At 41.0% G+C, this 60602-nt stretch overlaps 4 protein-coding genes across 5 annotated transcripts; 3 read left to right on the plus strand and 1 right to left on the minus strand.

Annotated features, from left to right (window-relative positions):
* The first annotated feature begins 1026 nt into the window (after positions 1-1026).
* Positions 1027-14037, plus strand: tat (tyrosine aminotransferase). The gene is made up of 12 exons (XM_071490084.1): positions 1027-1184; positions 2480-2784; positions 3193-3297; positions 3649-3716; positions 4107-4265; positions 7631-7769; positions 7852-7904; positions 11373-11525; positions 11615-11743; positions 12235-12318; positions 12578-12676; positions 12815-14037. Exons 1-12 carry the CDS (start codon positions 1180-1182, stop codon positions 12953-12955), a joined length of 1440 nt encoding a protein of 479 aa, XP_071346185.1. The 5' UTR covers positions 1027-1179; the 3' UTR covers positions 12956-14037.
* A 1500-nt stretch (positions 14038-15537) lies between these two features.
* LOC139628455 (aldose reductase-related protein 2) lies at positions 15538-27000 on the plus strand. The gene is made up of 10 exons (XM_071490132.1): positions 15538-15858; positions 17808-17984; positions 18171-18287; positions 19956-20033; positions 21265-21381; positions 23339-23451; positions 24449-24536; positions 24609-24692; positions 26559-26641; positions 26725-27000. Exons 1-10 carry the CDS (start codon positions 15769-15771, stop codon positions 26756-26758), a joined length of 981 nt encoding a protein of 326 aa, XP_071346233.1. The 5' UTR covers positions 15538-15768; the 3' UTR covers positions 26759-27000.
* Positions 27001-28280: 1280 nt separating this feature from the next.
* klhl36 (kelch-like family member 36) lies at positions 28281-35716 on the minus strand. 2 transcript variants are annotated; one of them, XM_071490061.1, is made up of 9 exons: positions 35468-35716; positions 34976-35059; positions 33229-33423; positions 32877-32999; positions 31477-31698; positions 30991-31296; positions 30005-30232; positions 29701-29858; positions 28281-29406 (listed from the first exon to the last, which is right to left on the minus strand). In XM_071490061.1, exons 2-9 carry the CDS (start codon positions 35036-35038, stop codon positions 28830-28832), a joined length of 1872 nt encoding a protein of 623 aa, XP_071346162.1. In that variant the 5' UTR covers positions 35039-35059; positions 35468-35716; the 3' UTR covers positions 28281-28829. The 2 variants fall into 2 exon arrangements, with proteins under 2 accessions (XP_071346162.1, XP_071346171.1); XM_071490070.1 differs by lacking the exon at positions 35468-35716 and adding an exon at positions 35210-35399.
* A 2663-nt stretch (positions 35717-38379) lies between these two features.
* Positions 38380-51290, plus strand: cotl1 (coactosin-like F-actin binding protein 1). Its single transcript, XM_071490144.1, has 4 exons — positions 38380-38795; positions 39696-39778; positions 46054-46211; positions 48374-51290. The coding sequence occupies exons 1-4, from the start codon at positions 38719-38721 to the stop codon at positions 48482-48484; spliced, it is 429 nt and encodes a 142-aa protein (XP_071346245.1). The 5' UTR covers positions 38380-38718; the 3' UTR covers positions 48485-51290.
* The last annotated feature ends 9312 nt before the right edge of the window (positions 51291-60602 follow it).

A 60602-nucleotide genomic window follows, 5' to 3' on the forward strand; every position in this document is an offset into this window, starting at 1 on the left:
TACATCATGTCGCCAAGCTCCCCAGCCAGGAGATGGAAACACAAAGGACTCACAAGAGGCTACTGCTGTAACCCATAGCCTAATGTGATGACATTTGGTAAAATCAAAAGATGTAAGGGTAAGACTGTGTGGTGTCCTGGAAATGTACTGAGTTGCGGACGAGCCCCAGAGTCCAGAGGTTCTGCAATATTCAGTCATGCTGTGGATTTGACAGGTGATTATGTTTGTTCTGTCTGAAACATTAGCAGACTGTAGTGTGTGTGTGCAGACCATATTCTAGAAAGCCCCTGTAGTCTGCTTTTCAGCAGTGGATGAATGAGGCCAGAAGGGTTGTTACATAACATTGTCATACAGACTGCAATGGAGGAAGAATACTTTCCTTTAGTTAGGTGTCATTTTTATGCTGGACACTTGTAATGGAGTATTTTTACATTGTGGTGTAGCCTATATAAATGCGATTAGTATTAAATATACTTAAAATAGACTAATAATAAAAATGTATTTTGCTGAAAGTTTCACCTGGGTGTTACTATTATATATTCTGTCATTATATTATTGTTATTGATGCATTTGTCTGTAAGCGGCATTTCTACTGATTTACTGTTTTACTGTCACCAGTTTTAACATTAGCCCTTGTGTATATCTTAATCTACGAAGTTGCATCATATCTTCTTCATATTATATATTCTGTATGTAAAATCTGAATTTGGTAATTATAGTTTTCAAATTGAGTACACACTGAAAGTTCAACATACTGGAATGTAGTGAAGTATAAAGTAGTGTGAAATAAAATAATGAATTTCTTTTGAAGACAGACCCTCAGCTGGGGAAGGGGTAGTTGTTGGTTCCCTCTATAATTAATGTATATCATCCCTGTGACGGACTCTCTGTTTTGGCGCCAGTGCGCATGACGCACTGAGGCGCCCGGTCCTTTGCACGCAGCCCGCGCCCCTCCGGCCGCTAAATGATGCAGCTGAGGGTCTGAGGTGGTATGGTTCTGGTTAGTGATGTAAGAGGGGTGTAATGGCACAACCCTCAGCCTCCACCAATGAAAATATGGGCAGGGTTCAACACCCATTTTCGAGGATCTTGCTATAAAACCTGCTTTAATAATCCCGCACAGTTCATTTTATGTAATTAACCTGCGCTGCTGCTTTTTTGGAGAGAGCTGAATATTCAATGAGGTAAGTAAATAATTTCAATTCATTTGTGGTCTGACATGAAAACATGATTTGAATTATTTATACTGGGAAAGTTGAGGTATTGCTTTTTCAGAGTTGCATGTTTATAAAACTTAGACACGGATTTATTGAGGATACACAGAAATATGTATCAGGCCTGTATGAAATTTACGGCAGCTGTGTCATATACTTAAATACATTTTGAGCTCCTGTGTTTCATGTATTATGTCCATATTTGGAGGAAAAATCTTTGTCTCTTAATTTCCAAAGTTAATTTGTTTTGCACCATTATTTATTACCCATTGATGCATGTAATCAGCTAATGATGCATGTACTTGACTTGAACACCGGTGATATGAATTGATATGAATATGATAGGGATTAACTGATTAGTGCATGGTGTTTGCGTCAGCAGTCACGCAGTTTCGGAACCATAAACTCAATTTGTATGAAAAAAAAAATCTGTGATTTGTAAAAATATGCAAAATGTGCATTAGTAATATTATTCAAGTTTAAGAATCCTGCAGAATAAAGCGAGAAGAGTTTGCTCTGCATAATCATCTGTGAATAATCTCTCCATGCAGTATGATGATCAACAGCATTAATGACTGAACAGGTTTTTTTTTTAAATTAGGCTATTAATAGGAATATTTTAATTCATCTTGACTATTTTCATTAATTTTGATTGATGAATAAAACAACAAAGCAGTTTTTTTTTGTTTGTTTGTTTTTTTTTGCGGTTGTGCATCCGCATTAACAAAGAGACATTTTCAGATCCTAAAAAAAAACCAAAAACAACTCAGTGCACGGCCCGCATTAAAAATCTTAGTTAAGTAAGTAAGAGTGCAGAATTATGAACAACAAAATGTACCTAAAGTAACAAAAGTAAAAGTATTCTACTGATTCTGCAGCGGGGCACTTTCAGAGAGTGTTACATCATTATATATTTTATAGCCTGTTATTGAATTGTTTTTTATTATTGATACATTAGTATGTAAGGAACATGTTAAAGGTGTAGCTGGTTGAGGGGGAGCTAATTTTGAGTATTTTATGTAGTGCTGGTTACTTTCATCTATAACGATTCATCATTATTTACATTTATATTGCAAGTCAAGTCTTAATTTGTAAAGTAACTATGTCTGTCAAAGTAATATGGTGTAGTAAAAGTATAAAAGGACATAACATGGAAGACTTGAGTAAAGTACAAGTACTTTAAGATTAAGTGCAGTGCTACTTCAGTAAATTCTGAGGATCTTCGAATTTCTGTTCAAACACTCATTGTCAATCGTCCTTATCAGTTCCAGGATGGATAACAAGTCTTACTTAGTTCAGATGAATGGGAATGGAGTCCACAGCAAAACCACACTCAGTGCCAAAACCCTGAGTGGCACAGGAGTCAACGGGAAGAGTGTACACGGGAACGGCATCCACCATGTAAGTGTGAATGGAAGTTTGTATCCAGCCAAAACCAAGAGCCGCAGGCAGAGGTGGGAAGTGAAGCCTTCAGAGATGGCCAACAACACACTCAATCCCATCAGGGCCATCGTGGACGGCATGAAGATCACCCCTAATCCAGATAAACCCATGATCGCACTTTCCATTGGTAAGAAGGTTTGTGCAAAACATCTGGAGATCCCACTTTGTTACATGCAATGCACATGTTCAGAAGACACTCAGCAGTAAGACCGTCTTCAGATCAGACTATAATCAATAAAGAAGAACTACACCCTCAGATTTCCAATCAGTATCTTAGCTTGGAAATGAAATAAACCAATAAATTGCCTATATGATATAATGGTACTTAATACAAGAACTTGACTTACTGTAAATGCATGTTCTACTAGCTTTTATCATATAGAGACATACAAATCTGTACATCTCTATGAAATAAAAAGCAATAAAAAGTAAATTATGCAATTTTCTATAATTTTTTTTTCATGTCCAGAGGGATGTTGACTTATTGCTTTTTGACACAGTTGACTGTTTTCTTACCATCATACCTGTTCCACAGGGGACCCCACTGTGTTTGGAAACCTGCCTACAGATGATGCAGTGCTTCGTGCCATGAAAGACGCTATAGACTCACAAAAGTACAACGGCTACGCTCCTTCTGTTGGTGAGTCACATTAACTAAGTCTAATGCAATGCACCAAGGATACAAGTGTTATTTCATGTTAACCCTGAATGCTGAAGTATAGATGCTTAAAGGTGAAATATGAGATGCAGTAGTTTTACAGCTATATTTGTGACTTGCCACTTTCAGCTAATATTGAAAAAAATTAGTGCCCAGGAATTTTCTGATGTCCGTTAATCGCACAGGCTACTGCTCGCTGATTGATGCTCAGTGATGCTCTGCTCCCAAGGGAAGGAATGTAGAGGAAATTAAACAATTAGATTTTTCATTCTCTGTGGGTGTAATCTGTCTCTATGTGCATATGCTGTAAATTTTCCCTGTGTTCACTGGCAGGTTATCTGAAGAGCCGACAGGCAGTGGCCAACTTTTACAGCTGCCCTGAGGCTCCACTAGAGGCAGAGGTACACACTCTTCAATCACCTCATACCTATGCTGACACACTTTTTCATTCATGTTCTCTGATCCTCACTGCTCTGCAGTGCTACCTCTAAATATGAACCACAGTATAGGACAACTTAAATGCATTGTAACCACATTGTCAATGAATGAAATTGACTTTCAGCACCATGATCCAATAAACACAATACTTTTATTATGCTTCCAACAAACAGGCCTTTCATCAGATAAATCCAGTAAAACATCAGAGTGCATGTCTTCAAAGTTCCTCTAATTGTTATGACTTGTAGTGTTTCAAGTCAAACACTTGAAACTGTATGATGTTATCATTAGTATGGATGGAGATATGTTTGATTTTGGTGTCTGTGCTCTGAAAAGTAAATGTCCTCCTCCAGGATGTGATTTTGACCAGTGGCTGCAGTCAGGCCATTGACCTGGCTATCAGTGTCCTGTGTAACCCAGGGGACAACATCCTGGTCCCATGCCCAGGCTTCTCCCTATATAAGACTCTGGCTGTCTCCATGGGTATCAAGGTCAAACTCTACAACCTGCTGGTAAGTAAGAGGGTACCATCCCTACTCCCACTGTGCTTATGATTCTCACTTGGTGAAAAGAGCTACAGACATGTTACCACATGTTGGCAGAATGGCTGCAAATGCACAAGATGAATTCATGTGTTAACACTCCCACATGCTGACATTGCCTGCATGCAGCAGAATCATAAAATACAACCAGTCCTCCAACCTGAACAACCACACAGGTTGTTCCTCCCACTGATATGACCCATAGCAGCGTCTCCTGAAATAGTGCTCTGAAAAGCGGCAGGTGTATCAGACCTTGGTTGCCAGGGTTACAATAACACACATGTGGACTGTACCAAGAGTGGTGTATCTACCTTCATCGCCATGGTAATTATAATAACCATCATGGCTTGGTTAGGTTTAGGTTTGGGTTTAAATAAGTACTCCCTCAACAATAGACGAGTTTGTTGTCATGGTAACAATAATAACAACGAATGGTCATAGATAATAGAAACATCATGAACTGCTACTTTCACATGGGAATCGAACACCGCTCTCCTGTGTCACATTCATCCATCCACCCCAACCTCCTCCTGACGTGGACTTTGTTGCTCTATAAACTACGTCACCGCACTTTTCCCTTTGCTCCTGTCATCATTACTACAACCATTAGATGTCGCCTAGCAACAAAACCTAACTATGGGTCATGATAACCTGCTGCACAGGCGACCTGTGACCTCGTTTGTTACAGAACAACAACAACAACTCTTGTCTTTGAAACCATGTTAGACTTGTGGCTTTTGTCGGAATTGCAGGTCATTAACACGTTACAGAAGAAATGGCTGTAAAACAATTGTTTACTTTTTATTCTGAGCATCACAAACACTTTGACATGACCATTTTCACTATTTGAGCTGTTAGGTCCAATAAAAATTTAAGGAGTCATGAGGAGCTGAATCAGTAGATTTGTGCCATTTAATGAAGCAGAGAGGAATTCTGGTGTGCGTACTTTATGAGTCCCATAAAGCAGCAGCCTCAGGACGCCTGAAGAACTTTTTCACCATATGTGAGAATCTTTCAGTGGAATAAAGGAGACACCAACTTGGAGCACAGTATCCAGTTCCCTTCATACTGTCTTGTGTGCTGTGTGGCCCTTGGCCATAGACTTTATACAGAGATACTGTTACACACATAATTACAACAGCTTTTCTTGGCTTGAGGAAGATTTTGCAAATGTAACAATTCCATGGTCTTAAAATTCATGATAATAATCATAATCATTTGGATTTTGTGCAGTTTGAGAGGTTTGACAGATGTGAACTTTATAGTGGCAGTCCACAAAAATGCATGGACTTGGGCCGCAGGGGATTTATTTATTCACTGTTGTGAACACTGAGGTCAGACACTGAGAAAAATTGCACATTGTCAAAGCCATATAAAGTATATTATTGAAGAGCTCTTTTATGGTGAACAGAAGAGGTCATAGTTTAGCCACTCACTTCTTATATTAATGAATCACTGGCATCACATTAGATTTGACATTTTCTCTCAGTCATTTTTTTCCCCTTCATGTTTCTCATTTGTTGAAAATGTTCTGAACTCTGCAGGGACAAAGCTATGAATAGTTAGTGGTTGAGGATGAGCTTTGCAACTCTGCAGAGTGGAAGCAGATCTCAAGCTGTTCATCAATACATCAGTCATGCATTAATCATTTTCATTCAAGGGAGAGGATCTCTCTCCCAAACCAAACAAATTTCACATCTGAAGTGACTGCAGACCAATGGAATAACACAGCAGTGTAGACAGACATCACAGGAGGAGATGTGCGAATCAGACACTGATGGGAGGAGGATGTGAGCCTCCTGTTATGTTATTGGTGCATGGCAGAAAGGAAACAAGATACTTGGAGACATGGAAAGAAACGGTTGTTAAATCAGTGTAAAGAATGTAGGACATTGCAGACACAACCTGCAAAATGGCAGTGGTTACGTTTTCTGTCAGTGGACATAAGCTGATGTGAATAATTTTGCTGAGGTGTTACTGTGATAGAGCCAGGGGTTCAAGTCCTTGGTCAGTGGCAATTGTGCTGCATTGTTTTCACTGGCTGTTGAGGACGTGGTACTGTACCTTTAACCTTCACTCTTCAACACTGTGTCAGGTTGCTGTCCTATGTTGGCAACAGTAGCTTATCTGAACATTACACTGGGGAACAATTTGAAAAAAATGTTCTGTTGAGTTAGATTTTTATGCTGATTAAAGCTAAAATTGGCATGCTGATTCCAAAACTGCAGTCAGTTTTTTTCTAGCACGTCAAGTTTTTCTCCACAGCTTACCCTCCAGATAAGCAAAGTTCCACTGATCAGCTGGAGTAAGACTTGCCAGCTGATTACGATTGGACTCATCAACAGCTACGTGGCAACTTGTTTGTGCAGTCACAATTGAGACAGTGCGGTGAGAGGAGTGTGCAGCTCCCAATAGGTCAGTACCAATGTTCCCTCTAATGTTTCATGTGTCTGGGCACACACAAGCTCCCTGAGCACACTGAGGACCATGGTGAGCAACACCAGATGTGCCCGCTGTGGCCACACACCAGTGTCACACCTGATCAACACCTGGGATCATAGCAAGTTACATGGCTTATTAAAAGAATCAAATTACAGCAGCAATTTCCATTCGTTTACTTTTAATATAAGTGATTTGGCCCACTGAAAATGAAATGCACTGTTGTTAGCTAGCTAACTTGCACGGCCCCGCGGCGCGTATGGGAAGGGCACCTACGCAAGCAATGTCAATGCTGTGATTGGCTGCGTAGCGTAAGTGAACCGTACCATATCATTGGCTGGACATCTGTCACTCACTGTGTTACACTGCAAAAAGTTACAGAAAAAAATGTTATTGCTCTAATTAATTTACAGTTTATGTTGAATTTTATTTTATGCGCTGTATAGATTTTCTTGAATGTGTGAGCAGTGTGCGACTGCGCAAGCGCGCAGCTTAGAGGGAACATTGGTCAGTACTATCAATATCTGCAAACAGAAAGCTGGCATAGTAGGAATTAAGAGGATTTGTGCTGGCTTTTCTCTTAACCTTGTAACCATGGGCATACCGTTGTAAATTCTATTTCGTTTTATGCTGTTTTTTTAGTTTTCAAAGCTTGTAACTAGTTCATCTTAGTACAGTAATTTTCATATGTTTTAAGAAAACGGGGATCCTATAGTTCAAAAACTTGATGTGATAGAGAAAAACTGAGATCAGTTTTGGATTCCGCACCCAAAAATTAGTTAAAACAGCTGTCAGACCTAACTCAACAAAAATTGTGTTCCCCAGTGTTATCAGGGTTTATTATCATGCACAATAAAGTGTCTGCGCTCATCCTGACAGACATCTCTGATTTGCAGCCAGAGAAGTCATGGGAGATTGACCTGCAGCAAATGGAGAGCCTGATTGATGAGAGGACATCCTGTCTGATTATCACCAATCCATCCAACCCGTGTGGCTCTGTCTTCAGCAAAGAGCACCTACAGAAGATCCTCAAAGGTTAGCTGCAGCTCTAAAAAAAATATTAGAGCTAGAATTCCTCAAAAAAAACACTGAAATAAGTGGATTCTTGTTTTCTCAGTGGCCTCCAGACATTGTGTTCCCATTCTGGCTGATGAAATCTACAGCGATATGGTGAGTACAACCACACACCAACAGCCACATTTTAGTACAGGTTGCCAGGTGTGCTTGGCCCTCTGTAACACCAGCGAGGCACATTCTTCAACACAGTGCCAGCAGAGGTTGTGTTTTATTTGGTGGTATTTGCCCTGGCTCTGGATGGCGAGGGCACAACCCCACATCAGCACAGGGGGATTAGGGGCTATGTGCTGTGAATGAAGCCTGGCCACAGTGCAACTTTGTCTTCATTCTCGATAGTGTGGGTTTTATTTGGCCAGATTTTGAGATATCTGCCTCAGATGTTTCTGGCAGGGATGCACCAAACTGATAAGCACTGATACCAAACACAGTGTGACAGATCTGAAATAAAGTCTCTTTGTCAATATTCAATGCAGTAAGAATCACATATTTTGTATTTGGAGAAAAAGGGAGAATTGTTATGGGATTAGTCCTCAGTATCTGCAGGTATTCTGATCGCTGTCAGTGCATCTCTCCCTTCTGCTTGATCCCCAACACAGGGGCAACACCTCTTTCTCAGAAATTGAGCAACAAGTACACAACAGGTGTGTGGCTAGGTGACAGCTTAATCTGCATGAACTCTGTCATTTTACTCCAGACTGATCAAATGGAGTCATACAGAAATGAGATGAGGTCAATTTTCATCCTCAAGTTGATGAACATGCCTTTACCCCAAGTAACACAAATTATCACGAGTCTGTGTTCACTCTCATCCTTCTATTGACTATTTGTGCAATTGCACCACATCTGTAATTCACTTTTCCTGCAAAAACCAAAGAGACAGATATTGGTTGAACCCGACCTTTAAGCCTGAAAATTATCAAATTGAAGATCAGAAACATTTTCAGCACATTCTGTCCAAATCTGTGGCATCAGTGTTTCAGCCTTGGAAATTTGTACTAGTTGAACTTTAGATGAAGGTCATGCAAACATGCACACAGATATACAGACACACAGAGGCTCCTGTACACACACACACACACACACACACACACACACACACACACACACACACACGCAGAGGGATGGGGATGAATGTTTACCAGCTCGTTAAAAATGAGGAGATATGGTAAGAGTTGACCTGTCTTGTCCAGTAGTTTTCCACTTGCACTCTCATACGATGCATCATAGAGCTACATGTAGCATTAATTGTGCTACCGCTGAATAAATGATTTGATTAACTGTACAGTAAAACACCAGAAATGAACTTTCCCTCACATGAACAACACGAGTAAATCACTACAGTCTGACCCAGTTCTGTCCACAAACCTGATAGTGACCATGTACCTAAGGACAAGGTCAGGAGGTCGAACTGTAGGTTCACACAAAGCCAGACATCCCTCTGGGTAAGAGACCTCATGTGACTTACAACACTAACTAATCAGTACAGATATAGACAAAAAAACCTGTGTCTACATTTCAGTCTCCTTATCAATTTAGTACCTCTCTGCTGTAAAACGTTCCACAGTCTGCATCATCAGCATTGAGCACTGAGACAGACAGAGACAGACTGAGATAGACTGAGACAAACTGAGATGGACTGAGACAAACTGAGACAAACTGAGACAGATTGAGACAAATTGACACGGACTGAGACAGACGACCACCCAGTCTAACCTCATCACAGCTCAACAGTAGTTTTTAGATTATGACATGATAAACGATATAAACACTGTTTCTTGCTCCAGAGAATCAGACCTTGAAGCTGATGCTGATGATTTCTCCTAACTGGCCCATATAGTGACGAGATGTGTGATTATTGTAACACTGAAAACAATGGAGGTGGTGGCAGCAACCTCTCACTGTCTGAAAGCACCTTTAGAAGGTTTATTGTGAACAGTTGTGTTGCATGGTTCCCAAAAGCTAACGAGAAACTTCTTAGACACCAATTGATTGATCTCAAATCAGGACTTGTTGTTGTTTCATTTCAAGAGTCTGTGGAGGCAGAGTTGAGATGTTGTTAGCGACATGACATCCTCTTCCTCTCACTGGGTGAGGTGTGTGTGGTGTTGGGGTGCTGTGCCCTGCTGTAATCATGAAACCCCCTCCAATGGACTGAGAGGTTCCTGAATTGTAAAGGAAGATGCAGTTATACTTGATATGGATGAAGATAACAGAACGTTCATAGAAGAAGCAGAAGTGAGTCCAGTCGCGAACTAACAGAGAAACTTTTTCTCTGATGCAAAGATGCAGCTTTCCATCAGCTGCACAAAGACAAATGAATTTTAAATGCCTACATCTGCGCTTTTGAATTTTGTTGTAGTGGCTTTTGTGAGTGGAAAAATTTGGGGGTTGGTGGGGTTATTGGGTGCATCCAGAACCCCCCCCCCCCGCCGCCGCCACTATCTGACCACTTCACATTGAACACAAACAGACCAGAATGACTTTGCACTTTTTGGGCAGCATGTGTTTGCAATTAAATAAGACGTCAGGTTTTTGGAGTAGCGGGAAATGGGGAGGGATAGGGGGTGTGTGGTGGGTGGGGAGCTGGGGTGGGGGTGTGTTGGTGAGGCCTTTCCTTTATGACTCGAGCATTTGGAGGGGCCAGGATGTCCGTGAACTACACCAGCTAATCAAGGCCGAGTCAGTGGGGCATCTGCCCATGTCCCTCTCCTTCATAGATGTGTGTATATGAGCTGTAACGCCAATAATTATTATATCAAACTCACAGAATCAGGTGTTTTGTTTTTCCACACTTTTAATTCACACATTTGTAACTAGTGGCTAGTGCTAAAATAGTTGGTCCATGTTTGCCCCGTTTTTATTTGCATTCAATTTTTTCACACCCTTTCTGTGCTGATCGTGATGTTTTAATGTAATCTTCGGCTTAGTTAACTGATATTTGATTTCAGAGGGGGGGGGGGGGGGGGGGGGGGGGGGGGGGGGGTGAGGGACCGTCAGGCAGCCACCAGCCCAAAAATTGCTTTAAATTAGAGACTTATTTCAAATGTACTGTTATGTCATTCACAGCAGTCTGACCAATAGGACGTGGGGCGGCTCTCTGCTCAATGTCAAAGATATTGTATGTCTTTAATGAGAACCAGCTTTCTGTGGGTGGAGTGTAAATCACTCTCTCTCTTTCTCTGTACTCTTACTGTCTCTCGTCTTACTCGGTTTCTCCCTCACCTTCAAATCCAGACTGATATAATTTTATAATCTCTTTTTTAATTATTGTACTTTTAACAAGTGTTTATGGGGTTTTATGTGAAGAGATACAGCTGACTCGCATACTGTGCTTGTTTTTTGATTATTTGTTGTCTTTTCACAGCTTAAACCTCTTCAATACATATAGTGTAGTTGACTGTCTGTGTTGAAAATATGGCCCCATGTAAATATGAGTTTCATTTGACCTCAATAAATTTGCTTTACCATCAGCCCACTATCACTGAACACAGTGGTGACCCATGCCCATTAATGATTTTGCCATCTGAATGTATTTCTCTTTGTTCCTGCTCCTGTCTTTAGGTTTTCCCAGGTTGCAGTAGTCCTTCCATGGCTTCGCTCAGCAGCGATGTTCCCATCCTTTCCTGCGGAGGCTTGGCTAAACGCTGGCTGGTCCCTGGTTGGAGGATGGGATGGATCCTTATCCATGACAGGAATGATATTTTTGGATCCGAGGTACAATCTTTTTGTGTATTCTTTTCATAAAACACACACAAACACTCTATCTGTAACTCATTGACACGTGTTGTATGTCTCGTCTGCAGATTCGACAGGGGCTGGTGAAACTGAGCCAGCGCATTCTGGGAGCGTGCACCATTGTCCAGGGAGCACTGGAGGGCATCCTCAATACCACACGTCAAAGCTTCTACAACAAAACCATCAGCTTCCTAAAGGTAAACTTGAGGATAATTAATTTGACTGATCTATATACAGTGTGTCTTCTTACCACCTCTATATTTTACTGGGATTTACACTTTGATAAAAAATACAAAAGCTAACCTGGACACATTAGTCAGTCAGCTGACCCTCACCTGTGTCATGTTATTTGTGTTTAGAAGCAAATCCTACATTCTGCTATGTATATATGTATATATGTATGTATATATATTCAAATATCCTGGTTAACATATGCAAATGTGCTTATTCTGTAGCATATAAAATTAGATCCTCAGTGTACTGTAGCTATAAAAACCAATGTATTAATGTAAAACTATTGACAGATTTAAAGCTTCAAATCCTGACCTCTGCCTGAGCAATCATTCATTTTCATCATTTCTGAGACAAATATTACTGTCTCAGTATTGTTTAGGCCCTGCTCTGGAACTTTTTCTTTTTTATTCTGACTCACAGTAACGTATAATATGTTTCTTTTTATCCTCCTCAGTCCAACTCAGAGATTTGTTTCAACGAGCTGTCCACTGTCCCTGGCCTGAACCCCGTCATGCCCTCAGGAGCCATGTACCTCATGGTCAGTACCAGAAGTGACACACATGCATAAATATATATATATATATATATATATATTTTATGTTTTCATGTCTACTTTTCCTGTAGCAAAGAGTATGATGTGTAATGTGGCTCTGAAGTTGGTTTAGACTATAAATTCCTCCAGACTATTGTTTGTTTAGTGTCATTGTGATTATACAGTATCTTGTTATATCAGCTAAATATAAGAGGAAATGTGTGTGTGTGTGTGTGTGTGTGTGTGTGTGTGTACGTTTGTCCAGGTGGGGATTGACATGGATCACTTTCCAGATTTTAAGAATGACGTGGACTTTACTGAGCGGCTGGTCACTGAGCAGTCCGTCTTCTGTCTGCCTGCATCGGTGAGACACCATCCATTTTTCTGTCACTGTGCATCATTCATCCATTTGTCCCCTACACCACCTCAGGTTGGAATAAAACTGAAAAATGTCAGTCATCACTTTAATGCCTAAAAGTATCCATGTTCTGCCCTCTCGCAGGCCTTTGAGTATCCAAACTTCTTCCGCATTGTGGTGACAGTGCCGGAGGAGATGATGGTGGAGGCTTGTGTCCGGATCAGGGAGTTTTGCCAGTTCCACTATCGGCCCCGCAGCCGCGACAGCAATGATCTGGACCAGTGATGAAGCAGAGTTGGATCAGTCTTCCAGTGTGGACCTTGTGGAGACCAAAGGCTAAAGGCTGGATGAACTGTCCTCTGGTCACATACACTGATAAGCCAAAACATTATGACCACCCCTGTCTAAAACACTATTGGTCCCTCATGTTCCACCAAAACAGCTCTGACCTGCTAAAGCATGGACTCTATAAGATCTCTCATGGTGTCATGTGGTCCAGATGTTAGCAGCAGATCCTTTAAGTCCTGTACTTTATGAGTGAGAGCTGCTGCGGATCAGACTTAATTCAGAAAACATTAAACAATGCAAAGGGCTGCTTTGGTGGGGGTGTGTCTGTGAAATACGATGTGGGAAGTCCACTAAGTTGAAGTTTTTCACTGCACAACGTTGTTTTTGATGAACCCCCCCTGCACTTACTGTCTAATGTATCCCAGACCCTGACACGCACCATTGTTACGAGATAAGCGCCTCCTGCGTGTGTGGTCATAATGTTTTGCCTCATTAGTATAAACTCAGCTGCAAACAGCTTTCAAATCTTATTCCACCATGTTATAGATACACAAATCTGATGTCATCGTATTAATATTGTCATCTCTGTGGCAACAAAAAGCTTGTAAGCAGTATATCTGATGGTCCATCCGTGGTGTAATTTTTGATGTAAACCATATGAAACAAGCAGACCCAATATTTATATTTTATACAGGCAACTTATATTAACCTCTACTTGTTTACGTGTATTTATATAATTTGTGTAAGGCTTTATATGCATATGTAATGTAGCCTCTTTGATATCTACTGTAGGATCCTATTAGACCGTACATACTGTACACAGCTATACACAATATTGTGTTCAATATCGATTTTTATACAAACATTATGTATTGATCATCTTCTATATACTTTGCTTGTGATAGAAACTGATTCTCAGTGCAAAGTGTTAGACTGCATGAGCATGCTCTTTATCAGATCCTCCTCTGTATATTTGTGTTAATTGTGTCATATTGAACAGGCATATATTTTTACAGACACAAAATTTTATTTTGTAGTTTTGTTGATAGTTACCTAATAAAAAATATATGTTGACATAACTGGTGTTGATTGATATATAAAAAAATAATTGTATTAATAGATGCACGTTTTGTTTCACAAGAGCAATTGTAAATATTGATAATGTGTATACTTAAAGCATTTTGCACACAACGGCTGTACTGTGTACAACAGTAAGGGAACCCCCCTCCCCCAACACAAAATAAGACATTTACAAGAAAATGTAGAAGGAATGTTAATTTAACTTAGAAATGCTCATAAATTTGCTTCAGGACTTTACAATCTGTGAAACACAGGGACTGTCTGTAGTTTCCCTTCTCCAGCTTTCTACAGGTTGTTTGGTTCTTATGTAACTGCATACGTGACTGTAATTGCACTGTACACATATGGATCATTGGCTGCAGCCTGTTGATTGTGACTCCTCTGATCTAGAGCTCCTCCTTAAACATGGAGGATAAAATTTCTTTCCATCTGGCAGCATTTCTCTAGGAACACTTCAGATAGTTGCATTTTGCACAAACCTTTAATAATGTGAGTCTGACAGCCAGTCAGTGCTGGACAATGGTAAAATGGTAAATAGACTGCACTTATATGTGGCTTTTCTGGTCTTGTCGATCACTCAAAGCCACATTAACTCATTCACACAGCTCTTTTTCTATACATTCAGCACTTTTCTATCACACACACTCATACACTGATAATACCCTAGGGACAATATGGAATTCAGTACCTTACCATTTTGTCACAACACCCCTCTACAAGACAGATAGTCAGGACAGGTAATAATGCAGGAGCTGCCTCGAGGCGCTTATCATTTCAGTTCACACTAGTCCATATTCAGTAATATTACCACAAACCAAATGACACACAATCCCTGCAAGGCAGTGTCCTGCTTCCAGAAGGAATATTCAGTCAAATCTTGAATATCCCCATGGGAAATTATGGAAAGCAAATTTCTTCAAAATAAAAGCATCATGTAATTTCAATTTATACTTGTGCTGGTCTGTAAAATGAATATGAAAATATTTTCAGCACTCAAGGCTTTGATTAACAAAAAAAATGACAAAATAACAAATGTCTGGAAAAATAACATCAACTGATGAATACCTATCCAAATAATGAAATTCAGTTTGCAGTGAAATATAAAATGTTTTTTGACATGAAGATTTATCAGTACTTATGATGTGTTACCATAGATTTAATCTTTTTCCTACAAATCTACGTCATTTGTCCCGTAACTGCAAAGTAATTGATCTAACATCACCATCTAATGTTCAGCCGGAATATTACACCATAGCAGCATTTCTCTCACAATGTGACCCTGAATGTGTGTGTTTCTGTGTGTGTGTGTGTGTGTGTGTGTGTGTGTGTGTGTGTGTGTGTGTGTGTGTGTGTATGTGTGTGTGTTAATGTTTCTGGTGCTACACTGTTACTCTATGCTATGAGAAAAGTGACCTTTGCTACATGCTCCTCCTCACTTACTGAGTATACACATAAATACTTCATGGTGGTGAAGTACTTTGTATGTTGTCCAATAATTAACTACAGGACTGATAAGGCAGGAGAGAGAGAAAGACATAGTGAGAGGGGAAGAAAAAGGAGAGAGAGAAGGAAAGAAACAAGAGATAGAGAAGCAAAATCAGCAAAGAAAAAGGAAGGACGTTGACTCAGCAGTTGCAGTTTGAGAGGAACACGAGAGAAGAGGAAGCTCTGACAGTGTTTGAGTTTGTGCTGAGGTTCTCGTTTTGTTGTTTTTCTCTGAACGTGCTTAAATGTACTCCATGGAAGACACACAGGTGGCCAGGACCATAGAGCTGAATGACAGCAGACAAATGCCAGTTCTGGGTCTGGGGACATGGAAGGTAGCCTCAACACTTTTTCCTGTAACTGTACAGAATCCATTCAGTTGTCATTGATTTGTTTTCTTGCATATGTTTGTAATGATGCTTTGCACAGATGTGCGTTTTAGTCCACAGAGTATTTATTGAGTGAAATCTACCTGAAGAGGCAATTTAAAATACTAGAGTCTGATTGGCAAATTATTTGTCTTTATAATTTTTTGTATCCTCCTCCAGGTCAAAGGGCAAGTGACTGCCATATCCCACCTTCTTTATTAACGGAATAGTACAACATTTTGGGAATGGCGTCAATTAGCCTAATGGCCAGATGCTCGGGGCAGCACAGAGCTTGGCTCTGCCTAATGTTAAATAAACTTTTAAAACTCACTAAATAACATGTTTTATCTGGTTTGTTTAATTCCTACAAAAACTATGGAGGACTTCCTGGAGTCCTCCATAGTTGCCTGGCAACTCCAGTCCTAGCCCATAACTTCTTTCCACACCTTTATTTAAAAATTTCTATTTTCGTTCAGATTAAACAAAGCCTGGATACAGCCAGGCTAGCTGCCTCTAGTCTTTCAACAGAGCTAAGGTAATTGACTTGCAGCTCTAGCTTCAATGATAATGCATAAACATGAAAGTGCTATTGATCTTCCTATCTAACTTTAGACAAGAATGCAAACAAGTGTACTTCCTGAAATATAGACCATTTCCTTCAAGACTGACCCTAACACAAATCCCTGACCTAATCCTCTAACCTTCACCATTTTGAACTCATAAAATGAGGAAAGACTTGTTCAAAAATATAGTTCTATAATGGATTACACTCAGGTTTTTATAAACTTTGCCACAGGTCTTACTGCAGCAGAGGAAGTGTTCACGTTACACCTGTTCTGAAGTGCCTGCACTGGCTTCCAGTATCAGGACAGATTTTACAGCCCTGTTACTTGTCTATAAATCTATAAATAGACTTTCTGACATGTTGTATTTGTATAATAAAGACCATACCCACACCCAAAGACTTCCTATTGCTTACTAAACCAATAACTGTGGGACATACTGTGTGAATGATGTTACTTTACAGTTTGTAAGAGTCTGTGGGTTCATATCTGTTCCTGTGCTACTATTATTATTATTATTATTATTATAATGCTATTTATCACATATTTTTAATGTTGTGTTTGATTGCTCATGTGCTGTTGCAGCATTTTCACCAGGGGTGTAGTAAAGCTTGAACTTGGTAAAGACATTTATTTATTTTCTTGCCAGGAGTTGAATGAGAAAATCAATACCACTCTCATATCAGTCTGTTAAATATGAAACTACAGTCAGCAGCCAGTTAGCTTAGCTTAGCTTAGCAGTGATGGGGAAACAATGGCTTTGTGCAAAGGTAATAATATCTGCTGACCAGCACCTTTAAAGTTTAGTAATTAGGTTAAATTTTATTTGCTTGATCTGTACAAAAACAAATATACAATGTATGGTTTTAAGGTCGGTTATGTACCAATCAAGTGGACCAAGAGGGGTGATGTCCTGGCAACCTTTCTTTAGGACACAGCCAGGCGACCTGTTGTCTGTCTCGTCTTTATGTTTAAACCATGCTTAACAGCTGCAGGCCCCATACCTGCAAACAGATATGAGAGTGGTATTGACTGTTCAAAGGAGAATAATGAACTATTTTATTAACCACACAACAGGAGGTTTGAGACATTAGTATGGGTATTGTATATATTACAGGAACTAAAGTAGAGTAATACCTCTTTCTGGGAGTAGAAACATATCATTTCTGAGAGGATTGGCAGCCTCTACTAAACTCCAGGCATTTTATATTGTGCAGTATATGTAGATTCGTTTGGAGAGATATTCCCTGGGTGAGCGTTATGTAACAGCACAAAGAGAAATGAAGCCGTTCATGGTTTTTATCAGAGCCCTAGAGTGAAGAGCCCATTTCTAAAGTGTTTTACTTGTTGCAGGCTTCCTCTCTGCCCCGCACCACAATCCAGGGCGCAGTAGAGGCTGCCATTGCTGCTGGCTACCGCCACATAGACACTGCCTTCAGCTACAACAATGAAGTGGATATTGGTAAGGCTCTGCGCTCCAAGATGCAACAGGGCATCATCAGGCGTGAGGACATGTTCATTGTTAGTAAGGTGGGTGCTGGAGAGAACAGGTGCAGGATCAGGGTGCAACATGATGGGGTGGGGGGGTTACATCATTACACATTTTGTCCTTTTTGAACTGCAAAGAAAGTCCTCTCATGCATATTATGCTGCCTTATATACTGTACATGATTTCATCTGCTATTTAGCCTCCTGTTCTGTACATTTTCTTTACAGCTGTGGTGCACCCATCATGCCTCAGAGGACATCCCTGTATGCCTGAACAAGTCCCTGAGCGATCTCCAGTTGGACTACCTGGATCTTTACCTTGTGCATTTCCCTGTTGGCCTGAAGGTTGAGCATAACATCCTAAACAGTATGACAGAATTAAAATTTTACTACTCCTTATCCTGCCCTGTCTGAGAGGTTCTTGGCCCAGGTTAGGAAAAACATCTTTGACCAGGGCTGGTAGAATGTTTTTTTAAATAACTGTGTTAAAGCTGTGTTAGGTGATTTTTGACCATAAGGGGCAGAAACCAAACCAAACTCATAGGATGGCTCTGAGACACAATGGCTTATCACACTGTTATGGCTAATACTGTATCTTGGCCAATAATTGCTGACAAAGAGCATAACAGTCATCCCATTGGAGTTGTGTTTCTAACCAGCTAGCAGATGTACAGTAACATTAATATTAACTGTGTTTCAGTCTTGTCTCATTGAATAAAGTTTGCAAATATATAGAAAAATACCTGTGTCTTAAGCTGCTAGTTGCCAGCTTTGTCTGCTGTTTGGTCCTGTGCAGATGGTATTCAGTTGGTTATTGGAGCTCATCAGAGTTTCCTGAAAACATTGTACGTGACATGTTAGTGAGAGTCAATCATCAAATCAATACAGGTTTGTTTCTATGAGCAACCTGGTCAGTGGTGTAGTGTAGGGTATACACAGACATATGGTGCATATCCACTAATTTGTCAGTGATCATTGTGTATAACCCCCTCTGATGGGCATCATTCAATTGTGTGTGAACCAGTTTTTTTTGTTCCTGCCAAACTCTCCCTCTGACTAGCCAGTGCTCATTGCATTTGTCACTCCGGTTGCTTCAGTTTAATGAAGAGGAGTGATGATTGGTTAAGGTAAGCCAATCAGAGGTGGAGTAGGGCGGGTCATACCTCTGCTTCGCCACCCTGGGAAAAACTGTTGGTCACTTAAACATACATGCCCTGTTAGTTTATCCTAAGGAGTTGATTGGATCTTGACTGATAATACTTAATAGTTTAACAGCTTATAACTGAGTTTTTATTTTTGGGAGAACCATTATTTGAAATGCTCTGGGCTTAAATGTAGGTTACACTCATCATAATCTTTCACCAGCACCAGGGCAGTTTGGGAACATGTATTGAGAATTGTCAAATTTAGTTCTGAAATATTTTATTTTGAAATTCAGCTGTGTCATGTTTGTTAAAAATGAACTAACCTCGGACTGAAACGCCATGTTTGACTAGTCTTGAACATATGTTACATTCATTCATACACAAAGTGTGTGTAGGACCAGTAATATTTGCAAACTGCCCCTTAACAAATAATGTTCATTTTAGAGTGCTGTCACACTCACACTCTGGCTACACTGTGTGTCGCTAATCAGCTGATCCAAGGGACAGTTAACATAAGAAACTACTGGAAGAGTTTGTCCAATTTCCATGTGTGGTTGGACTCTGGAATACGAAATATAGGAGATTTATCCTTTGCTGGGCTGCTTAGGAAAAATGGAGGCATAAATTAAGAGTATACCGACATCTTCAGGCACCACTACACCACCAAACCTGTTCTTATTACATGTCATTCTATTCATTCAATACCAAAAATATAATTTATTGCCGGTTAAGGGTAATTTCTGACTCTATATGTTTTATAATTTGTTACATTTCTTTGAAACAGATATTTACAATATCTAAACTGTGAGAAGGATACATGTTGTATCTTTGCCTACAAGCATCTATTCACCTTTAAATTTCTCCATAGAAAATGGGGGATGAGCTGTTCCCGAAAAAGGACGGAAAGATGCTGACCACTGACATAGACTATGTGGATGTATGGAGGGTAAGAACACATTTACTCTCTCTATTTGCTTGTGTGTGAAATGCGTCTACCTGCTTTTTGATCTAGATAGTTCTTTGCCTGTAGCCCACACTAGTTTAAAATGTTAAAAATATACAAAAAAATGAAGACAACTAAGAATATATACTAAAATAGTAATAACAATGGCAAAGCAAATGGAAAATAAAGCTGTAAGTGGCGATTCCAGGTTCAAGCATCTCAATCAACCAAGATTAAAACCACAAGTAGAAATGAGCAGGTTTCTGGTGTCACAAAGCCGAGCAAAGTCACAGCCACTGCAGCTACTTTAATTTAAGGAGTGAGACTGATCACACACTTTCATCATCACAAATTTCCAACATTTGAATGAAGCTCATTGTGTATGTTCAGGAGACAGCGCAGGATGTCTCCAGTGAGTTAAATCAGGATCGCAAATAGATAGATAGAAAGATAGATAGAGCTTGTACCAATAGATATGGCACTTCAGATTTTGGTTAATACTTGCCCCCAGTGGATGTATACATAAACTGGTGGAACTCAGTCCACCAGGTTTTGCCCACCCGTATGGGCTGAGTGAATCCATGTGCTGTACACAGCTCTGTGCAGGGAAGTAAAAGCACAAACCACAATGTTAGACATCTTGTTACATAATGAGAAGTGTGAATAAATCTTCGGTTCATTATGAAACTGTGGACAAATTTAGTGTGGGTGATGAATGGGAGACACTGTGGAGGATTTACCAGGTAATAAGAAAGAATGCTTCCCTGCAAAGCCTCATGTATGTGCAAGAAACTAGGCAACGTTGTGCAACATGCAACATGTCATAAAGAAAGCTCCGACCTTCTGATGTCCCACCTGACTTATATACATAATAATATACATATATATATACACATCATATTCTCAGCAGACTCGACAATGTGGACGCTGGATGGGATAATGACAACTGTGTCGGTCTGAAACTAGCAAAGACACTTGCATGTAAGATAGGGCCTTGAGAGTTGATGCTGCCTATTTCTGTCTGTATTTCCTTGTTATTTCTCATTTTCTGTCTTCCATCATCTAGGCCTACCTCTTATTTTCAGTACGCCCTTGTTTTACCTCTCTGTCCTTCTCCTCGCTCCATATCCAATGAGGAATTCATACATTCCTCACCCACCGTGCATAAGCCTTAGAGTGACTGGCAGACTGGCAGAGGTGTGTTTGACGTCACTGTCGGTTGTTGTGTTTGAAGGGGATGGAAGCCCTGCAAGCTTCAGGAAAGGTGAAGAGCATTGGAGTGTCCAACTTCAGCATCCTGCAGCTGGAGAGACTTCTTGCTCTGTGCAGGGTGCCCCCTGCTGTCAACCAGGTACTCCATCTTTAGCTCCTTCAATGAAAATTGAAAACATTCTTATTTCCCTCTGTGAATGTATGAACCCATTTCGTTTACTGTGCCAGTAAAGAGTTAGTGGTCTAATCCCAGGTGGGTTAACTGATGGCCTCCCTCATACTTCCACCAAGCACTTCATTAGAGACATCTGTACAACTTAATCATGTAATTATCCAATCAGTGCAATGTATAAAATCCTGCAGATACAGGTCAGAAGCTTCAGTTCATGTTCACATCAAACATCACAATGAGGAAAAAATGTGATCTGTGACATGACTGTTGGTGTCTGTTTGAATGTTTCTGAACCAGCATCTCCTGGATTTTCAAAACCATCTCCAGAGTTTTGACTCAGAATGGAGCCAGAAACAAAATCAGCAAGCAGCTCTGTGGAGGACACACTTTGTTGTTGTGGTCAGAGGAGAATGGACAGACAGGTTGGAGCTGACAGAAAGGCTATGGTCACTCAGATAACCACTCGTTATGACTACGGTCGGCAGAAAAGCATCAGAATGAACAACATGTCCATGTTGAGGCAGATGAGCTACAACATCAGGGACCACGTCAGGTTCCTCAAAGAACACAAACCTGAGGCTGCAGAGGACACAGACTCACCAACACTGGACAGATGAAGACTGGAAAAACGTAGCCTGGTCTGATGAATGTGGATTTCTGCTGAGGCAGCAGATGGTCGGGTCAGAGTCTGACAGCAGCATGAATCCATGGACCCAACCTGCCTCATGTCAACAGTGCAGGCTGGTGGTGTACTGGTGTGAGGAATATTATCTTCACACTTTGGCCCCTTAATACCAGTCACTCATGGTCTGGATGCCACAGTGTATCTGAGTATTGTTGCTGACCATGTGCTTCCCTGTATGGCCACAGTTCACCATCTTCTAATGGCTCCTTCCTGCAGGATAATGCTCCATGTCACAAAACAAAAACATGACAGTGAGTTCAGTGACCTTCAGTGACCTCCTCAGTCTCCAGTAAACTCCTCTGGGATGTGGTAGAACAGGAGATCGGCAGCTTGAATCTGCAGGAACAATGTGTAGCTGTCATGTCAACATGGAGCAGAGTCTCAGAGGAAAGTTTCCAACATCTTGTGGAATCAATGACATGAAGAACTGAGGCTGTTTTGACAGGAACTACCCAGTTAGTGTGGTGTGTGCAGAACGTATACTAACAAGGCACTCTGTTGCCTTTGTTAGACAACAGAGTGAACAAAGGGGAACAAATAGAAGTTGAATTTAGAATCTAATCCTGTACAAGAATAAAAGCAGAATCTGTGACAACAGCTTTGTGTTGACGGGCAATATTCCCACACAGTATCTGACAATGACACATGTGATGACAAAATATGGAATTGTATGGTGTCATACAATAAACAACATAGAAGCGAAGACACCAGCAGGTGTCATTTAATGTCATTCTATTACATTATATGATAAATACTGTCATGACATCGTGTGGCATCATTTGACAAATCATCATTACACAGTCCGATCAAACATCATCATATGTCATGTAATTATTATTTGCATAAAGTATATACGTGATATGTCATGTGATGTTATACATGATGTCATGTATAATTGCCTCAAAAGATACCTTTAGGTTACCATGGCATCATATCCTGCCATAACATCATCCACTGCCATGCAGAACATTGTGTTCTCATGTGGCATCACATGCATCACATGATGCTGTTGAATTACGTGTTAATGTAATGTAATTATGGGATGCAATTGCATTACCCAAAAGTGTCCAAAAGAGCCCAAACTCCACCCATTACAAATAGCATATCACCTCTCTTCCACAACAGAAACTACATGTGATGTAATGTGTAACAGGTTTTGCTCCATTTGCTGTCCATCGTTCTTTAGGGAGAACTTCCTGGCCTTCAGCAGTAGATGCTCACCTTCTATATCATCCACAGGTGGAGCTACATCCATACCTGGTGCAGACAGAGATGATAGAGTACTGCAAGTCCAAGAACATCGCCCTGACTGCCTACAGCCCCTTTGGCTCACCTGAACGGCCCCCACATCTGTAAGATGCGCAGCATCACTCACACACTCTGCTGACTCAGACTGATGGTTAAAAATGAATCAAGCACCTGGATACCTGTCATCCTCTAACCAACCCCTTGTCACCACCAGAGAGTGGTTGTTGAATGTAAGGATCACTACAGATGGCAGGTTCCTACTTAATCAATTTATAATGGAATAGGATAAATATTGATCATGCAGTATGGAAAATGCTTAAATAAAAACAAATCAAACAAATAAGTAAAGTGAAATACAAAACACAGCATTTCCCTCTCAAGTATGCACTTACTGACAATTACGGCTTTTTTTTTTAATAACCGTGAGTGCACCATTGATTGTTTATCATTTTGGTTGGTTGGTTTGACAGTTCTTTATATGCAGCATTGGCTGGACAACACTGAAATGCAATACACCTCTTCAGATAGTTTTCAATGTCGTAATATGTTTTTAATATGGCATAAAGAATTCATGTCATAACTGCAGCCTACAGGAAGTTTGGTGTAAATGTCAGTAAATGGACCAATGCACAGAACTCTGTGACCACTTGCCTCTATTTTAACCCTTTATTGTCCTTTTAAAATATGTTTTTCATTTAATTCTACACAAGTAGTACACACATAAAAAAGAAATTAACTATTTGTCTTTATTTTGGGTATTTTGAATAAACCAGAATGCAGCAGTGTGCTTGTCACAAATATATAAAAGTAACACTGCCTATATATTATTCTTGAAAAAACTCTACTCTCCTAGTTCCTCTACTCTGTGCACCTCAGATCAGGACACCCAAACAAAACTTCCGTCACTGTGCAGAAAAACTGCTTTGACCTCCACGCTGACTTAGTGTGTGCACTCAGGCAGTTTAAATTCCTCCTTGTAAACTCCTCATACGTACCAAAGAGAACTTTAGGAGTTGAGGATCTATCTTATCTTCTACTGATGTGGTCTAGCTTTGCAATGTGAGGGGCGCTGACTTTTTTTTTCTATCTTGCCTGTCTTAGGATCAGAGGAGACACTGATCCACAGAAGCTCCTGCAGGACCCAGTCGTTGCAGATATAGCCAAAAAGCACAGACGCAGCTCTGCACAGGTGAGTTTACGTGTCTGTACTGTATATATGAACGAGTGCACTCCATTGTCAGTAACAGTGGTACTCTCCTAGGTATTGCTGAGGTACCATGTGCAGCAGGGTATTGCAGTCATCCCTAAAAGTGACAAGCCTCACCACATCCTTGAAAACACAAAGGTAAAAATGTTCCTTCCCTCTCTGCTCTCTCTGTCAGTTCCTGTCCCAGCCCTGTTTATTTTGCCCCTGTCTCCTGCCACTCTCCATCCACCCACCAGATGTCTTCATACTCCTGCCTGTCCCAATAACCTGACCTTCCATTCACACGCCTGTTCCTAGTTTCTCAGTTATCAAGCCAGTATTTAGACCTGCCTGTTCCACCTGCTTGCTGCCAGATCATTCCAATGTTTTGTCCTTTGAGCTACTCATGCTGTGAACTCCCGTTCTTTAATACTACACTTGAATTTGCACTCATTGAAAATTTGAAAATTGGGGCATCGACTTCAACTGAAGGAAAATAGACAAATCAAATCAATCAGTCTTAAAATAATAAGAAGTAAACTCTCGATACAGGGACCTCTATCTCTGCTTATACACAAGTGGATTCCCTTATTCCTTATTCCCTTTAAAAACCAGACTCTTGCACCTTGGCAGATTGCTATTATAATTGTGCAGTGTTTCCCACAGAATTAGATTCTATTTGTGGTGAGTTGATTACATACTGTGACTGACCAGTGAGCCCCGTCCCAGCACACACATGCAGATGGACAGGTTTCTTTTTTTTAGCACAGTGATACTTTTTAGTGTTTACTGGGACAACAGAAATGGATTGGAAGCTCATACCACTACTATAGAGAGAATACACACAGAGTTTAGGTGCCAACGGCAAAAAGGACAGTTTGCCTTATAGGTTGCCCTGTTCTGTGGCCTCACTGGGCCTTATTGGAGTAGGTCTTCACACGAGGACTGATGCTTACAGCGACAGTTTCTGTTGATATAGCATGACTTTAATTGAATGCAGCTGTTCATGCTTCAGGATTGATTGCATTGAGTGCACCCTCTGCATCAGCAACACATGAAGGTTTGTGAACTCATTCATGCACCCGTGGTGAACTTGTAGCAACTGGGCAAAACTCACAGAAATAATATACAATTAATGTGCTTGAAGCTCTAGGTATAGGAATATTTGTAAATGAAATTAAGAAGCAAGTGCTGTTTAACAACTGCAGTCTCTGTGGGTGCCCTGCTTATTCTTGCTGCCATCACTACTGTCTCAGCGCTCTGCTGTTAAAGGTCCCATATTTTAACTTCTCCAGTGTTTTATTTGAAGTGTTGATCTCAATCAGAAGAATATTTGTGGTTTTAAGAACCAAAAACCATCTCAGTGTAGTTTTACATGTGTGCGGGGCTTGGCTTAGAGCAGTGACTGCTTTGTTGTGACATCACAAAGTTCCAGAAGTCCTGGCGGCTGGTTTTAAGGCTCAGTTTCTGAATACAGACTGTGTGCATTTCTCTGTGGACTGAGGCTTTGATACTTTCACAGTATTAATATAGAACCTAGACCTGCTTTATAATCACAAACACATGGACATCTCTCCTCTACAATATGCAACCTGTAATTGCTTCTTGTGGTGCCACCACTGCTGTTGTTCATATAGCATTTTAAAGCCTCACCACCTAGGGTGGATGTTTTCCCTCCCAATTCCCTGCTGTGCTGAGCTTGGTGTTCCCTGGCAGGGTGTGACGACAAGATCAGAGCCTAGACACCAAATATCAGTGCTGTACATATTCTACAGCCACATGATTATCTATCCATATGATTATTATGTTAAGTGTTAGCATGAAGCACCAACGATAGACTGGATGATTTGGGGCGTCTGATTTCACCTCTTCTGGTAAGTTAAACAGAATGGCCAATCAGCCCAAACATAGATGGGCTGCTGTCTTAGTTGTACTATAGGGATAATAAAACACTACTGTCTACAACTTAAATGCCTGTAAAACACTCGTCAAAATCTGTTTCAATGCTGCTGGGTTATTGTGCAGATCTTTGACTTCAGTCTGCCTGAAGAGGACATGAGAGCACTAAGAGGTCTGGACCGAGGATGGAAGGCCTGCATGCTTGATGAGTGAGTAAAACACACGACCAGTGCAGCAACAGTCTTCAGTAAGGTGCAACCATATTCACAGTGCCTGTTGCTTTGTTTCTCAGAGTCAAGTCTCATCCATACTACCCCTTCGTATGAGGTTGTCAGGAGAGTGGAGGGAGCAGACAACAAACTGGATCTGCTAAGAACATAAACAGCAACAAGACTCAGACCAGCGGACATGCAGTCTGCCTACAGTACCACACTGCAATTAATCAGTGACTTGTTTACCCAGTGATGAAATGTGACAGTGAGGACAAATCAGCTCTTGTCTATTCCTATGAAAACAGATGCTTTTTATGTCTTCTTGTTAAGAATAAAGTGATGAATGTCTCTGTTTACACAATCTCTACTTTTATTTAAAGACCATTTTATTACAGTATACAATACTGAGCATATTATAAGTTCATTACATACACTGTAATTAGTTATTCAGCACATTCAGAAAGTATTCAGACCCCTTCACTTCTGTCATGTTGGAGCTTTATGCTAAAATCATTGAAGTTCATTTTTTTCCCCTCATCAATCTACTCTCAACATCCCATAATGACAAAGTGAAAATAGAATTTTAGAAATTTTTACAAGTTTATTAAAAAAAAGACAAACTGGAATATCACATTGACATAAGTATTCAGACACTTTGCTATGACTCTTGAAATTTAGCTCAGATTCCTCCATTTCTCTCGATCATCTGTGAGATGTTTCTGCACCTTGACTGGACTCCACCTGTGGTAAATTCAGCTGAGTGGACATGATGTGCAAAGGCACACACCTGTCTGTTTAAGGTCTCACAGCTGAAGATGTAGATCAGAGAAGAAACCATGAGGAGGAAGGAGCTGCCTGCAGAGCTCAGATCTGGGGAAGACTACAGAGAGTTTGGAGTATTTGTAACATTTCATTTGATTTGTGTGTTGATTTGTTTTTGGCAGTGTGACCCAGCATGGTGGTCTGACCCAAAACAAAAGACGAAGGCCAACAAGCTTGCCTGTCTGTACAGCGCTATTGCTCAGGCATACAGGGCAGTAATCAGGTGTAGTTGTTGTGGGAGATGCTCCCCATTAAAGCAGAGCAAAATTCTTTTTTCTTTCCCATTCCCTGAATTAAGGGAAGGTGAACTTAGCTTCACAACCCCACCTTAGAAATGCCTCCTGTCAGATTTTATCATTTCATGTAGCAAGTGAGTTAATTAAGCTCCATAAGTTGTTTGGCTTTTTACTGCTCCTAGATGATTTGTCTTAGAAGAAGCAGCCTGAAGTTTTAAATCTGTTCTTGATGGTTACATGAATGATATCTTTCTAAAAGACTAAGGCTCGAGCTGCAAGAAGTCAGAATCCTCACCAATGAGCCAGGAGACAAGGATGTAAAGCTTGTTCTTGTATTGCAGTGGGAGCGAGTTAGCGCCTCATGATCTGGGGCATGTTTCACCAAATCCGAAACATCACAGTCATTTCGTCATTTGAACAAAAAACAAGCTAAAAATTTAAGGGTAAACTATTGGAAATACACTTCACTCAAATACCACAATGTCTGCTGGTTAACATCTGCAGAGTTTTTGTATCATGCCATGATCTAATTTTATGTGTAGTGTAAATTTCAAAATAGAGACAATAGAGAAGTCAACTCAGGTTTTTCTTTTCTTATTTTTAACAGCTTCAAACAATCAGCATTATACCGTACAAAGGAATTCGGCAGTTTTAAGTCAACCTTCCCAGTGGCCTTCAGGTATACATGATGCAGATTTGTCCACAGTGCAGACTTGAGTGTTCGAGTACAAATACATCCCCCATCCTTAAACACATCTTGCAGGCTTATGCTGAATATTAACCCAACATCCAGTCTTGTGAGTTTCTACAAGCTCCGATGTCCTGACTTTAAAAAGAGAGACAGGTTCCTGAAGGCTAAAGCAGAGACACAGAAATGACTGCTCTCTTCAGAGAACTGTAACACACAGTCTGTCCAACATGTGATGTGGTTTTTGTGAGCACACATATCGGGTGTCAGTGATTATCATTACTGCTCCTCTTCTCCGTTATTGTGATGCTGCAAGAAATTGATTCTGACACATTCTGTGTAACAAAATATTTACGTCCTGTTAGAAGAGTCTGAGGCTCTCGTTCAGCCAAAAGTCCGGCCTCGTGTCCTGGACAGAGGGAGTCCTTCATCACTGTTGCTATGTGGGGTGTGATCTTCCTTTCTTTCTTTGTCCTATCTTCTTCTTCTTCTCTGGAGAGGGTGATGACGATGAGGGCTTCACAGTGCACACACACGCTGAGGCCCCTGCGATGCGTTTTGGCAAGTCAGACCCTCTAGACCAAGAACGTTTGTCGGGGTCGTAGACCTGAGTGGCTCTGGAGAAAGCCATGTTCTCCCAGCTGTAGCCCCCAAGCACGTAGATCTTCCCTGCCCAGACCGCAAGCCCCGCCTCGCTGTTGGGCAGCAGCAGCGCTGTCACCTGCGTCCACTGGCCGCTGCGCGGGTCGTAGGACTCGACCTGCAAGATGTCGAAGCGCTCGGTGGTGTCCTCGTGGTCGTCGCTGCCCCCAATGGCATAGATGAGGTGGTTGAGGGAGGCCATGCAGTGCCAACCTCGGGCCAGAGACATGGCCTGGCGTTCCACCCACACGTCACCGTCCCGTGATGGATCATAGCTCAGGACGTCTCGGCGGTATGGGCCGATCTGATAGTCATGGCCGCCTGAGATGTAGACCGCACCATGGTGGACTGTCCCTGCATGGCCGTAAGTAAACCTGGAAAAGACACAAGTCAAAGAGACAAATGTAGGATTATTAACCAAAAAACTAGCTGAGAGAATATTTTAAACAAGTGTTGACACAAACTTGACCTGGATGGGTGTGTTGTTTGTGCAGGACTCCTCTGATCAGCTCATTATCAAACTTAGCCCAACTTTTTCTATAAGCTGTACTTTCTCAGGCTCAGGTCAACTTAGTCATTTTTGCAAATGTCAAAAACAAAAACTAAAATCTCTCATTTACAAATGTGTTCATACCCTGAATTCACCCAGTGGAAACTTGTGTTCCTACCTGGGGAGTCCTGCCACATAGGACCAGCAGTCCTCAGCGGGGCAATAAACCTCCACAGAGGACAAAGCTCCAGTGTCGTTCCTCCCGCCCACAGCGATCAGACACTCGCCCACTGCCCCCAGGTAAAAATCCACTCGCCGCTGGTTCATTGGAGCACCCTGGAAAATGTTACTGTGTTAGATGTTACTGTGTGTGGGCTTTTTAGCTACCTTTTAGCTGCCTGTTCTGTGTGTGCTATATACACCTCGTCTGTAAAATAAAAATATGTGATAAGGAGAATGGAACTGGCTGTTTGGTTCAGTACCCTGGTCCACTGGTTGTGGCGGGGGTCGTATCTGTACAGCAGGTTACAGGCAGCGTCTCCGCCGTTGTCCCTGGACGAGCTGCCACCTGCAGCGAAGATGAAGCCCCCCAGTACTGCCAGGCAGTGGTGGCTCCGCTGGGCTGGTAGCTCCGTCTCCACCTCCCAGCTTCCTGTTTCACCATCCAGCCGACAAACGTTGGCGCTCAGCTCCTCTCCAAACTCTGACACCTCGAGAGGTAAAGACAGGAAGGCACAGGAATCTAATAAGTTTCTGTTCCAGCCGATACGAAAGAGTTCACTGTATCTCAGGGTAATGTTGTACTTTTTGCTGTTTATGATAACTAAATAAATAAATAAATAAAAACAACCCCCATTTACACTTCTCAAAATACAATTACAAACTACTTTACAATAAAATGCAGGCTCTGAGCCTCTCTTCTGATTGGCTGACTGTTTTCTGAGTGATTAAATACAAATAATGCAGATTTCAGGTAAACACTCAGAGAAACCAAATCCTGCAAGGTTGGATGGTGGGTCCAGATGGGCGGGGCTTGTGGCGTGGTTGAGCACAGTGACTGCTTTGTTGTGACATCACAAAGTTCCAGAAGTCCTGACGGCTGGTTTTAAGGCTCAGTTTCTGAATACAGGCTCTGTGCATTTCTCTGTGGACTGAGGCTTTGATACTTTCACAGTATTGATATAGAACCTAGACCTGCTTTATAATCAAAACAGACATGGAAATCTACATTTATACTATATGGGACCTTTAAGACTACAGGTCAACCAAGAGTCACTTCCAAGCTGCTGCTCTGCTGCTGTTAAAATCCGTGCCTATCAGACCACTTTTCCATTCACTTGAATGGTCTGAGACTCAGCAGCTCGAACTTAAACTAAAAAATGCTCTTAAAAGAAATTACTTTTTTTTCCACAGATTCATGAGTTCAAATCTTCATGATTAGATCAGAGTGATCCATAGATCCACTTACCTCTCCTCCAATCAGCAGCAGCTGCTCTACTCCACCCCTCAGCATTGTGCGGCCTGTTTGCAGGAGCGGCTGTGCGCTGCCACTGGCGTGGTACTCAAGAGCTTCCTGCACCAGGGCCTCACAGCCGGCCTCCTCTGGCAGCAGGGCCCGCACTGCAGGCAGCACCTGGCTCATTAGGTCCACCACTGGCATCAGAGGGAAGCGAATGTGGGAGAGGAGCTGTCTGGCATGGGCCGTCCTCTCAGGAGTCTGGCTGAGCCACTGCACGGTGGCCTGGAAGAGCGCCTGCTCGCTGCCGTGCTGAACCTGATGATGAAGGGAGGAGCTCTGAGGCTTCTTCTGACCTTACCACATTTCAAATCTCTTGTCGACAAACATAATGTGGACTTCTTGTTGTGTCATGGTCAGATTGTTTTGTCAACAAGTATTTCTAAACCCAAGAATATTCCTTTAGTCTCAGCACAATAAAATACCTGGAGCATTTACCTGGCCACTGGAGAGGTAGGAGGAGAGCTTGTGTAAAGGCATGTTGCGAAGAAAATCCGGGGTGAACGAGAGCGTGGCGAAGTGTGTGAGAATGAAGCGGTCGATGAAGGCGTCCAGTCGCTCGAGGCTGTAGAGCAGAGCCAGCTCCTGCAGGTACAGGTAGTTGTCCTCACTCACCTCCCGCTCCAGGTACTGGCAGCAGAAATCCACCGCTTGCCAAACCTACACGACAGCAGATTACTACATTTAACATTTGACATTTCTTGTGCTATTACTTATTTAATAATTGAAGTTTTGCTTCCATTAGAATGAATCATATTGTTATTTTTTTATTTATTATTTTTTTAACAATTTAAAAGGTAACACTTTATTTTAACCTCCCATATTTGGTATTGAATGGTTTTTAACACACTGTAACAGTTGTGAACTAACTGTTGTGAACAGTTGTAGAAACATTTTTAAAGTGTTTATTATTAATAATGTCTTTGTTAACCACTATAACTCAGTCCATAAAGCATTCACAAGTGGTGTATAGACAGGTAATGAATGTTTGCTATAACATGCACAGTATAACATGCAGTAGCTGTAAACTATGGGGCTCCATTTGTGCCAAAAACATGTCCACATGCACACTGTCTACGTCAGCTGAACACACTCCCTGTCGTCTGACTGCTGTTCAGTCTGTACAGTCTGATCGCTTTCTTGAGACCTGGTTTCGAGAGATAATAGAAACCCATTTAGACTTTTTGGGGGGAGGGGTAAATGAAGATCTCGTTTACTCATCTTTATTGTTACCATTACGGTATTTATTTATTTTCTACTATTTGCCTGTTATTCTGACTGCTCTCATTAGGTTGCCCCGGGCAGCCTCCCCAGGGAAGCTGGAAGAAGTTGATGCAGGGAAGGGGACACCCAGTGAGGACAACACATCTGGTCGACTCAGTCAAAGACAGGGAGTGCAACAGGTACAGTTAATGCTGAATAGACACAGAGCCTACAGTAAACAGATATAATTATATGCTTCAGTAGTTTTACATACATGTATAAACAACTGTATCTAACAATTCTTATTCATTACAAGCAATTTTACACATCAACCCTAACCAACAAAAGACCTACGTACCCGTGCGCAGCTATAAATACTAAATAATACAGTTGAATGAATAAGAATAAAATGAACCAGCTGTGCCTTTTCTTGGATGAAACTTTCAGTGTATTTATTGTGAATAACAAACACTTTCTCACATTTTTCTTGTCAGTCTTGCCTCAGTTTTTGTTACTGTTGAGCTGATTGTGCATATGTCTGCACCTTTAACCCACAGGTATCTGGAACAAACCTGGTTCAAAGCTTGTTGTCTACATTTAACATCACGTGTAGAACAAAGTACCCATTTTCGTACCTGTAGAAGGTGGGCGGCCTCCAGTACATAGTCAATGTTTCCTCCATCCAGTGGCAGCTCTCCACTGTACAAGAAGTCCACTACAGCCTTGAGACCAATGTAGGACATCCCAACCAGCTCCACCTGTAGACAGACGGAGGAAGGTGCAGGCTCATCAGAGTTCGAGTCAGATTAATATTCACTATTGATAATCTACATGTAAACTGAGACAGAGAGAGCAAGAGGACTGCAATTACACAAAAATAATGAGGTGACACTGAATGAGGACAAAGAACTCCAACTGAGCAAATTATCTACAAATGAACTGAAGTGTTTCCTGTGCAGAAAATGTTCTTTGCAGCTTCCTGTGTACCTCCTGCTGGCGCTCCTCCCTCATGCCCAAGGTGAACATAGCGTGAAAGTACGGGCTGGAGATGGCGAGCAGGGCCCGGTGAGCGGGGACCCGCTGGTCGTCGGCCACCAGCACCACATCGCAGAACTGGCTGTGCTGCCGCTGCTCATTGAGGCCCTGCAACACCTCTGCAGCTTGGCCCACCCATCGGAACACCTGCCGACATGAGAACACAGCACACTGATGACAGGCTTGCTGAAGGTCTTGGGAGACTTATTTTTACTCTCTCCCACGGCCGTTATTTCTGCTGGGGATGGGGCTAAATGTGCCTCACACTTATCATAATCCTATTTTTGCCCCCTATACTTTTACAGTTTCAGTTTGACTCATTGACTAAAGCACCTCTAAACTGTGTCCAACCGCAAAACATGATCAGAGTTCATCAAAAGTTATGACTGTGAAAGCACAACATCTAAAGGTCCCATATTTTACTCTTCTTGAGTGTTTTATCTGAAGTGTTGATCTCCATCAGAAGATATATTTGTGGTTTTAAGAACCAAAAACCATCTCAGTGTAGTTTTACATCTCTTCTCTCAGGCTTCTCTCTGGAGCTCTAATAACAACAGGTCAGTCAGCCAATCAGAAGAGAGGCTCTGATCCTATTTTCTGATAGGCTGAATGTTTTCAGAGTGATTGAATAAAAATATAGCACTCAGAGAAACCAAATCCTGCACGGTTGGATGGTGGGTCCAGGTGGGTGGGGCTTGGGGTGTGGCTGAGGGCAGTGACTGCTTTGTTGTGACATCACAAAGTTCCAGAAGTCCTGACGGCTGGTTTTAAGGCTCAGTTTCTGAATACAGGCTGTGTGCATTTCTCTGTGGACTGAGGCTTTGATACTTTCACAGTATTAATATGGAACCTAGACCTGCTTTATAATCACAAACACATGGAAATCTATCTTTATACAATAAGGGACCATTAACCTTCACAAGCAGTAGTGAAAGATTTGAAGATGTTTTTGTCCCTGATTTTGCCTCTTGGGCCAAATACGAGCTGCCGTGCTGTGTGGGTGGAGGTTGTTGGGGTAGAAATGCAGCTTGTGAGGGAGACTGGGTTCTGCATTTTTGGGTAAAAAATGATTAAGCTGTTTTTATTTACAGGCACTAGAAATTATCATCAATCAAAGATAATATAGTAAAATTAAAGTTAGAAAACGAAATATTATTATGGTTTTGTAGTTAATTATTATATTATTATAGATTAGTATAGTTAATTATAGTTTAAAGGTTCATTACAGGTAATGGAATTTTTTTAATATAACATAATACTGTTTTACACTGGGGCAACATTGTTACAGTCAGCATCTTTTGAGTCATCTATAATGCATTTTATATATTTAGATTAAAATCTGCACAGAAGCATCACAGCTGCAGTATCATTACACAAGAGCAAACTAGGCACATTCACAGTGAAAACAAATAATACAGATATCAGCTGAAATGATTATGGAAATAAAATCATCAGTTATGGGTTATCAGGACCAGTTTTTAACATTCCTTGTGTGGTTGTTATGCCCAAAAGAGCCCAGACTTGAACCACTATGTTCAGGATTTGAACATTTTTGAATGTGGTGCCTCCAATGAGGTTGAGGGAATAGTATGTAGATATTACTTTTCTTACTTTGTACATGAGCCACTTCCTTCTTGTTTGCTTTTACATGGGTGTGTGGGTATGTGAGTGAGAGAGAGAGAGAGAGAGAGAGACTGACCTTGGACGATTCACTGATCCGCTGAGGCCGACACACCCGGCTCGGTTTGCCATTGTCCATCATGTCCTGTCAGGCAGGGATCATCTACCGTGTGTACACACACACACACACACACACACACACACACACACACACACACACACACACACACACACACACACACACACACACACACAGGTTGGTACTATGTAGGGTTTAAGTCCAGAGTTACATGTAAGTGAGCATGTACAGCACCTGCTGCCCTCTTCTCTCTACACTTGACTTTTGCTCCTCATCCTGTTCGCTAGAGAGGCCACAGCTCAGCTCAGCTCAACACACACACACACACACACACACACACACACACACACACACACACACACACACACACACACACACACACACACACACACACACACACACACACACACACACACACCACAGTCAAACCGACAATTTCAACCACTTTCTGATCTAAACCCTCTGCCGCTGCTGTTAACGCTGTGTGCTTACATTTGGGGGTTTGGAGGCTCGGAAGGCATCTGGTTGCAAAGTGCTAGAGTCAACAGCATCTCCTGTTCCCGCAGTTTAGCACAAGAAAGACAAGCAGCGGCTTTTTTAGGAAACAACTGTGTGACTTTTAAACGACGACACAAACTGGAGCGTTTCCTGAAGTCTTCTTTCTTTCCTCTTCTTACAGATACATTTTACTATAAGTTCAGTTTCCTAGAGCTCAGACAGAGCTGCACAACGTTGGCCTGAATAAATAAATACACTTCCGGTTTAGAGTTTCAAAATAAATTCTTTTGTTGCATGACCCCAAATCAAAACATTTACAGTAATTGATAATATGTACATATGAAACTATATGTGGTAAAATATATATTTTTTAAAAAACCTAACAATGGGATAACATGATATAGCCCCTTTCTGTAACCTCAAAACATTTTAGGGGTTTAGATGAGTTTTTTATAATAATGTAATATATAACGTTAATACACATTGTTAGAAAAATGTTAGCCATAATATATCACATGGTGTTTCGATGAATATAAAGAAAGGACACTACTGACAGAGGAACTCTCGAAATGTAACGGTTTACGTCATTTTTACCTGCAAATCTCGTCACCTCCTTTTTTCTTGCCATTTTAATTTGAAGCTAAAACCTTTCAACCGGATATTGTGACAGGCACAAACTATGTTAACGGAGTTGGACCAATCACAACCAGGTCCACGAGCGTACATCATGGGTGTACATTCAAGACCAAGACTGGCAATGTCCCAGAGGGTTTTAAACAATTTTACCATGCTGTTCCATGGTCCATCAACACACACACACACACACACACACACACACACACACACACACACACACACACACACACACACACACACACACACATTTGGCTAAAAATACATATGGTACTTCAAAGATTATTCACATAAGGGAAGAGATAAAGTGTGTATAAAACTATATTAAAAGTCCCCCAAACTATGAAATAATACATCCAGAGCACAACTTGGTGTATTTCCACAAAATGCATTAAGTAATAATAAATAAAGTGGTTAAATGTTGGCTCTATGTAGCAGACCCTCCTCAGTAATCAGCACTGTGTGGATGTGGGACAACTGGAACACCAAACTGAGCAGCTATAAATCAGAGCTACACTTTCTCTATTAAAAGTTCTTTCAGGCTTTATGACTCTGTCTAATCACGAAAAAATGAGGAGACAAGGTCAGCTCATTTTGTAATTTTAAAGCAAAAGAGGCTCGTAATCCTCGACCTTTTATCTTTAATGAATTACATTTATATTATGTGTAATGTGTAAAAAATGTATAATATATGAAAAGTGATATATCTACCTCATGACTTGTTTTGTACAGTGAGACAACACATTTTGCATTAATACACCACACGATAATGGATAATGATTGTCTTTAACGTTCACTGTTGATCAGTCTTTTCTGAATTTACCATATACAGCTGCGACACGGGGACTGTTCAGCTGAGGACAGGCCAGTGTGCCGGGCTGTGAGTGGGCCAGCAGGTGGCGGGATGATGCACCAACAGACAACCCGGAGCCAGAGGGCTCAAGCCGGGGAGATGGTGGCCTCCCCTCAGTCCTTATCAGTGTCCGTCACCGGGGACCCAGTGGAGCTGGTGGACTCAGGACTCCTAGCAGGACGGAGGAGACCTTTGACCTCTGTGCTGTCTGACCACCCAGCCTGATACTCCATCATAGAAACCTCATACTTCATTTGGTCTACATACACATGCAACCCCCACCCCTGGTGACAGGTACTATACTGTGTTGTGTAGGTGTACATAGTTTGTATTGTACTGAGGCGTATAGCTGCAACTCTAGTTTTGTGTTGTGCTCCCATTGTTAAGAATCTGGTCGGCTAATAAACCCCATATTACAAAATTTTATGTAGCACAACACTGTAGGGTTTTCTTTTACATATCTGGGTGTTTGTATTAAAGTCCTTAATTGGCCCTCAGCAACAAGTGTTATGAATTAATATGAGCTGAAAGGATACAGTTGAAACATAATTGGTGGATTTTATTACCTCCGCACTGATCTTGTGAGCCTGTCAATATACACAATTTAGTAACAGAAAGCCGGAAGTAAATATTTTTCGGTTAGATTAAAATCATGAATTGTGTCACTAAAAAAAGGATAATCAAGTATTCTACATATACATATATATAAAAGCAAAACAGATGAACTTCCAACACACTGGATGTCACAGATATACTCTTTATTTCTTACATCATTAAATGCATCTTACAAATTCACTCTTTTGTCCTTGGTGGCAGTTATTTATAATATTTAAGGATAACTATTTGAGATATTGCCCCTCTTCCCACCTCGTCCTTTCATCCTTCCTCCTCTCTTGTTCCCTAACATCAGAGCTGATATCTCAACCTTTCTGTCTTTCACCTATTCACTGTTGATTGTGTGTATTATTTTCAAAGTGGCTATATAAATCCAGTAAAATAGTCTGTGTAACCATCAAACCGTGCTGCCAAAACAAAGAAAGTTTGTTTGTGTGGGCTAATGTCTTGAATTTCTGACTGAAATCATATAAATGTGAGGTGTATATTCATGTAATAGTTTTAAACAATGATTTCCCCTCTGTTGCTTTCCTTTCCTCAAGAAACTCAGATGCATAAATCAAATATAAAAAAAAAATGGAAAGGAAACTGAAAGTACTCTGTTCATATAAAAAAAAAATACGGAATTATTTTAATTTATATTCTTTTTTATATTCTTTTTTGTGAATCATTATGATTTTACAGCAGTGCTTTGGCAGCAGTCTTCGCTACTGTTTACTTTATTTTGAAAGTCCATGCCGGAAAACGTATTTGTATGTTGTGGCTGCCTTGACTGCTACCCTCAGCCCATTGAACGTTCACAGGGGAGGAGGTGAATCCAGCGTCTGGGGGACTTCTCCGTCTGTCAGCTGGCAACCTGATTGACTAACATCACCAACGCCCATAAAGTAGCAATATACAGGAAATGAACCGAGCTGCTAGAAGAAAAGCCGTCTCTTTCCGTTAAGTCCGACCGGCTCTTCTGTTGCAGTGCGGTGGTCGTGATTTTGGAATGAAGCTTGTTGTATAACGAAATCAGTTGTAGTTGTCTGATGTGTAGCATCAACTGCACAAGTTAGCTGCTTTATTACTGTGTAGCCAGCTCCCCCTGATTTGGACTGATACAACGTAGACTTCGACTGTTTTACTCCTCTCCACCCGAAAAATGGCAACCCAAATCGATAAGGAGGCTTGCAGAGAGGCTTACAACCAAGTCAGAGACGACAACTCGGATACCAACTGGTGAGTGTGCGGACAGGGTTACGTATCCATTCTCCATTAAAGAATGTGACTATTGTATATTGTCATGTAAATTAGCAAAATTGCATGTGTCATACATATAACTTAGAACCTCGTCTGAATACTCACTAGCCATTCTTTACTTCGGCAACTATGTAAGACACCAAGCAATCTGCTTTTCGATCTAATCAGTTAAAATTATTTTCGCATACCCGCCCTACTGCGCTGTCGTGTCGCTGGAGAGGGTGCGAAAATAAGATGGGGACTTTTTAGCAAAGTTTACATTTTATTTAAATGCGCACCGCTTGCCTAACTGGATACATGCCGATTGACAGACAGACCCCTTCAGACATAGAAGATGTAATGAATTGTATTTTATGCCACATGTACTTTTGCAGTTAGGCACAGTAACCTTAAATTGCTCAATATTTGAAAGCAGTTCGACCTGCTTGCCGTGAATGCGCGCTAGAATGGCACACCGGGTTTGCCCGCAACCGAGACCTTCGTAAATTGTTCCACACTTGCTACATGAAACCCAAATTGCAGTGCCTCTGCCTATAACAAAAATGCATAAAATACATGCAGCTTCCAAGGATCTGCCCCTCTGATCTAGCTGATCTGTATTCTGGTTATTTAGCGGCCACACACTGCACAGTTATCAGGCCCAGCGGGGCAGAAGTAATTTCCTTTGTCCTGTATTCAGAGAGGATAACGTTATAGTAGTGACAGTTACACATGGCTGACGCACGGCTGCCACATTGCATGGGCGTCTCAGGCATTTTGTGCATTACTTCGTTTTGCAAAATGGGTTTAACTTGCAAATAAGGCCGTCGTTGTGAATCAACAGATCATGAGACTGCATAATGTATGGAGTAATAATGCACTTGCATCTGCATCCTCCAGGGCTGTGTTTAAATATGAGGGCTCCATGATCGTGCCTGCAGGACAAGGGACTGACTATGAGGACTTCAAGAGGATGTGCACAGGTAAGGAGCAAATTTAATTTCAGATGTGCCTCCCTAGTTGCCACCAAGCCTTGCCTGTGTATGGATGAAACAGCTCGAGATTTTGTGGTGTGTGTGTGTGGCCTGTGCGTGCTCTGTCTCTGGACAGGTTAAACAGCCTATATACCACACAGCTTGACTTGGCAGGACACTAATCTTTTAAGACTCTGTGCTCTCTAACCCATTGGCCTTGAGCCTTGTGATTATGGTGTCAAAGCACTTAACACTGTATGCATTGCATTGCATAATCTGTTCTACCATAGCCTGTGTGTGTGTTTTTTACAAGGTGATACGTTGAAGGTCAACCTTCTGTATATAAGTGCCATTTTTCCCCTGAATTACAGCAGAACTAGGAAGATGCTCAAGTGTATTTTAAACTTTTGTTGTTGTTCTCCAACTAGTTGCCATTCATTCAAGTTTAATTTTCTCCCGTCACTACCTGTAATGCCTCTGAATTCTGAGAACGCTCCTACCAAAGCACTGTGCCATCAGCTGTAGATACAGCTGTATAAAAGAAATACATCAGTACACAATACATTGTTTCCCTTTTGTTTGATTGTGTGTGTGTGTGTGTGTGTGCTATGTTTTCATTGCACAGCACAGTGAGTAGTAATATCTCTGTCTGCATGAACCTCATTTGTGTTCCTCACGAAAAAGGAAAAATAGCAACAATCTTCAGCTAATGGATGCTGGCTGGAGTGATAGAGAAAAACAGTCTCACTCTCTGATGTAAGGTTCCTTTTCTGTGTCCTCCAGAGACAAGCATCTGCTCAGATGCTGGGTGTGGCTGTTTCTGATGCTTGCTCTTGCTGCCTTTAAAGCTTGCGGCCTCAGGGCCGTAATCCTTTTTTTCACCAATATAGCTCACATTCCTATGTAGAAACAACTCATCAAACACTGCTTCACAACAGCTGAGCTGGTGTGCGTTTGCCATCGGTTCCTGTTCAGAGATGACACAGACATTATCAGACATTGCTCTGTCTGTGGGCATGCTTCCCTTATTTAGTGGTGAAGTTGTAAGTCTGCAGAAAGATGCCGTCTGGGTGTAGGAGGAGCTGGTGCAGACTGAGGCTCGAAAAGGAGGGCACGTTTTGAATATAGATATTTGACTTATCCAGGTGCAGGAAGTAAAATTAGAGAAGTTTTGGTGTGAACAACTGGGGTCAATGATTTGCCACCAAGATTTTTAAAGCCAATTTTTCCTGAAGCAACAATCAGTCAGTGTCCTAAATTATTCATTGTAGGTCACCAAACTATCAGCTAAAGGGAAATTTAGTCCTGTTGGGCTCCATCAAGTACGACATGTACTTGATGGATTGTCACAAATTAGTTTCAGACATTCATGGTTCCCAGACTATGAACCCTAATGTCTTTGCTGACCTCCCGACTTTTTATCTAGCGCCACCATGAGGTTGTTGTTTTTGTTTCAGAGTGAAACATCTCGATAACTATTTGGTGGTCTGCCATAAAAACTTGGTTTATACACCAAAGACATTCCCATTATACATTATATCTGCCAAGCATCAGCATGTTATTATTGTAATTGTTAGCATGTTAGTATGCTGACATCAGATGTTAGCATTTAGCTCAAAGCACTGCCTCCTGAGCTTCTAGCATGGCCATTGACTCTTAGTCTTGTGTTTGCTTCATTATTGCAACAGCCATTAAAGTTGAGAGCCAGAGTGGTGGTCCCTGGAGGCCACAATGCCCAACACTGATGATGAGTGGAGAGAAATATACATGTTTTTTTTGTTTGTTTGTTTTTTGTTTTTTTTTCAGTGCCAGAAGAAAAGGTTTGGGAGTTTAGATATTTTTGTAAATTGGAGAGTTGACATCTTGTCCTGAGGGTGAAAGTAGAGCTCATGGAGTGTGCAAAATACAGTCGAACCTGTCCATCCTCTGGGGAGCATGAATAGTTCTCACTAAATCTAATGGTGATCTGTCTGTTAAGGTTTATATTTGTTGTGTACAAGTAAAAATCTTACGGTGGCACTAGTTCAGAGAGAGGTCAGAGATTCACCCAAACAGAATTCATCCTCTGAGGACCCATGAATATACACAGCACATTTCAAGGAAATGTGGCACTAGGATATGCTCAGATGGACCAAAGTGTTGGTGGTGGGGGATGTTCTGAGTAGCCCTGCTGCTCGTGGAGATAAAAACAAGACCAAATTTGGACTCAATTAACATGTTGGTTACACCACTCCTCATCAAACCCTCCTGACACCGTCCACAGGAGACTGCTTTAGTTTCTAGGCTGTGTTTCAGAGGGACTCCGTGTGGGCTGCAGGAGCTTTGACAGGAAGATCCGGTGTCACCTGCCAACCTTTGGTGTGCTACAACAAAGTCAGTTTATGCAGAACAACGTCTCTCCCAGAAACTCTTTTCTGCTGTCTCATCACCGTTGTAGTTTCAGTGCCGTTTTCTCTGCAGCAGGGGGGAGACTGGCTGCAGAGGACAGAGTGTGGGGATGTGTGTATGTGTGTGCTTGCATTGCTCCAGGCAAAGTGTTGAAACAAATGATATCCTTTGTGGCTGCGCTGATAAGACTCTTAACAGTGGCCGCTCCCGTTAATGTGCAGCCGGTCTGATGTGAGAAATGTGCTGCTGAGTCTCAGCCAGGAAAGTCTTTATCAGCGGCTTCAACAGGTACATCAAAATAATACAGGTGACACTGTAAAAGCTCCTCATGCAGTGTTTTAAAATCAGCAGACCTTTTAACGGTACCTGGTCTGAAATCAGCTCGATAACACCACCAGAATCATCCCAGACTGTATCATCCTAAATTCAACTATCCTAATTTAAAATCATAAAGCGATTGTATGTACTACAAGTGTTGATATCATATTCCCAGCATGAACTGTACTACAGCTGATTTGTTTTTAATTTGAATGGACACTCTCATTTTACAGATGAAGATCAGGTCTGTTGAAAACAATTGTAGAGCGTCTTCTGTGGTTCTGGAGGGAGAGAAGGACCCTGGTGACTGTCATTTGTTAACAGTAATCCTGTGTTACAAACTGGGCCATGGAGACTGAGAGATGTGGGCGTTTCCCAAGCAGCGTCTAAAATACTGTCATTGGTTACGATGATGATGCTCTTCACTGTTGCAGCTCCACTTTGAGTTTTAGGGTGATGTTACATAAAAATGTTGCCTGGCTTTAAAAGTGACAGTGGGCATTTGTGGATGTGTCAGTCAGTGGTTCACCCTGGTGCTGCTGGTGCAGGAAAACTAACTGATTGATGGATTGATAGAGTCACATGCTCAATTATTGGCCTTTAGAGCTTATATATATGTCTGAAACAGATTTTGTTTGTTTTTGACCCAGTTAGGACATGAACTGAGAGATGGAAACACAAGTGTCAGTGACAGTAGACGGCTCTTTTGAGCAGTTGGGTACGGTGGCCCTGAGAGCTCAATATACTGCAACCTAAGAAAACACATGCAAATAGGCAAAACACAAGCAAATTCAGAAAATATCTTCATCACTCTGACAGCAGATGAGCTGCCAATACTCACAACACAAGCAGATACAGCAACGTGCTGCAAGTAGCACAGACAACAACGTGTTCACGGGGGGGGGGACACACAAAAAAGTAACGAACCTGGCTGGGATGCACTTGTTGTTCCGTTCTTTGTGACTTTTAAAGATATTTGCAGCATCTGTGTCTGTCAAACTGATGACGATGTTTTCTGAATTTGTTTGTTTTGTCGATTTGCATGTGTTTTCTTAAGTTTTGGTGCGTTGAGCTCTCAGGGCCAACGTAGCTCTGGATGTTTTTGCCCTGCAGCTCAGACACGAACATCTGGAAGATAATAATGAGTGATCTGTTGTTGTTGTTACACATTGATGCTGCAAGTTGCTGCCTGAGGACAGAGCAGGCAGCACAACCAGACTACATTTGTTAGACAAAGTGGTGAAAGAAGTAGGTGTGAAATGGGGGGAGGACAGAGGTCAAATGAAGTGTCCAGCATGGTCACACTCTGTTTGTCTGAGGTAAACTGTGACTCTATTTACTACATATTGTGAACTTAAGTTATGCAACTTCGTGAGTAGCCTTCGCTCCTCAGCTCACTGTCCAACATCTTCTCTACACCTTCTTTAACAAATCTAAATCAAGAATTTAAAGCAAGTCCAGTTTCCTTGACAAAGTCCCTACAGATGAAACCAAATGCACTTTCTCAAACAGTGTCGGGAGGTAACTTTAATCCTAAAAATCATCCCTTCCTCTGCAGGTACCTGCAACAGCACTGTGCTTTTAATTACTGATCTCCATACATTTCAGTAATGCTTAATAAAAGGAATATGATGAAATTATGCCTCTTCTCTTCGTGCATTTTTTTTCCCCAACATGTGTTGTATAGTGGCAAAACTAGCCTCCCCGCCAAAATAAAAGATGTGATGTCAAGTGCAGTTAGGGCTTCTAACTCTTATTAGCCATTGGTAGGTAGAAACTGGGCACCATTGGTTGCTGTTATATATTTTAACAAAATAACTGAAAAAGTGAATCTGTTGGTTTTAACAGTAAATTATTATTTTATGTTTGACAGATTTGAATCCTGAAATATTTTGTTTCCAGTTTTTTCCCAGTAGTATAGATTCTTGCTTTCACCCTCTGTGGAAAAGCCAGCATAATAAAAACTAACAATAAGGGAAGAGAGTGGGATTCTTTATTTTCAGTGAAGGACTAAAGAGGGTTAAACTGGTAAAAAGCTGTGGTCTAGTATTATGGATATCTTTAGGGTTTGCCATCGTTGTGACGGTTTTCTTGACAGGAAACATCTAAAAACATCTCAGCATCGTTCCAAAAATGATATTTTTATCAGTTTCCAGATGGCTGTTTATTTTTAACCTAGGACAGAAAACCTGAGTTGAATCTGAGGTAGACACTAGCTCACAGACTCACACACAGGCATGTGGCATATGTGGAATTTAAGTGCCACCCTGTCCAGTATGATGCACCTATCACAGCGACTGTATCTTTTTTGATTGGCCGGATATCAGTCACTGTGTATTCATAACACTTACAGAGGATATGAGGAACATTAGTGGAAATTTACTGTGCGTGTAAACACAGGTGTAGTGTTACTGGAGGCTGACCCGTATACCACCAGTCCCCTACCTTACTGACATGTGACCTTTTCATCCTGTGACCCCTTGTCTGTGAGCAGATCAGAGTGATGTTCTCTGCTTATGTTGTTTCAGTTGAACAGAATTTAGAGACCTGAAGAGGTTCGTCTTGTTGTGTGTTTACAGACAGCCTGGTCTGTAGTGGACCACCATGACAGTGAGAGTTGTGGCCACTGGGAGCTTTGGGACACAACTGCAAGGCTCACAAAAGCAACATTTAGTCTATTGACCGGAATACTTCCTTGTAGCTCACACACACACACACACACACACACACACACACACACACACACACACACTGCACACTTCACAGAGCTTCAGTCTGCAGTGGAACTACAAAAAGCAGAACCTTGTATTCATCTGCAACACTAAGCCTTTTACATTTTTTTGTCTCGCTCTCTTTGTCTGCCTTGTGCAGACACAAACACACAGACGCACAATTCATGACCCACTGGGAACAGACTGACAAATACACAGATTTAAACCTTTTTAAAAACTTTAGGATCATTGATCAGCTGTGCACTTATTTTGTATCCATCACTTGTGTTTAATATTCAAGTATTGAATATTAAACACAAGTTTGATGTTGTTGAACAGTAGTATTGTTATGTTTTGTTGTTAATACCTTTAAATGCAGTATTTCTCTGTTGATTCTGTCTTTGCTGTATTTGACTATGGTCATATCAATAAAGCCTCTTTGAATTTGAATTTGAATTTGAATTTGTGTATCAAGCTGTATCTTTAGTGATTGTAACGAGAAGGAGCTGCTGTAATGTTTTGACTTTGTTTCCTGCGTCTGTTGTGATCCATTCAACCTCACTGATCAAAGACATGTTGTCTAAGAGATACTGTATGTAGCTTCCCTGCAGCCTTTCACTGTCAGTAGATGGAGCAACAGCCTGACCTCACATTACATGACAGGAGGTCAGTCAGTACCTGCCTGATGTAACAACACCCTGAGAAAATGATTTACAGCTGTTTGCTTCAGTCCTTGATCTATTGAGAATTCTGAGTGTGTGTGCGTGTGTGTGAGATGAAGTGTGTGCAGCATTGTAAAATATCAGCTACAAGCGCCTTCGGTCTGTGCGTTCAGTTTTACACAGTGTTCTCCGTCTCTTCCCTCAGATGACGCTCGTCTGTTCGGCTTCGTCCGGATCACGACCGGAGACGCCATGAGCAAACGAGCCAAGTTCACCCTCATCACCTGGATCGGTGAGAACATCAGCGGGCTGCAGCGTGCCAAGATCAGCACCGACAAGACGCTGGTCAAAGAGATCGTGCAGGTCAGAGACTGTGGTTTTGTGTGTGTGGAGGAAGAAGTAATTAAAGGAGTGGTTGTCATTATGAGAGAGTGAAGATGCTGTAATGGCCCCTTTGGGGAAACTGGATGGTCACAGAGGCAACATGACAACAGGACTGTGGATACAGTGACAGGATTTTTAAAAACAACATATACAGACTAAACATGGCGGTGGTAAAATAAGCAACAGAATCATCATGAGGTGAAACAGGAATAAAAGAGATGCATTACAGGACCCAAATATACAACATGTAAAATGTAGCATAGAACAGCAAGAGGATGTGAGTAGATATACTGTAAACATAGTTGGTGCTAAATGTTGTTAATATTCATATGTACACAAGCTGTACTAATCAATATTTTAATATTAACAATTGAAAAATTGACATCAAACAGTGTCACTTCCCATCAGGAGCCAAAATGAGAGTAAAAATGAGACTTAAATTCATCAGGTGTCCAGAAACATGACTTTAAATGACGATAACATGATATTGGTAACGTGTCATTGTTGTGTTCAGTTTGCTCCATTGCCACCAAGTGGCCACGGATCACTTAAAGACCCCCTCCTATGAAAATCAAGTGTTAAACCTTGTTAACATGTCCATATGATTTACAGAACACAAGACCATCATCATGAGCAAAATAATCGGTCAACACCGTGACTGAGTGTTTCCACCATGAACTGCAGTGAACCAATGACAGTCTCATAAAAACAGACTCAGACAGCCAGGGACTCATACCTCATAGAACCTCAGGAACCAATCCTGTCAACTTGTGGGGACGGGGCGTGGGGCTAAATAAACCTTGTCAGTACAGATAGCTGGAGTTAGCATTAGTGCACCCACTGACACTGTCAGCCACTGCCAGTTACAAGCTAACAAACAGCAAACAAACACTAACTGTTCTGATACTTCTTGTTTTGTTCACAACAAACTCAAACTCTTGACCCTGTTTCTGACTGAGGCTCCAACATGTGGCTGAGTCTCTCTGATGTGTCCTCTGCTCACTCCTCTTTCACCTGTCAACCAAGAACAGGTAACAGTGGTGGGCTGGGCACAAGGCCTGATCCAGATTTCTCAATGAGGAAGTAACAGTATATGAGCTTTCAGTCCCAGTTTTCCTTTTTTTCCCACTTTTTATGTGGGAAAACCATGTTAAAGAAAACATTATCTCCAGAGTTTAAAACATGTCTGGAGAAGAACTTAAGTTTAGTTTTAAAGGGGACCTGTGGAGTTTTCTTGTAAACAAACAGTTATGTTCACATTCTCAAAACACCTGTGTATCCTCCAGGCCTCACAAACATGTTGAATGTACTTCATGAGTTAAAGACAAAACATCAAATTTGAGCACTATGGTGCCACCAAACACTCACTGTGGTACCTTTTAATATTCTAACTTAGAAACCAGCAGCAGACTGTTATTCTCCTCTATTACCTGCAGAATGACAGGTTTCTGAAACTCTTTTTGACTTTTGCTGACAATATTCAGCGTTGGAACATGTCGTATATTTGCAACTGAAATGTTCTTTCAAAAGCTCTTTGTTGAATTAAATGATGTACAAAATGCCAGCACAGAGTAAATGGTCCTGTACAGAAAAAACAGACACAAACTTGGAGAACTATTGTTACGAGTGCAGGTCTTTTATTCTCTGGCTAGCCTGTTGTCTCGCCTGTTCCAGTAGTTCATGAACTAGCCCTGTGAGGAGTCACTCTGTCACCAAGCTGCTGACACCACACATTTTGCAAAGACGTGCAAAAGAATTTCATTGTGCCACTTTGTGGAGTGGCTTTTAGGAAGCTGGTTATTTGACATCAGTACTTTTTTGGTACCAGCTGACATGTGACTGCTGCACCAAGTTTCAAAAGCTGTCAGGAACTGAAAGACCAGGTATCAATTGCAAAGTATTTTTATGACTGTAAAGCATTTTTTGCTGTCTGTACAAAAACTCTATTGTACTGTACTGGCACAGGTACTGAAAAGTTTCAAACATTACCCAGCCCCAGTTGTAAACTGGGTTTGTTCCCATTAAGCAACAAATAAGAAGTCATTTTGGGTTTTCTGAAGTGTTGATGTAAACTGCCGTTCAGATGCAGTACTCCTCTGGTCGCACTCTTCTTCACCTCAGCACGTGTTTTGTGTCTGCAGAACTTTGCTAAGGAGTTCATGATCAGTGACCTGAGGGAACTGGATGAGGACTACATCCGCACGGAGCTGAAGAAGGCGGGCGGAGCCAACTATGACGCTCAGGCCGAGTAGAGAAGTGCCACGGTCCACTGGAAGGGTCGGGGCTGCGGGCGGGGGTTGGGGTGGGCTCGGGTTGGGTGGGATGGAATAACTGGGGGTGGGGAGTGTTGGGGCAGGGCTGCTACCTCTTGGGGAGAGGGCGAGGCAGGATGGAGAGGGCAACTGAAGAAAGGGAATTACACCCACTGACCACACACATTTTACTTTCAAAGTGAGGTCTAACAAAAATACCTCATGGTGAACAATTTGTTCATTTGCAAGAACACAAACAAAGCAGAGGTGCACCAGGAGCAGTTTGTTGAACCAGTATAAGTGTTTCAGATATTAACCAAACACTGTTTATGCTACCTGCTAATGGCTTCTGATAAACCGGTTTCTCTTTCTTTACTAGTCAAACAGCTTCTTAATGCACTCTCAACAATAGCCTTTTCAGAGCTTGTGAACAGATGTAAACAGGTCAGAGTTAGCTGGGATGTGTGTTGGCTCAGATCCTGACAGTAGAAATGCTGTTGGTGCACCTCCAAAGTGGAAACATCTGCATTTGGACACTTATATACTCCATTTTGAAGTGTATGCATGAGCTACATTGTATACATACATGCTTCTATCAGTGTGTAACACTCAAGAACATTACTGAACTGTTAAAGGAGTAGTTAGACCAGAGTAACATGAGAGAATCGATACAGTTTTTTTTCGTCTTTACAGTAGATTTGCAGCTGGAGCCAGCAGCTGGTTAGCTTAGCTTAGCACAAAGACTAAGAGGAGGGACTCAGCCTGGCTCTGTCCGCAAGTAACAAAATCCACCTACCAGCAACTCTAAAGCTCACCAATTAGCATTTTATATTTTGTTTGTTTCATCTGTACAAAAACCAAAGTGTAGAAACAACACAGCAGCAGTTGCTAGGCAACTAGCAGAGACTCTAGGAAGTCACTGCTCATGGCCTAGAAATAGTCCCACGTATTACCCACCGTAAGATGACAACTAGTCAGTTTTACACTTTGGTTTTTGTGCTGATTAAACAAATGAGATAAATTGTGTAAATTATTGACCTTCAGGTGTTGTAAAGTGTAGTGTTTTACCTTTGGTCAGAGCCAGACCAGCTGTTTCACCATACTTTCTTACTTTATGCTAAACTAAGCTAATGGCTGCTGGCTGTAACTTTGGCAGTGGTATCAATCTTCTCATCCATTTTCACCCACAAGAACGCAAATAAGCTAATGACTGTACCTTTAAGGATCAGGTCTAATCCAAATACCGAATACCACGCTGGGTACGCACACACTGACGTGTCTAACGGTAATTTCTGGGGATGTGCACAGACAACACTCTGAAAGACAGCATTTTGTATATATACAAATTATCCATCACACACACACACACACACATACATGCATAGTTAATATAAACACTTGTAAAGGTCGCAAACTACTGCCTTCTCTCCTCCCCTGCCCTCTGCCCTCTCCCCAGTCAGCTCATGGTTGGTTATCTACTGTGCTGTGCATCATCATCTCACACTCATCCTCATCTCTGCTGGGCTGCAGTTGAACATTATGAAGTTACATCAAGGCTGCAGCACTGTTTGCTATGATTGAGAATATAATGAGGATGTGAAAGACTGAAGGGTTTCACTTAAAATTGCTGCACTGTGATCACGGATCAGGCTGTAGACTGTTAATAACATGAGCAGCTAGGAAGTGACTTCACTGATGAAGATAGACATATGATTTTTGAAATGAAACCCTCCACTTGCAGGCATGTGTTTGACACCAGAACATGCTCTTAGTCATGACACACTGTACCGCCAGCAGGAAAAGATCTCCATTTTCTAATAAGATCCTTGGTCATTGTTGGCAGCTTGCTTTGAGTCATTGTGCTACGTCCACATTTATCCACCTCTGCATTTCCAGCCAGACAGCTGTGTTTGCATTACAGCCTCAAAGTCAACCATTAGGTCCATTACGTCAGTCCCACACTGACTATATTTCATCCTCCTGTCTTCATACTTGTGCTTTGTGCTATGAATCCCTTTTATCACTAGTGTGAACCAGTTTCTGTTGGACTTTATCAACATTTTTCCAAACTGGGACAGAATTTGTAGAGGAGCACATGGCAAAGAACGAGACTCTTGGCCTTATAGGGTGTTTTTTTCTGCCTGTAGATATGAGTCCATAGAAATACAGAGAATACAGTAACTAATATATTGATCCCTCAGCAGCACTTTGATCAAGTATTGAATGTTCCCCAAAATCTGCAGGATTTTGAGGATGGAGATCTTTCCCTCTGGTGTCTCATCTCATGATCTACCACTTAAAGGTATCTGTGCATACTGTAACCTACTGTGTTTGACTGCCTTAGTCTCCCATGGAGAGAGGGGCATCATGGGAGTCTGTGGACACTACACTGTGATTGGCTGTCCTCCTTACATGTGTCCAGGAATTTGATTAGCACGTGGATTATCACGGCCTGGGCCTGGGCTTGTCACCCCCCCCCCCAGGAGGAGCCATGTCTCGGTTGTAGCATCTCCTTTTTTTTTTTTTTTTTTTTTTTTTTTTTTTTTGGTTTAAACCCTCCCCCCCCCCCCCCCCCCCCTGCAAAAAATAGGATTTTCTTGTTGTACTTTTTTTTTTGTTTTTGAGATGAATTTTATTTTCTCTTAAAAGTTTGACGTTTTGATTTTATTTTTAAGAGCATTGTTATCTTGGACATTGATGGAAGAGATTTTCAAAAAATACTGCAAAAAAGAAAAAGAGAGACAACTGAATGGGCACAATATCAGTCATTTCAAAATAAAAATTGATGTTTTTTCCAAAATCTGCATATCAAAGTGTCTTTTGTGTGTCTCTGAAGTTATAGTACATTACCAAGAATAAAGGGTAAGGACCACAACTACAAAAATAAGTTTTGTGTCCATGCTGGTCACATGTTTTTCAATTGGCTTAGACCTTGAAAAAGATGGTTAGTAGTTCTAGACACTGTAGAGCTGTGATGTGTTGAAGATCCCTCTGGTATTGTTAGGAAAATAAAAAGTAAACACATTGTGAAATCCTAACAAGTTTTTCTACTGCTGTAGTTTACTTTACATATTTTGACCATTTTCAAATGAAGGCTGTACAGTAGTTTTTGACTTTTAAATGTATTGCAGCCTTTGCTTTGCATTTTCCTACTTTAATAAATTGCTTGTGTTGTGTAATCCATCACAGTATACTTTACCGATGCTAAATTATCATGTGGTAATGCAGTATAATGCACTCTGACGTGATAGCTCTACACTTCATGATAATGATGTCACTGACTGTCACAATAATGCAGATTCGGTGTTCATGATTAGATTACTCGAGCCAAGTTAGCTGGTCCAATTGGGATTAAATTGCATGTATTTTCTCTGCTACAGTGTAAATTTACCTCATTCATGATAAGTGGTTGTCTGCATCCACCAACCAACCAGTCAGGTTGCAGGAAATATGGTCACAATCTCCCCTTCCTGAGTTACAGCATTGAATAAGGGCTAGAAGAATATTGTGATGTCACAGTGAAGTTGACCTTTGACCTTTTATATATAAAATGTCATCATTTCATAATTTTATCAGATTGGACTTGTGTCTTAATTAATTAATGAATTCTTGAGTTCTTTTATTTCACCCAGAACGTGTCAAAATTACAAATGAACGAAAATGCAAATTACCTGGGCCATTTTAAAGAGGTCAACCAAACAGAAACGTACTCAAAAAAAATACTGCTAACAAAACAGACTCTTAACTCAACAAAGTGACCTAACAAACTGAGACAGAAGGGAAACATATACATATCCTGGCTGATCAGCCCCTCAGAAACAAAAAGGAGAAAACAACACAGACAATATCAATAGCGGCAAGGCATAAAAATCAGAACCCCCCCAAATTTTTATTTTTGATTTCATGATGATGGCCACTGTCCAATAATAAACAGTACCATAACCAGTTAGAATGCGTTTGATATTTTGTCTACATAAATAACTGGATAACTTTAAGCTTGTTAATTTTAACCTTAATTCCATGAAGCAGTGATGTCAGTGTTCTGTCATAGGCTGGTGGTCACACTGACTCAAACTAATCACCACAAAACTTTTCTGTGTCACAACCTCAATAAATACTGAGGTCACACACACTGATCTTTCCTCATTGAAATTACTATGACATGATCAATGCAAGAGAGGATGACTAATTGTGATTTCATATTGATTTTAAAAGTGATGTAACCTGAGTCAGCAGAGGTTGGTGCTGAAGAAATCGACTAGTTTGAAATAAAAAAATAAATCTGGGGGTTGAGGAGTTAGAAAGAAGTGAGCTGAGCAGACCTCTGTAGCCTGCTCCTCAGGAGGCTGGTGGCTCAATGCTTCATTAGCATAACACACCCAAATCTCTGACTGTTACTGATCAAGTTGCATTGTGGGTGCAAATGTAGGCGCCATGCTTTGACAAGGAAGAAGAATGTATGATTTCTAAACTGTCTATTGGTGGAGGACTCTTTTAAGGTTGAATATGATGCTTTCACCAAGCTCTGATGAAGAGTTACACAAGTCTGCAGGACCATTCAAGTTTTTTTTAGGTCTGTTTTTGCAGGATGAGGTAATGGGAGCATTTTGGCACTTGTGGATTCAAAGTCAAAGTCCACACAGCAACCATCTCTGGGAGCTTAAGGACTCCCAAGGGTTTCCATGGTCACCACTGTAACCGCCATGTTAAGCCAGTCAGCGGTGGTTGGGGAAAACAAAGAGCTTTGATCCTGGAGTGTCTCAATTAGCTCCTCACTATCTGTCCTCCCAGATCTCAACAGTCATTTTGTTACACCTCAACAAATGAATATATCACTTATTACACCTTAATCATTCCAAAGGCAGTATTGTTAAGTTACTTATTAATAATCAGGAGCTGTAATGCTGTTAAGTACAGTGTTTGTAGTTGTTGTTTCTTTCACTGCCCTGCACTTGAACATTTATTCTCTATATTACTATTCACCAGGTTATAATATATATTACTATTTTACAATTCTGAATGACTAAACCCACGGTCAGTCAGCCTCTTGCAATCTGCTTTCACATGATGCTCAGGGATGCTCAGTGAAATAATTGATGGCTGAGCATCGATTTTCAACTCAGACCTAATTTTCATCCTAACTCATGGCTTTTGTTGCCATGGTTTCAGTATGAGTGACAGCTGCTGGTCTGTATCAGGTCAGCTGATGGCTCCCAGCTGTGCAGACCCACACACCATCAGCATGTGTGTGGCGTGTGTGTTATTCTGTTACAGCACTCAGACGAATGGATTAATGGTTTGTCTGGATGACTCAGCCACTGATCAAATATGACTACTGCAGGGTGAGTGTGTGTGTGTCTGTGTGTGTGTATGAGTGTGTCTGACAGGCTGGCTGGGTGGCTGCAGTGATCTAAAAAGACTAAGAGGAGGTTGTATAATGACAGAGCTCTGGTATAGCTCACTGTGGCTTTAAGTAAGCCGTGAGGAAGTGAGAAGTTGAGGATGTAGTTTAAGCTTATGTTACAGTGAGTGTGTTTGTGTGGGAGTTAAGGCTAGTTGAAACAGGTGTGGCTGTTTTAAGGGGCCATATTAATAGGATTAATTCCTTTTTTACAAAGATGAAATTGTCATTTTTTGTCATTCAGTTTGGAGTACATGGAGAGCTGAGTCCACGTGTTCTCTTTTATTTTGTTGTACTCAGTTTCTGAAGAATAAGGAACTAAAGGTACCCGATGTCAGCGTCTACTTCATAATATACACACAATACCTTCAGTTCTGAAGTTGCTTCCTTGTTTTTTTGTTTGTTTTTTTCATTCCTAAGAAACAATGCAGCAGTTCTAAAGACTGAAAGACTGCAGCCATGCCACCAGATCTGTGGAGCTGTACTTATCCACAGCAGGGCTTTGGGCTAAATGCTTGATATATATGTCCCTATACCATACATGCCATATATGCCACCCATAAGGGGATATGTTATTATAACAGTTTTTAACATACATGAAATACCCATAGTGAAATTTGTATATGTACATATATTAAAAATATCTATATGATGAATTTTTATATGACCATATATGTTGATGATATATATTTAATTTGCTATGTTTATTAAAACCTCATACACAAAAATCCTACATGCTTATATATGTTATATATATTCTGGGAAAGTGGTAACATCAACATATATCAACAGGCGTTATGTAACATATGTCTAAAATATAAGCACACATAAACAAACATGCATAATTGTATGAGCTAGACATATGTGTCAATGTATGAAATTGTTCTAATTTCAAATTTTATACATAATTTTACATATTTTATTTTACATGTAACATATTTCGTACATAGAAATTTAATATATCTACATATATTACATTTGCCTATGGATTGCTCACAATGATGTTCTGGCATATTGATGTTTAGCAGGTTTAACATTTACCATGTTTGCCAGCTTAGTGTAACATGTCAGAATTGCTAACAGGCACTTAATACAAACTGCAACAGAGGTTAATGAGAATGTCATTAGCTTTGCAGGTCATGATGGATAAAGATACATTTAAACCTGATGATGACAGCTGAAAAAGTGGGGGGATGAAAGTTTTGACAAATCATCATCTGGGGACCACGATAGTCTCTACAATACCTGTTGATATTTTTCAATGAAAACCAAAAATATCAGCCTCATGTAGGTGCCAGAGGAAAATCGTGTGATTATGAAAATCATTGCAATATGTCCTCTGGAAATGTCTGTACAACGTTAATGGCAATCCATGTAATAGCTGTTCAGATGGTTCAGTGGACTGACCAACCAACCGGCCAACACACACATTACCATCCACACAGGCAGGCGTTTCCACTGTTTCCATGGAAAACATTATATCTGTAACTTCCCTGATTACAGGTCAATATTTCACTCAGAGGTTCAAAGGTTAACATTGATGTTGTTAACATAGCTGCGCAGATGGTTTCAAATCAACACAATCATTCATCAAAAAGCCACAAAAAAGACTTGTGACGACTGATGTTAAAGAATAAAGATCAAAGGGTACATGACGCCCACTCACAGAGCCCAGTATCTCAAATTCATCACTAACCACTTCTTAAAACATGAGTGGTGAGGAGCCGCCTACACAGGCACTTCCTGTCAGTGAAGAGGAGGACAGAGAGAGGGATGGACACCTCAGGCCAGGGGATGATGAGAATCCAGTCTAGGCTTAAGACCAAGATGAAGACACTGAGTAAAACTGAGCAATGAGATATATGGTGTATGAGCTTGTATGGTCACTGAAACCTTACAAATTGGGCACAGTTGAATATTAATGTAACCTAAACATGCAAACTGACAACTGTCTAAATGAAGGTTTCAAAAGATAGCGTTGTAATTCTGCTATTTAATTAGAACACACACACACACAGAGCTGATGCAAGTGCAACTTCAGGTCATTATTGTAAATAGAACAATGTTCCATGGACAGGACTTCTCTATGTCAGTCATACCACTGAAGGAAAGGAAAAACTACGTCTTTGCAAATGCAAACTAAAAGACAAGAAATACAAGTTATGACTTAAGATGCAAATACCAATTTTAATTTTCCCTTTGTCATATTTTTGAATGACAGTTATTTACCTTATGTTTATTGCATATTAGCTAATTTCAGCACGTGACTGCACATGAGGCATGTTAAACATCTACATATCAGTATTGTCATGAGAATCTTAGCATGACATTAGCATTGAGCTCAAAGCACTGCTGTGCCTTCTCAGAGCTGCTGGAGGGGCTGCACACTTGTAGTCTTGTTTTCACAAGTTTACAAATTGTGATATACAACCACAGGATTATTGCTGAACATCATTTCACAAGCTCAAAACCCAAAGGTGCTTTTCCATTATCATACAGTGTGAAAAACTATGCAGCCACCTACTCTCACCCCCACCCCTTGTTCCTTTCACTTTGCAATCCTCAGTGTGTCATACATGTCCCAACAGCCCCAGCCAGTGTGGTAAATACAGACAGTACCATCAGTGTGTCACTGTGGCAAATACCCTGTCTGTTAGTGTGTGATGGTGTGTGCCATAAAGAGAGAGAGAGGGTGAGAGAGATATTAGCACACAGGACCTGTAGGAGGGTCCAAACAAGGGCTGTCAGATCAGTTCCTGCAGAGCAATACCACTCAGATCCTTCCTGCATTCCTCAGACCTCCTCAACACAGTGGCATAGTTTACAGCCCACAGCAGGTCATGTGCTCTGTTGGAGTGTGTGTGTGTGTGTGTGTGTGTGTGTGTGTGCGTGCGCATGTGTGTGTGTGAGAGAGGAAGCGAGAGAGAAAGAAAGAGAAAGACAAGAATTGTCTTTTAGCCACCCAGTGCCTCCACATGTTTGTGTGATGACGTTCTTGTATTTGTATTTAAGAATCATTCCAGAGACAGAATGAAACTTCCAACTTGGCTTTAGGTTTAGGATCGGGATTAATTTAGAATTTGGTCAATCGATGAATGCAGCCTTGAACTGCAGTTGCTAACATAAAAGCATGAGCATGTTGTCCGTTCCAGTTTCAACATCTAATTCAACGACGTGTCGGAAATATAAAGCTGAATTACATCACATCAGTGTAATTCTGGATAAGACGTTTAGTTTAGAGTTTGAAACAAAAGCCTTTCACACGTGATTCCTTTCACTTCCAATCTGTGACCACGTCACCACTGTTTGACTGATTCAGTATTATTGGTTAGTCACAGCTCAGCAGGGTCCTAAATCTCAACGGACAGCGTGCTCCGAGTTGTCTGTGCATGAGTGAATGATGTTGAAACAACCCCTCACTCTGGGAATGAGCTCATAATCATCATCTCCAAGAAAGAAACAGGTGGGGGCCATGTGTGTGTGTGTGTGTGTGTGTGTGTGTGTGTGTGTGTGTGTGTGTGTGTGTGTGTGTGTGTGGTGGGAGGTCTGGGGTAGATGAGTTCATCTACTCAAGAAAGGCAAATATCCCTTGTATCTTCTGCCATTGTGCATGTTGTATGGTTTTTCTACAGTTTTAAAAAAGATGTTTTAACACTAATCAGTTGTTGTACTTTGAACCTTCGCTGGTGTAAAATTAATTCGTAACAGTAACTGACAATTAATCATTTAGCAAATATCTAATCCCGGGCTGTATTTAAAGCTGCTACAATGAATAATTTTATATTAACAGTGGACCAAATCAACACAACCACAGAAATTTGCTGCAAGTAGCACAGACAACAAGTGCGTCCCATCTGGGTTCATCACTTTTTTGTGTCCCCTGGAAACACTTCTGTTGTCATCTGTGCTACTTTCTATGCATTTCCATAATTTTTTTTTCTGTATTTGAAGATGTTTTCTGAATTTGCTTGTTTTTTGGCAATTTGCATTTGTTTTCTTGACTTGCACTGTGTTGAGCTCTCAAGGCCGCCGTACTTCAGATCCTTTTAGCATCTTTGTTTTGGTTTTGTAACCCACAATTTTTCTGTTTTAATTAACTTTCACTGTCTTCATCAACCTTGTTTCCAGCAACAGACACCCTTTATGTTTTTTTTAAGTGAAACAGTTCTGACAAACTCACTTTAGGCCACCTGCCCAGCACCAAGCAGCAGACAAAGTTAGCAACTAGCAACTGACCATGTAAAGTTCATTGACTTTAAAGGTTAAAACTATATCGGTGTTGTGTTTTTGTCTTGTTTCAGTTGCCAAAAAAAAACCTGTTCTTGCATTTTTAAGTCTACAATTTATTTGTTCTCAAATCTTTATATTTGTTTCACTAAATATTTAGCAAAATCTCGAGTTGCACATGATCTCTTTATAGTAGCTGGGATTTTATGGGTGCTGTGACTCTGAGCTAAAATCTCTCTCATTTTGGTTGGTTGTAATTTCTTGTCATCCAGGAATGCTATTTCTAATTTGTTTTACATGGCAGTCAGTCAAAATAAAATGTGAATTGAGAATTCGGTGGACGCCTCACTGAGACTTGTGAGTAGTGTGTTTTTTAGGGTACCCAGCTGGGTGAAGAGAGCGAGAGAGAGAGATAATGGCTGACCGGAGGAGCGAGGGGGGGCTTGGAAATTGAAATTTGCGCAACTGAGCAAAGCAAATGGGGGTGAGAGGTGGGGTGGGTCTCTTTTCAGATTCTTCCAGGCCATGTGAATAGGGAAGAAAGAGTGACACAGAGGGAATATGAGAGTGAATGGGTCAGTTCTCAGTGCTCCTGTGTGCCAGTGCTGCACAGTGTTGGCACAGAGATGCCATTGACGGAGACTAATGAGCTGAGGGCCACTTCATTCTCCCACCCCAAATGAGCATCTGTTTACCAAGTTTACTGAGTACATTTACATTCTAAATACAAGGTGACAATGGGACCTCTGTTTGCTGTGGTGTCACTCTGTTATTGGTTTTCCATCACCACTGATGATCAGTCCCTTTCCTCTCATATGGAAGCTAATGCAGTTCGAATGATGTCATCTTTATTGCTAAGTTAGGTTGGTGTTATTTGATATTTTTCTTGTAATCAACAGGTCTCATGAATATGCCAAAGGCCTTTCTACATGCAGAGTATGCCGAGTTCAAACTTGTATTCTTGGGAGCTAATGCTTAGCAAGTTGAATGGGAGTGGGAATGGGAGCATGTGCAGTGGTATGCTCACAACTGGCACGAGTGTTCTTGCTAACATTAGCAGCTAAACTAAGCTCAAGTGATTACACTTCAATACAAGTATACATGTGTTATCCTCACTGTAACATATACATACAATAAAACAAAACCTTACATAACACGACCACTTGTGCATTTTCATTTATTTATATTTATTGATTTTAATCAAAGTGACATCACTGAGCTGACTGATATGTAACCCACTACTGCACACTGTATATATTGAATCTCTTTTTATCATATCTATTAATATTTCCCTCTATCACTTTAAATATTATCAGGTTATATATCTGTAGAATTTCCCTTTGTCGTCATCCCTGTTCAATGATATCAGTGTAGTAAATGTTATGTCATGAAGTTTGGCTCATACTTCTCATACTGCAGCTCAGCTCCCACAAGAGCCCTTGTATGAAAGATGTACCATGCTGAAAGTGAATATGCAGTACTACACACCAGAAATACACTGAAGAGAAGTACATAAAGGCTGTTTTCTAATGCTTCCTCTTCTTTCCGTCTCAGCATTTCTGTGGTACCTCTGGTAGAAGCTGACTTTGGAGCTAAGAGGCCTATAACTAAACTGAAACTAAGCAAAAGTCCTTATCTGGGTCTGTCCATAAGGAAGTTAAAATGTGCAGCTCACTTCCTGTTCCAAAGGAGAAAAGTGAATTTTATCCTAAGGGACTGTATTCATAATGGTTTCTTCCTGATCCAGACAGACTGTTGAGGTTAACCAGTCAAATAAACTTTCCAGCTGTATCAGCTGAATGGATTTGATAGCCCACAAATGTAAACCCAACTGGAAAACAAAAATAATTAACAAAAGCTAAATGTTAAGAAAATAAAGTTATGTGTCAGTGAGATCCATTTTCTCTTTTCTTTGTGCACACCTATATAATCTATTTTAAAAAGAATAATTTATATATCCCATCCCATTCTGCATTATACTGTGTCATATACAAATGTATTTATATTATAGTGAATGTAGTGATGGCTTTGCAGCAAGAAGGAACAGTGGGGGCCACCTGAGCCTGGGGCCTGCATGTTTATATGATTTTCCAGTGCCTGTGTGGGTTTTTGCCCAGTCAATCCGGCTGATATGATTAATTGGTGAATCTAAAATGGTTGTATGTCTCTATATGTGAACCCCGTGACAGACTTTTGACCTATCCAGGGTGAACTCTCCCTCTCACCCACTGTCAAATTGGATTGTCTTCAGCCCCCCCATGACACTCAAAAGGATAAGTGGTGTATCTGATGGATGGATGAATGTAGTTATCATACTGTTCTGTGTTATATAGGAGTTTCTGCACACGTAAAATATTGTTTTACATTATGTCTTGTATATTGTGTCATATTGTGTGATATTTTTCTGAACTCTATCAGGCTCTGTTGGAGTGTTGTATCTCATCTTATTGTCTCTTTGAATTGTACTGAGTTGTAATGTAGTGTATCATC

Source organism: Trachinotus anak, unplaced genomic scaffold (genome assembly GCF_046630095.1).
Source record: "Trachinotus anak isolate AG129_WGS33_773 ecotype Australia unplaced genomic scaffold, CSIRO_AGI_Tana_v1 ptg000002l, whole genome shotgun sequence".
Taxonomy (NCBI): domain Eukaryota; kingdom Metazoa; phylum Chordata; class Actinopteri; order Carangiformes; family Carangidae; genus Trachinotus; species Trachinotus anak.

What these genes read in the sequence shown, in the direction of transcription:
- klhl36 (XM_071490061.1), bottom strand. Translation starts at nt 35,038, where the DNA reads ATGATGGACAATGGCAAACCGAGCCGGGTGTGTCGGCCTCAGCGGATC. An exon ending in GGATCAGTGAATCGTCCAAG is followed by an intron (nt 33,424 to 34,975) that starts GTCAGTCTCTCT and finishes TCATGTCGGCAG; the next exon opens with GTGTTCCGATGGGTGGGCCA. An exon ending in AGGCCGCCCACCTTCTACAG is followed by an intron (nt 31,699 to 32,876) that starts GTACGAAAATGG and finishes GCTGTCGTGTAG; the next exon opens with GTTTGGCAAGCGGTGGATTT.
- tat (XM_071490084.1), top strand. An exon ending in TCAAACTCTACAACCTGCTG is followed by an intron (nt 4,266 to 7,630) that starts GTAAGTAAGAGG and finishes TCTGATTTGCAG; the next exon opens with CCAGAGAAGTCATGGGAGAT. An exon ending in CAGGAGCCATGTACCTCATG is followed by an intron (nt 12,319 to 12,577) that starts GTCAGTACCAGA and finishes ACGTTTGTCCAG; the next exon opens with GTGGGGATTGACATGGATCA.
- LOC139628455 (XM_071490132.1), top strand. Translation starts at nt 15,769, where the DNA reads ATGTACTCCATGGAAGACACACAGGTGGCCAGGACCATAGAGCTGAAT. An exon ending in TGGGTCTGGGGACATGGAAG is followed by an intron (nt 15,859 to 17,807) that starts GTAGCCTCAACA and finishes TACTTGTTGCAG; the next exon opens with GCTTCCTCTCTGCCCCGCAC. An exon ending in ACTATGTGGATGTATGGAGG is followed by an intron (nt 20,034 to 21,264) that starts GTAAGAACACAT and finishes TTGTGTTTGAAG; the next exon opens with GGGATGGAAGCCCTGCAAGC.
- cotl1 (XM_071490144.1), top strand. Translation starts at nt 38,719, where the DNA reads ATGGCAACCCAAATCGATAAGGAGGCTTGCAGAGAGGCTTACAACCAA. An exon ending in GACAACTCGGATACCAACTG is followed by an intron (nt 38,796 to 39,695) that starts GTGAGTGTGCGG and finishes TGCATCCTCCAG; the next exon opens with GGCTGTGTTTAAATATGAGG. An exon ending in TGGTCAAAGAGATCGTGCAG is followed by an intron (nt 46,212 to 48,373) that starts GTCAGAGACTGT and finishes TTGTGTCTGCAG; the next exon opens with AACTTTGCTAAGGAGTTCAT.